At 45.3% G+C, this 72,089-nt stretch overlaps 1 pseudogene; it reads right to left on the bottom strand.

The window, feature by feature from the left end:
• Positions 1 to 8,149: 8,149 nt before the first annotated feature.
• Positions 8,150 to 57,040, bottom strand: LOC125092716 (uncharacterized; annotated as a pseudogene).
• Positions 57,041 to 72,089: the final 15,049 nt, after the last annotated feature.

Here is a 72,089-nt window from a genome sequence, read left to right on the forward strand (position 1 = left end):
AATGTACCCTTAACCAGAATATCTAGAGTTTGTTGCTTAGGGAAAATTACTTAGTGGCACATAAGGAGAAGGTTCTGCAAGTCCCTGCCCCACACAAAACTTCTGAACGACAGATTGCCTCTGGTAGCAGAATCCTGAGTTATTGCAGGCTTACCTTACATACAGATGTTCTCCCTGCAATCGACTTTCTGCCCACCTGTGCTTTATTGGGTCATTCGTCTACAACACAGAATATCGGACATCTTTACAAATGGATGTCTGAGTGGACTTCCAGGGACGATGTCTCTCTCTCTCTCTCTTTCTCTCTCTCTCCTTTTTGTGGAGAGGGGAATGGGAGTTGCAGAGGATGAGAGAGATCCTTAAGCAGGCTCCACATGCCTTGCATAGCAAGGCACAGGGCTCAATCCATCAACCCGACATCATAACCTGAGCCAAAGCCAGAGTTGGTCCCTTAACAGAACGAACCATGCAGGCATTCCTGGACATGCTTTGTCTTCATGCAAGGGAGTGTAAGAACCCCATCTTGTTCTAAAATTTTCCAATCAGGGAGTATTTCCATGTCCGCAATGGTCTTACTCCATTTCAGTCCCAGAGATACGTAGCTGCTTTTGGTGGTGGAGAAAACCACTTGGCTCCCAAGTTCTCATAGATGGATAGGAAGCCCTCACTGCCTGATGTTGAACTGTAGAGGTTTCACTGCCCTGGTACTGACAGTTCTTCCAGAAAAGCACCTTTGTAAAAGATAAAATTAATTTGCAAGCCCCTGGGTGGCACAGTTGGGTCAACATCTGCCCTTGGGTCAGGTCAGGATCCCTGGATACTGGGGGATCAAGCCCTGCATTGGGCACCTTCTCAATGTGAAGCCTGCTTTCTCTCCCTCTTCCCTGCTGCCAGACCCCAACTCTTCTTCTTCCCTCTCTGGCTCTCTCACTCTCAAATAAGCAAAGTAAATAGAAGTATTTCTAAGCATGTAATTAATTTGTAAATCCTTTCCAATATTTGAGGACAATAGTAGTAGAATTAAGGACACATGAGAGGTAGATCACAAACCATGTGTTTTTTGAATCTTGTTGCCATTCATCCCTGTGATCTACATATATCGATAGATTAATGTTTTCGTGAACATACATCAATCACCTTGTGTTCTAAGATTCTGAGTTAACCCTCCAATTGATGTTCTCATGAATCAAAGAGAGTGTTATTTATATGTCAATCTTACTACCAAGAGAGAGTGCCTGTGTCAATTGTGAGAGCTAGTAAAGGAAAGTCCCCCGTTCTTACTTGGCAGAGTGTGCACAGTTGTCAGACCCCACCTGTTTGGTGATATTGGTCTTTATGCAAGTACTGATGGATGGGAGCAGATTTGCTTTATTTCAAGCTATTGGTTACTGGAATAGTGCATTCAACCTCCCTCAAAATGTGACCCAGTTGTATGTGTTTGCAGTGAAAAGTTCTGTGTCTGAGTTTGTATCTCAATTTCACCCTAAGAAATTCCTTGGGAGGTATTTGCCCAGTGATTTTCTTATGTGAGTATCAGGGGAAGAATTCCCCTCTCTTACGCAGGGATCAGTCTTTCCTCAGTGTGAGGGCTTCGTTCCTGGATAAGGAAGAAGGGATACCTGAGCACATTCCTTTCCTCATCACACCAGGAGGATTTTCTTGTGTGTGAATCCTCCAGGTTCTTCACGTGTTGGCTCCGTGAGGAATGGGATTCCCACATGGATTTCATTGGCATTCAGCAGAAGTGATGATGCAGGGTGTCCCAGGAAGTACCTTCATCTTCGCTCTAATGTGAGCGATGACACACACTCTGAGATTGTACCGGGAGCTCAGGCCAGAGCCCCACTTGAAATTTCACCCACCAAGATACAGCACTAGTGGTTCTCTCCATGTGAGTTCTTCAGTGTTGGGAAAGGGACCATTTCCAGCAGGAGGCTGTCTCAGTGATCAGAGACAAAGGGTTTGTACTGTGTGATTTCTGTGGTGGTGAGAAGAGTGGGCTCTTTAGGTAAAGGTGGGGCCCCAGTGATGACAGTCACAGGTTTCTCTGCTCTGAGTTGTCTGGTGTCTCCAAATATGAGAGCTGTACTTAACAGCTCTTCCACGTTGACCGCATTTGTCGGGGTTCCCACCAGTGTGGATGCTCAGATGCTGGCTAAGGGTGTGGCTGGAATAAATGCTTTCCCTTGAAGATGGCATGCAACCAACTTCTATCTATGATAACGTGCCCATGGCCTTGCAGGGATGCATGTTGCTGTGAGCTCTTGTACCGCAATCCCACCACATGGCTTCTACCCCGTGTGAGGTCATGGACAAGAATAAGAGCAGAGCTCTCTGAATGAAGGGTCTCCCACGTTCGTTACATACCTACGGTGCCTCTCTCATGGTTTTTCTGTGTGCAGAGGTGAGCACTGCCATGGAATTGTTTCCCCCATTCGTATCATGTCTACTTTCCTCAGAAGGGTGAGTTCTGTCATGTCTCCCGAGGTTAGAGTCCCGACTAAAGGATCTCCCACACTGGGGAGATGTGTGGTGTGACACAGGATGAACGAGCTCTGATATCACTTGAACCAGGGGTACATGGCTGAAGGCTCTTCCACATTGTGTGTAAATACAAGGTTTGTCTTCCCAGGACACAACACACATGGAGTGAGGTGAGGTACGTGAGAAATCTTCCTCCTGTTCCCCAGCATTGGCTGGGTTCCTGTGCAGTGTGAACCGTCCGCTAATGGCCAGAAGAGGAGGGGCTGTGGAAGGATTGCTCACTCATTTTCCTCCCTTCCTGACTCAACGTACGAATTCCATCCCCTTCCATCAAGAATAGTCTGTGTGTCAACCTCTGCATGCCACTTGTAGTCAGATGCCATGTTACTTTCTGGAATTCTGATAGATCTTTCTACATGGCAGCCTCACATCCACGTCAACTTCTGATTAAATTTTAGATGTTTAAGTTTGAAAGACTATATTGGTGAGTTGTGTGGAAGTCAGTGACTTTTACAGACACTCAGGTAATGGCTTAACTTGAGGCCCATTTCTGCCAAAAAATGAAACTATTCAGATTTGTGGTGGGACAGCCTGTATGCTCAGTGTCTTGGAAGACAGGAGATTGTGGTGAATGCTTAGCGTACCCCATGTCCAACTCTAGTGTGGAAGGCCAGGGTTCATTCCCGTGAAGGATACTTTTTCTTGCAGGGAAGCAGACATTTGAGATGCACCCATGTGTGTATCACTTCATCCATTATAATAGAGAACATATTGCTGTGAGCTCTTGGGTCTTCTACACACAGAATGAGTCTCGGAACACTATATGAAAAAGTACTGAAGTACTGTTTGGGGAATAACATAACAGAACAAAAGAAAGAAAGACAGGGAGGGAGGAAGGAATACAAAGAACAAAAAGATAATGAAGGGAAGGAAGGAAGCAAGCAAGGGAGGTAGGGTTTGAAAAAAAGAGAGAAGAGAAACTGGTAGAGAGGCATTAGGGGAAAGAAAATTTTGAAAGTTTGAGACAAACATCTGAGAGTTAAGATTTTAGCTTGATGAAAAAGGAAAGAAATGGAGACATCTACTAAGGAGCAGAAAACTGTTATAGGGTATTGGTAATTAGAACCTATTTACCAGGTAAACATGTGAGAGAAAAAAAAAGTGAGGATAGGATGCTGAGGAGTTTAAGATGGGCAAACTCCACAAAGTCAAGGACTGAAAGAAGTGCCATGTGAGGGTTTCACTGCAAGAATCACAGAAGTGGTCCTGTCCTCAGAGGACACAGAATGTGCAGTGGGTTAGGTGGATGGAGATGGAAGAGTTGACAGAAATGGGACAATGTTGCATGGTTGTTTCCACAGCAGCCTTACAAGAGATAAGACTCTTGTAGGAAACATGTTAGAGTTCAAGGCCTATGGTCAAGAAAGAAGACTTGAGACGGCTTTGCTGGTGGGAGGTGACTCTTATTAAAGCACTGGAACACGACCCATGGGTAGAAAGGGTTGCTACGCTGGGGTCGTGATGGGAGGCTGACTCTCTAGGATGGCGTTGGGGGAGGTCAGTGAAAGGGAGGTTTTGCAGGAACATTGCAGTAGGACAGAGGACACACAGGATACAGGAGGCTTTGCTCTTGTCAATTAAAGGTGGTTTTTCCTTATAGGAAGGCATTAATAGAAAGATAGTTGGGAGCTTCTTTGAGGAATGTTACATTCCTCCTCTCACAAGTCCTTCTCAAGGGACTGCAGGGTTGAATAGAAATTCCGTTTTATTAACATTTCCTTCTGCCTCAGCCTCTCTTAGTGTTATGGAGGGGAGGGAGATGTTAGGGCTTCAGGAAAAGGAGTTACAGGTCTCTGGAAGGTAGCTAGCCTCTTGTTAAGCAAGCCTCTTCTGGAGAATCACGAGGACTTTTATAAACTGAGAGAGACCCTTGTCTTGCAGGCTTTTGATCTCTATTTGTAGAGAATCTGTTTTTTTCCTTTCCCTAGCTTTAGGGCAATCAGAGCGCCTGAGGAATGTCACCCATATCATATGTTAGGTGGGGGTGTGTGTGGCATGCCATCTCCTACTTTGTGCTCAGCTAGCCTTCTCCTCCCTCCTCATGTGCCCCAGAACTGTTTAGACCCTTCTGTTCTTAAGGTTGTTGAAGGAGGATGGTCCCATCTTCTGTAACTTCTTCCTGCTGAATGGAGGCAAAGAGCTGTCCCTACTTGTGGGTCATTCCTGGTCAGTTAGGGGGCCTCTCTGTGTCAGAGTTGTGAAATGAAGAGACTGCTGAGTGCAGGGGAGAAGTTGTGACTGGATCTTGTTGAGTTGAAAAGACCATCCGCCTTCTGGAAGTTACGGCAGTGAAGTGTCCCTGGCACCACCTGCAGAGATGGGGGTGGGCAACACAACAGGGTTAGAAGAAGAAAGAGAAGGAGAAACCTATGAAGAGTCTTTTGATAGTGGGTGAGAATCCTCCCCCAGGCCAAGAGTTGAGCCAATCCTTAAAGAGAGGGATCCATGGAAGTGTGGATTTGAGCAGTGGTGTCTGTTAGGAACCCAGAAATCTCTTTGTGATAGTGGAGAATGTACCGCAGCATTGTCTTTAGATTAGCACAGGCTCCACCTTGCACAGCAGTGACAACATCTAATGCCTTTGTGTTTTTTTAGAACTGCTTTATGCATTGGGATCATTCCTGTATTTCATTGAGAAATCCTGTTCAGACTGACCAGTAGGACCTTGACTGTGTTCTCTGTAAGGACTTCCCCATGCCACACGGCATCCTTCAGGCCACCCAAAGAGGGACTAAGATGGATGCTAGGTGGCCACATCAATGAAACAGAGCACACATGCACCGTTGCTTGAAAGGGGGAAGGTCGCCTGGGTCAGTGATGGTTTTAATAATGTGCCCATGCATCTAGGCCCAACCCAAGGGGCCCCTAGAGCTTGGAGAAGCCACGGGCACAGGTTAGAGCTTCATGGCTATTGGGTCCCAGCTAGGGGTCCTTATCTAATTCTGAGTCTCCTTGAACTGCAGTCTGGCTTTCAAGAGCTACTCAGGTTTGGAGGGCCATTCTTGGAACGTGTAATCATTTCAGGCCCTTGTTGGGTTGGGGGGTTATGGCTTGGGAAGAAGAGCCTTTTCTGTAAATTGCTTCATGGGAATAGAGGACGAGGAAGGCCTGTTGGAGTCTGGATAAATACTGTAAGATTTTTGCCAATTGCAACAAACAGGTGGGCACTAGGATCTCTGATTTGTGGGCAGACATGTTTGCTGACATGCTTTGGCCCCAGCGGTCTGAGTTCGACTGATGACAGCATACCTGATTTTACTTAGCCCCATTCCATGAAACTATTCCCATTGCTAAAGAACCTGTCCTCTGCATTTTCGTAGGGGCATCTTCAGTCTGGTCAACTTAAGAACCTTTCAAGAGCTGTGAGCCATGGGCTTAGAGTGGTCAGGTCCAGGCCTAAGGATCGCTGGGTTTAAATTTGGGCTGGTTTCTGGTGTTAGTTCAGGCGTATCTCGAAGCGTAAGCTGGTACTTGATGAATTGGCCTCCTATCATGGTTTGATGGCCTTTGTTCTCTGTGACGCTCTGGAGCTGATGCCAAGTCCTTAGAGTCAGGGGCCATCCCTGTATGAATTGGAAGGTTCCTTTTCCCAGGAGGGCCATTGAATGCTTAGCTAAAGCCTTTGTTTGTCATTGTACCTGAATGGGGTGGCATATTGGATCAGTAGGGCTGTGAGGGAAGAAATCATTCCAAGAAGCTCTTTTTATTTTGAGGTCTCACCTGAATATTCTTCTTAGTTAGGAGTCGCCAGTAAGTGGGAGAAAACTTGCCTGGGAGATAAGGGCCTTCCCAACTGCCCCCTGCACTCCAGTTACAGAGAGAGTGGGGTACGTCATTGCCTACATAAGTCCCCAGAGAAACCTGTGGAGTGGTGTATGTTCTCTGGCTTTGAGGGAATGAGTTCCTCATCCCAGCCCCATCAAATTGGTCAAGTTGCTAGTTGAGGTCTACAGTCATGGGGGAATCAATCACATGCTCCAGTTGTTAAATTAACCTTGAGCCCATGGGGTCCTGGTATTATCCCCACAGAATAAGAAGCAAGGGGATTGCCTGTCCATGAGCTAATGTGGAAATATTTCTGAAGATGACCTCAAGTTGTCTAGCTTAGGTAAGCAACATATATGGAAAAGCCACCAGTTTTAGACTTGAACGTCCACAAAGGTGGGTTCTTGAAGCCTACTTTTCCTCTTCAAAAGAACATTCCTTTCCAGAGACAGCCAACTCAGGGCTCTTGTCCTTGGAAAGCAAGTCCTGCTTTAACCCATGTGGCCAATTATCGACTTAAACTCATCAAGCCTAGTGATTGACCATGGTGGTTGCTTAGAATCTGCATCACTGGGACTTTTCTGAGGAATCTCTAACCGTTGTTTCTCTAGGCTAGAAGCCAAGGGAAGGGCTTGCCATCAGAAGTGCCTGTGATCCCTGTGGATTTGGGCAGATTCCTCTTCTTAAGGTGCCCGGTATATCCTGAGGTTCCTACACCTGTCAGAGAGTGACATTCTTTATACTCCTGGTGAGGCAGTGGGGAAGTCTGGAAGCAAGGGGTGAAGCCAACATTCCCAAGTGGCTTGATAGCTGCAGGTTTTCTGAAAGTCAGCCTTAGCTCCTTAAAGCCCTTTGGTCCCATCTGAGTCTCTGCCTAGTTCTCTCCATAGGACAGTCTTATCCAATTCTTGGTCCAATCCCCCATGTTTCCAATGATGTCCCGTTACAACGAGAAGAGATTGTTCTTGAACATAGGGAGATATATTAGGGTTTCCATGGGAGAAGAAATGCTTCCTGAGAGCTTTGCACTTGGAGGGCTCAGGTAGAGCAAAACATGCAATGCTTTAACGTGCTTCCAAAGGAATGTTGGCCATTGCTGCTCTGAACATTGTGGTACAGACATCCCTTTTCACTACCTCTGTATCTTTGGGGTAAATACCCAATAGTGCAATTGTAGGGTCATAGGGAAGCTCTATTTTTTTTTTATTTTTTTTAAAGATTTTATTTATTTATTTGACAGAGATTACAAGTAGGCAGAGAGGCAGGCAGAGAGAGAGAGAGAGAGAGAGAGAGAGAGAGGAAGCAGGCTCCCTGCTGAGCAGAGAGCCCGATGTGGGGCTCGATCCCAGGACCCTGGGATCATGACCTGAGCCGAAGGCAGAGGCTTTAACCCGCTGAGCCACCCAGGCGCCCCGGAAGCTCTATTTTTAATTTCTTAAGGAATCTCCACACTGTACTCCAAATTGGCTGCACTAACTTGCATTCCCACCAAAACAATGTTGGATCCCATTTCTGTATGCCCTAGGTGTCTAGCATGCTGTCCTTGAGGCCCAAGTTTTCCCCGAGGTGCAGCATGGTGCTTGGGGCCCCAGTTCCACTGCTGTGGTGTCTGGGTGCTCCAGAGGTCGAGCTCAGATTGGAGACAGCCTCTCCTCCCTATACCTGTTGCTGCTGCAAAACACACAGGCTGAGGGGGACCCGTTTTGTTGGGACCACTGCCTATGTTGAGCCCAGCATTGGTCACGGTAAGGTGTGTGAAAGTGACAAGGGTGGTTAGGAGTGGCACCCTGGGGGAATACAGCTGGAGTGGCTGCTGCACCTTGAATCGATTCCAGGGTGGTCAAGGGGCCCTGGCAGTCCCGCTTCTTCATGCATCTGTCATGCTCTGCATGGTTGCTGTGGACTGGAGGGACAGCGGGAGGAGGAGCAGCCCCTCCAGCAGACAGAGGAAAAGACCAGAAGACTGCTGTGCCCCCCAGTCCCAGGTGGGCCCAGTCTCTCAAGACAATGGATTGTTGTAGGCCCAGATCGTTGACTCCTGCTCCAAGTGGTCAGTCATCAGCAGGGCCAGGGCAGCCAAGTCTGGGTGTGGTGGCCAACTCAGAGAGTCCTCTTGTCTCATCCTTGGCATTCCAGTGCCATCTTCTGGTTGGCTGCACAGAAGTCTTCTCTTTTATTGGCCTGCGGAGGTCAGGTGCAAGAGAGATATTCCTGCAGGCGTGTTTCCATGTGTTTTCATGCCGAGTCTTCCTCCAGGCCCAAATCGAAGCCACATATGAGGCCCCAGGGCCCTCCTGGCTCCCTTTGTCTCTGGAGACTTTGGTGCCTTGGGGTCATGGGCAGACTGTCCTGTGGTGTAGCTGTGGAGACAACAGGTGGTCTGGTGTGAGATAGCGAGTGGTATGTGGCCTGGGGCAGGTCTTAGCAGAGGTCTATGGGGTTTTGTGGGGCGTGTTTTCTGAGGTGTTGAGGTAGAGGTTTCCCTGCAGGACCCATGTGTGACATGAAGAAAGGGAAGTTTCCCATGGGCCCCCTGGGGCTGAATGAAGGCTGCACACCCAGGGTCACTCGGGCCCCTTCCCTGACCATCCTTCTTTATGACGACCAGGTCCTCCTGCTGGGCTGTCCCTTCCCTCACCTCTCTGAGAGCCCTCGACATGCCCTTCTCTGTGGGGCAGCCTTTGCCCCCACACGGCTGTTGCAGGTGGTGTGGCAGAGACGGCGTGCTCCTGACTCCCATGGGAAGTGAGTTTCCACAGTCCTCATGCTGTGGGCAGATGGTGGGCAAGTGGGAAACAGGCAAGATGGCTTTTCCCTGATGGGTCTTCCCTGCGGATCGAGGGATTGAGGAGAGTCTCTAGAATACAACTCACATTGCAAAATGGAGCCATGAGGGGACCTGCTACCTCCCATGAGGCGTCTTGGAGGCTCAGGGGACTGGAGGTGTTGGTCAGGTCCTACAGGAGTGACAACCATACATGACTCAGCTGGAGACCAGGGCCTGCTCCCTGTGACAGGGAAGCAAAACTGGGAGCGGTGAGCTGCCCTGCTCCTGTGAGCCCGGGGGCCTGTCTTGTTTGCTCATTTCTCAGGTGCCTGAAGTGGGAAATGAGGTCACCATACCACTGTCTCTTTCCGACTAGTGTTGTTCAGAAGCAATCTGTCTGCTGACTTTTGCAGGGTAGGAGGGTAAGGCTTGGGTCATTCAGAGTGAGGGGCTCAATAGGACATGGGGCCCTTTTCCAGAAGAGCACAGTGCATGGGCTGTGTGGGGTCCAGTTCCTCCAGGCAGCCAGTGCCCTCCCTCCAAGTTCCTGGAAAACATCGCCCAACCACCACAGGGAGTTGCACGGATAAGGTGGAGGTTCCCCATGGGATGTTCTCAGGGCTTCTGAGTGCCTGCAGGTACTGTGACTTTCCACAGGGTCACAGAAGGATCGGTGGTGTCTGAGTGTCGCAGAGCTTACTGGTATTAGAACAGGGAAGCCGGCTACAGAGACAGAGCCGAGGAGTAAGTTCTAAACTCGGGGTTACCTTGAACCGGTCGCAGGCTCGGTCAGCTCAGAGCGTGGCCGGAGGCCAGGGTGATGGGAGAAATTGGGGGCTGTTCTCTGAGGGCGCACTGGGGATTGGTGCCCCGGGCTCTCGGCTCCTCCGGGCTGGACACCGGGAGGCCAACATCTTCATTCCCATCATCCAGAACTCTACGGAAAATGCTCAGGGAAAAAAGCTCCCGAAGGCAAACCCAGAAAACCCAAGTGGATTACTCAGCCCGGCCCCGGGTAAGGGCGGTGCAATTCCGCCTGGGGCAAAGACGCTTGAGAATCACTACAACAGGCCCCTCCTCCAGAAGATCAATGAGAAACACAGCTAGGACCAATTTCACATACCAAGGAGTGCAGTTTCAATACCAAGGAGAGCAGCGGAATTCCAGAGGAGAAGAAAGCAAAGCACGGAACTCATGGCTTACTCACCATGATTCTTTAGCCTTGCAGTTAATTTATATTTTTTTTCTTTTTCAACTTTATTTCTCATCTTCTGTAAATTTTTTTTAACTTTTACCGTTTTCTTTTTTAACGTTTTTTAAAGAGTTTATCTAATATATACATATTTTTTTTCCTTTTTATATTTTTTATTGGCTTTCTTTTTTTTAATAGTTTCTTTGTTTTTTTTTTTTTTTTTTTTTTCTTTCTGAACCCTTTTTTATCACCTTTCTCCCCCCTCACGATTTGGGATCTCTTCTGATTTGGCTAAAGCATATTTTCCTGGGGTTGTTGCCAAACTTTTAGTATTTTACTTGCTCCTTCGTATACTCTTATCTGAACAAAATGACAAGGCAGAAAAATTCACAACAAAAAAAAGAACAAGAAGCAGTACCAAAGGCTAGGGATCTAATCAATACAGACATTGGCAATATGTCAGATATATGGTTCAGAATGACGATTCTCAAGGTTCTAGTCGGGCTTGAAAAAGGCATGGAAGATATTAAAGCAACCCTCTCGGGAGATATAGAAGCCCTTTCTGGGGAAATAAAAGAACTAAAATCTAACCAAGTTGAAATAAAAAAAGCTATTAATGAGGTGCAATCAAAAATGGAGGCTCTCACTGCTAGGATAAATGAGGCAGAAGAAAGAATTAGCGATATAGAAGACCAAATGACAGAGAATAAAGAAGCTGAGCAAAAGACAGACAAACAGCTACTGGACCACGAGGGGAGAATTCGAGAGATAAGTGACACCATAAGACGAAACAACATTAGAATAATTGGGATTCCAGAAGAAGAGGAAACGGAGAGGGGAGCAGAAGGTATATTGGAGAGAATTATTGGAGAGAATTTCCCCAATATGGCAAAGGGAACAAGCATCAAAATCCAGGAGTTTCAGTGACCCCCCTCAAAATCAATAAGAATAGGTCCACACCCCATCACCTAATAGTAAAATTTACAAGTCTTAGTGACAAAGAAAAGATCCTGAAAGCAGCCTGGGAAAAGTCTGTAACGTACAATGGTAAAAATATTAGATTGGAAGCAGACATATCCACAGAGACCTGGCAGGCCAGAAAGAGCTGGCATGATATATTCAGAGTACTAAATGAGAAAGAACATGCAGCCAAGAATACTATATCCAGCTAGGTTATCATTGAAAATAGAAGGAGAGATTAAAAGCTCCCAGGACAAACAAAAACTGAAAGAATTTGCAAACACCAAACCAGCTCTACAGGAAATATTGAATGGGGTCCTCTAAGCAAAGAGAGACCCTAAAAGTAGTAGATCAGAAAGAAACAGAGACAATATACAATAACAGTCACCTTACAGGCAATACAATGGCACTAAATTCATATCTCTCAATACTTACCCTGAATGTTAATGGGCTAAATGCCCCAATCAAAAGACACAGGGTATCAGAATGGATAAAAAAACAAAAACCATCTATATGTTGCCTACAAGAAACTCATCTTAAACCCGAAGACACCTCCAGGTTTAAAGTGAGGGGTGGAAAAGAATTTACCATGCTAATGGACATCAGAAGAAAGCAGGAGTGGCAATCCTTATATCAGATCAATTAGATTTTAAGCCAAAGACTATAATAAGTGATGAGGAAGGACACTATATAATACACAAAGGAACTGTCCAACAAGAAGATCTAACAATTTTAAATATCTATGCCCCTAACGTGGGAGCAGCCAACTATATAAACCAATTAATAACAAAATCAAAGAAACACATCGACAAGAATACAATAATAGTAGGGGATTTTAACACTCCCCTCACTGAAATGGACAGATCATCCAAGCAAAAGATCAACAAGGAAATCAAGGCCTTAAATGACACACTGGACCAGATGGACATCACAGATATATTCAGAACATTTCATCCCAAAGCAACAGAATACACATTCTTCTCTAGTGCACATGGAACATTCTCCAGAATAGATCACATTCTTGGTCCTAAATCAAGTCTCAACCGGTATCAAAAGATTGGGATCATTCCCTGCATATTTTCAGACCACAATGCTCTAAAGCTAGAACTCAATCACAAGAGGAAATTTGGAAAGAACCCAAATAAATGGAGACTAAACAGCATCCTTCTAAAGAATGAATGAGTCAACCAGGAAATTAAAGAAGAATTGAAAAAATTTATGGAAACAAATGATAATGAAAACACAACGGTTCAGAATCTGTGGGACACAACAAAGGCAGTCCTCATAGGAAAATATATAGTGGTATAAGCCTTTCTCAAGAAACAAGAAAGGTCTCAGGTACACAACCTAACCCTACACCTAAAGGAGCTGGAGAAAGAACAAGAAAGAAACCCTAAACCCAGCAGGAGAAGAGAAATCATAAAGATCAGAGCAGAAATCAATGAAACAGAAACAAAAAAAAAAAAAAAAAAAAAAAAAAAAAAAAAAAAACAATAGAACAAATCAATGAAACTAGGAGCTGGTTCTTTGAAAGAATTAATAAGATGGATAAACCCCTGGCCAGACTTCTCAAAAAGAAAAGAGAAAGGACCCAAATAAATAAAATCATGAATGAAAGAAGAGAGATCACAACGAACACCAAAGAAATACAGACAATTATAAGAACATACTATGAGCAACTCTACGCCAACAAATTGGACAATCTGGAAGAAATGGATGCATTCCTAGAGACATATAACTACCACAACTGCACCAAGAAGAAATGGAAAGCCTGAGCAGACCCATAAGCAGTAAGGAGATTGAAAGAGTCATCAAAAATCTCCAAACAAGGGGCGCCTGGGTGGCTCAGTGGGTTAAAGCTGCTGCCTTCGGCTCAGGTCATAATCCCAGGTCCTGGGTTCGAGCCCCACATCGGGCTTTCTGCTCAGCAGGGAGCCTGCTTCCTCCTCTCTCTCTGCCTGCCTCTCTGCTTACTTGTGATTTCTCTCTGTCAAATAAAAAAAATAAAATCTTTAAAAAAAAATCTCGAAACAAACAAAAGCCCAGGGCCAGATGTCTTCCCTGGGGAATTCTACCAAACATTTAAAAAAGAACTAATTCCTATTCTCCTGAAATGATTCCAAAAAATAGAAATAGAAGGAAAACTTCCAAACTCATTTTATGAGGCCAGCATCACCTTGAACCCAAAACCAGACAAGGATCCCAACAAAAAAGAGAACTACAGACCAATATCCTTGATGAACACAGATGCAAAAATTCTCGCCAAAATACTAGCCAATAGGATTCAACAGTACGTTAAAAGGATTATTCACCACGACCAAGTGGGATTTATTCCAGGGCTGCAAGGCTGGTTCAACATCCGCAAATCAATCAAGGTGATACAACACATTAATAAAAGAAAGAACAAGAACCATATGATACTCTCCATAGATGCTGAAAAAGCATTTGACAAAGTACAGCATCCCTTCCTGATCAAAACTCTTCAAAGTGTAGGGATAGACGGCACATACCTCAATATTATCAAAGCCATCTATGAAAAACCCACCGCAAATATCATTCTCAATGGAGAAAAACTGAAAGCTTTTCCGCTAAGGTCAGGAACACGGCAGGGATGTCCGTTATCACCACTGCTATTCAACATAGTACTAGAAGTCCTAGCCTCAGCAATCAGACAACAAAAGGAAATTAAAGGCATCCAAATCAGCAAAGAAGAAGTCAAACTATCACTCTTTGCAGATGATATGATACTATATGTGGAAAACCCAAAAGACTCCACTCCAAAACTGCCAGAACTTGTACAGGAATTCAGTAAAGTGTCAGGATATAAAATCAATGCACAGAAATCAGTTGCATTCCTCTACACCAACAACAAGAGAGAAGAAAGAGAAATTAAGGAGTCCATCCCATTTACAATTGCACCCAAAACTATAAGATACCTAGGAATAAACCTAACCAAAGAGACTAAGAATCTATACTCAGAAAACTATAAAGTACTCATGAAAGAAATTGAGGAAGACACAAAGAAATGGAAAAATGTTCCATGCTCCTGGATTGGAAGAATAAATATTGTGAAAATGTCTATGCTACTTAAGCAATCTACACATTTAATGCAATTCCTATCAAAGTACCATCCATTTTTTTTCAAAGAAATGGAACAAATAATCCTAAAATTTATATGGAACCAGAAAAGTCCTCGAATAGCCATAGCAATATTGAAAAAGAAAGCCAAAGTTGGTGGCATCACAATTCCGGACTTCAAGCTCTATTACAAAGCTGTCATCATCAAGACAGCATGGTACTGGCACAAAAACAGACACATAGATCAATGGAACAGAATAGAGAGCCCAGAAAAGACCCTCAAATCTATGGTCAACTCATCTTCGACAAAGCAGGAAAGAATGTCCAATGGAAAAAAGACAGCCTCTTCAATAAATGGTGTTTGGAAAATTGGACAGCCACATGCAGAAAAATGAAATTGGATCATCTCCTTACACCACACACGAAAATAGACTCAAAATAGATGAAGAATCTCAATGTGAGAAAGGAATCCATCAAAATCCTCGAGGAGAACACAGGCAGCAACCTCTTCGACGTCAGCCACAGTATCATCTTCCTAGGAACATCACCAAATGCAAGGGAAGCAAGGGCAAAAATGAACTATTGGGATTTTATCAAGATCAAAAGCCTTTGCACAGCAAAGGAAACAGTGAACAAAACCAAAAAACAACTGACCGAATGGGAGAAGATATTTGCAAATGACATATCAGATAAAGGGCTAGTGTCCAAAATCTATAAAGAACTTAGCAAACTCAACACCCAAAGAACAAATAATCCAATCAAGAAATGGGCAGACACATGAACAGACATTTCTGCAAAGAAGACATCCAGATGGCCAACAGACACATGAAAAAGTGCTCCACATCACTCGGCATCAGGGAAATACAAATCAAAACCACCATGAGATATCACCTCACACCAGTCAGAATGGCTCAAATTAACAAGTCAGGAAATGACAGATGCTGGCGAGGATGCGGAGAAAGGGGAACCCTCCTACACTGTTGGTGGGAATGCAAGCTGGTGTAACCACTCTGGAAAACAGCATGGAGGTTCCTCAAAATGTTGAAAATAGAACTACCCTATGACCCTGCAATTGCACTGCTGGGTATTTACCCTAAAGATACAAACGTAGTGATCCGAAGGGGCACGTGCACCCGAATGTTTATAGCAGCAATGTGTACAATAGCCAAACTATGGAAAGAACCTAGATGTCCATCAACAGACGAAGGGATAAAGAGTGGTATATATACACAATGGAATACTATGCAGCCATCAAAAGAAATGAAATCTTGCCATTTGCGACGACGTGGATGGAACTAGAGGGTATCATGCTTAGCGAAATAAGTCAATCGGAGAAAGACAACTATCATATGATCTCCCTGATATGAGGGAGAGGAGATGCAACATGGGGGGTTGAGGGGGTAGGAGAAGAGTAAATGAAACAAGATCGGATTGGGAGGGAGACAAACCATAAGTGACTCTTAATCTCACAAAACAAACTGAGGGTTGATGGGGGGAGGGGGATTGGGAGAGGGGGTTGGGGTTATGGATATTGGGGAGGGTATGTGCTATGGTGAGTGCTGTGAAGTGTGTAAACCTGGCGATTCACAGACCTGTACCCCTGGGGACAAAAATATATGTCTATAAAAAATAAAATTAAAAAAAAATACAAATACGTGTTTCTGATGAAAGAAAGTCTTGTTTGCTACCAAAGAACCCTGAAATCCTGATTTGGCTCTATTTCCATTCCCAGACACTGAAGTCCCTTGACTTGTCTATTGGCCAAATCTTCCTAATAAAACAAGCCCCTCTTGCACGGACAGACGTCTAGGGAAATGTGGGGTGATTGTCCTGTCACACCTGTTGAGGTTTGAGGATCTCTTTCACCACCTGGCAATGCACAGAGCACCCTTCGTTCCTGCATGAACGGGGCCCCAGGTCCTCCCAGTAATGAGCAGTCCCTGTAGACGACCTCATTTCCCCCTTGAAAGTATACCTTTTGGGTCCACCTCAGAAAGCCCAAGGTAAGACCAGTGGTGGTTGTGTGATTTCCCCTGGGAGAAGGCCAGTTTAATACTTAGACACAGTATCTGCAGGGAAATGGTAGATCTCCACGGAGAAACACGAAGTGAATCGGTCCCATCTATTCATTGCCATTGCTCCTTTGTCAGGGTCCTCCCAGAATGGGCTGTTGCACAAGGCTGCCCCAGAAGCCGCCTGCAGAAGGGAGAAGTGTGTCCCAGCACTCAGTGCTTCAAATGAGGTTGGGAAGAGGCATCATGCAGCCTCTGATGCGGAGATGTGTGTGTGTGAGTGAAGTGGCAGGAGGGAGGTACTGTGACCATTCATGCCTGAGACCTACCTTGACGGGAGAGACCCATGTACACTGACTCAGTAACAGGGATTGGAAAAGACACACTTGTGTCTTTGGGCCACAGTTTTCCCCTTCCTAGTTAGTGACGGGATTTGTTTTCTAGGGGAATTGATTTGCAAGGAAAGAACATCTATTTCAATTGTAGGTGTTGTAGAGTTTTCACATGAATGGACATTCAGGATGTGACAGTGATGGGAAACTTCCCTGAGTACGTGGGCACCATTAATCATCATGTTGAGGGGACCAGACATGTCCGAGAACATAACATTCACCCACCTGATACACACACCAACCCTGAGAATCACAGCGCATGGATTCTCATGTAAACACACCTGGCCACCACCCAGTCCTATAGCACCTAGGAGTAGCATGGAAGCTTCCAGGGGTAGGGTCATGAGACCTCGTGTCTTGGTCTGAAACATGACCCTTAGTCTTGTTGCAACTGGATCTGGATTCTGGATGGCTCTCAAGATCGAACCTGCAAGGAAGCCCCACCCTGCCGATTGTCCAGGTTGCTCCAAACCAATGAGTGACTCTTGAGTACAGCATGCTTACCACTCTCCCTTTCCAGCAGGGCCACCTGCGATTTCAGATCCGATTTCAGGTATAAGAGAAACAAGGGATGCTCTACCTCACATGAAGAAAAGCTAACTTACCACCTTGGTTAAAAATGGGGACTCTCCCTCTGTGCTGTCCACGTCAAGCCATTCGCACAGGCTAGTCAGGGGATCTAGGTGGATACACACAGAGAGTGTCGGGACCCCAACGGGGCTCTTCAGGAATCGCTCAGGGAGCTTTGCTTGGCATGCACATGCAGACAAGTGTGTGGAGGCGGGGAGCTAATCAGTATGGACTGAACTACAGTTGGCCCATCCTGGATGGAGGTTGAAAGGTCCTGGAGAGGAGCAGGGACGTGAATAAACTCTCCCTCTTATTGGAACTACAGGGCATGGAGTAGCTATGAAAAAGTCCATCTCCAAAGCATACCTACTCCCTGAACCCAAACCTGTACAACCTAAGGGCAGCAGAGTAGTTTCTGGGGACAGGGCCATGAGGCCACGGGTCTTTCCCCAGAAAATACCTTTCTGTTACGACGACCCTAATTCTCAATCCCGCAGGACCTGGAATCAGGGAGGTTCTCATCATGGAGCCTGAGAAGAAACCCCACCTTTCCCCTGTTCCAGGTTGTTGCAAACAAGTGGGTGACTCTAGAGTACAGAATACTTACCACCCTCCCCTTCCAGCAGGGGCACCTGTGATTTCAGAAAAGAAAACAGTATGATCATCAAATCATGCTTTGTCCTGTGTGCATGGCTCTTTTGTTCCCTGGAGGATGGGAGAAGACCAGATGCGGAAGTGTGCTAGATGTCCGTGAGCCCCAAAGTTTGAAGAGAGCAAAATGAGTCATGCACAAATGCACCTAGTCTTCCTACAGGTTCCACGTTCTGGGTCCCACTGGACAAAATAGGTGGCAAGGAGGAATAGATGCTACCCGTACCAAAGCTCCCTGCCCTCCAGATGGTTGGTGATCCTGCTGTGGTTGTCCCCACGGCCCTGCAATGTCTTTGGGATTAGGTAGCATTTGGTAACAGATTCTCACTACACCTTCTCCCTACTCTGTCAATTGTGCATGCTGAGATTTTTGTATGTGACTTGGATTAAAAAAGCCTAAAGAATTTTGTATCTCCCACAAAGAAAGCCCAACATACCACCCTGGTGAAAAATGGGGTGTCGTCCTTTGTCCTTCCTGTGGAACATTCACCTGCCTGTCCCTCCAATGAAGCTAGGAAGAGATACACAGAAATGTTCATTTCACTGGTGGGGCTTGGCAGGAAGAGCTCAGGGAGTTTAGCCTGGGGTAGGCGTGCACGGGAGTTTATGGAGACGTTGGGTTACATGGGTATGGACTGAAGAAGCTGCTGCTGCTGCATCAAGAAAGGTCAGGGGAAGGAGCAGGAATGGAGAGAGAAATCTCGACTCTGAACTTTAGCTACAGGGCATTGAATCAGGATGACCTCTTCGATCCGAAAGAGGGTAAACACTAATATGCATGCTACGTTTTACTGATAGGCAAGTTCCTCAAATGAGCGACTGTGTCATGGTCATTGTCAAGACCGTTTCTTTGCCAGGATGAACCTGTGCGTCTCCTCCCTATCTCTCACCTCTTCTAGGAGATTGTATTTCTTCAGAAGAGCACTGGGTGGCAGGTTTGCATTCAATGCTAGCACAACTAACATAGAGTTTAATATTTGTTGCTGATTCATGCATGGTAAGGAAAACCAAAGACAAAGGATTTCTATGTACTGACATCTGTGCATTCCAAAAGAGTCCCCAACCACAAAGTGCTGATTCTTCCCAGTCTTCCTTTCCTGTGGCATATGGGTGTGTCCTTCGAGTCAGTGGGACCCAGTTTCTCAGGACCCATTCCCCCCCACCCCCAATCAGGAACCGGCAAATTCATGAGAGAGTGGAGACCAGGTGAGAGAAGGGCACTCTCTAACCTGGACATGTAGCAGATTGTCAGGAATTTTGATGGGATGTCAAGCTAATAATGAAGCTTTCCTAGCAGTTGCCATTTGCCAGTGAGCCTTCACTCTGTGCATTCAAGATGTGAGCATTTTTGTAAGTCTGGTAATGATGTTTGGTTGGCTAAACTAGCTTCTGATTCTTTTGTGTTTTGACCTTGTCTGAGAAATGTCCCCAGCTAGGACAGATGTGGGCCCCTTCCTTTCTCCCCATCCCTGCCTGAGGAAATGGAATCCTAAGCAACCCTCCAGGTATAGCTGTGGTCAGCGAGGAATCTGGTGTCCTGAGGGGGGTGTGCACAGCGGGGATAAAGGAGGTTTGGCTTTGAAATTTTGACCCGTGCTCTCAAATCCATTGAGTGGGAGATGTCTTCTGATGAAAGGCACGAACTCAACACACCCACATGCCCACTCCTGTAGCATCGACCCATAGAAACCAAGCCCCGACCCTCAGAAGCACCGCCTGAATGACCTACTGGTTTGCAGGGAATGTAGCACAGGGTTGTGGTTTTCTACAGGACACTCCACTTGTTCAGTCCACCCCAGCCTCCTTTCCCAGCAAGAACTCAGAATGGGGGAAGATCTCCAGACCAAAGGAGGAGAGAAAACCCTACCTTGTTCTTCAGCTAGATCTGTCCCCATAAAGTGAGTGATAAGAGAATACGTATATGGTCCATTTCCGGTTGCCGCCTCCTGCAGATGGAGAATGGGAAACCCAGTGACGATCCCAGCACCCTGTGCAAACCATGTGCACACATCTCTGTGCCCTTGTTGTTGTAAGCACACCTTGGTGTTGTAAGCATCCCACTAGATGGGATGCGGTCATTGAGTTTATGATCCAGATATGGACAAAGTGACCTCCAGAAAAGGCTCCAGCTTGAAATGTCAAATCTCCCAAGTCTATTTTCTTCAGCAACTCATTACAAAGCCATTTTCCCTAGACAGAATGACCTCCTGGAAAATTCTCATGACTTTCCATTGCGAAGGAAGGTGGTGATGTTTTCTCAGTGCCCATCTAAATATGGTGTCTGTTAGTGGTATAAACTCACTGTAGGCTCTAGGCATGAAGGAAATTGTCTCTACCCTCTGGCATATACATGCTCAGATGTTCATGAAAAGAGAATTCAAACACTGGTTGTCCCTCAGAAGCACAAAATGACTTTAACGAGGTGACCTGCCGGCTCAGACTTAGAAGCTTCTGCCTTCAGCCCAGGACCTGATCCTAGGGTCCTGGGATGGAGTCCCACAATGGGCACGTTGCTCAAAAGGGAAGCCTGCTTCTTCCTCTCCCTCTGATACTCTCCCTGCTTGCACTCTCATGTGCTCTGTGTCCCTCTCCTTCTCTGTCTTTCTGTCTTTCAAATAAATAAAATCTTGAAGAAAAATGAGTTTACCTGAGGGAGAGTGGAGTTTCTTCCTCTGCCCTCAAAATGGGTAGCTCTTCCATCAGGTCCTTGGGGGGAGCTAGGAGGATACAGAGCCACTGTGAGGACACTGGTGTGGCTGCTAAGAAAGTAGGCAGGGAGTTTGGATGGATGAGGACAGGAGGCAAGTGTGTGTGTGTGGGTCATAGGTGGTATGGGTCGCACTGCTGCCTGGCCTTCTCCTTGGTGCAGAGAGGAAGGGATGGGAGAGAAGCAGGAAGGAAATGAGAAGAGGGTTTTTGTCTTTCTAGCTAAAGCAAGCCCGATCTAAGCCAAATAGTTAGTCAGTCCAATACATGTGAACCCTAACCTGGCTTCTGTGTGAGGGCAGAGTCCCATAAACTCTCCTGACTGACGTGCCACTAAGGTGTCATACGCTTCTTCTTTGGAAATCAGTTCTGGTCCCAAGATCCCCATATGCTTTGACTATATGCATCACGTCTCTGTAAGATTTTGCACGACAAAAGAAGCAGCCTCGATTGCCAGGATGAATTCAACCCTCAGAAAAGAAGCCTAGTAGTTTGCTTCACTCATCATTTGCCTTCAGAAAATCCCATGTACAATGCTTGAAAACACTGACATCGTAGCTTACGTAATCAGCCAGCACTGTCGATGAGTTTGATATATTCCTTCCACTATTCTTGAGCTGTCCCATGTGTGTGTGTGTTTCCCATGAAAAGAGTGGCTGTCCAAACACTCCCAGGTGTTCTGACTTGTGGTAAGTTACTTACACAGAGGAGTCTTAGAGTGTGTGCTGACACTCTGTAGGACAGCGTTGTAGGAGATTTGTCCAGGATTCTGGGTCCAAAGTTCCAACCAAGCTTGACCTTGATTTCCTATTTGCCAGTGGTGTGTGAGTGTGTGCTTAGAGAATGTGAACCTTCCTGGGGTTTACGGAAATCTTATCAAGTACACTAAATTCTCTCTGGGATGCTTTTCTGCCACTGGTCATGTGTACACATTGAGACTGGCTATGACTGATGTTGCCCTGTTCTGTCCTCCCCAGGTCCACACCCTTTCCTGCATTGTGGGCTTGACCACGAGGATGTGGATTTTCTCTGTGCACTTGACTCCAGGGACCAGGCTATAGTCTTTAACATGGGCTTCTATCCTTGCCCCGGCTTCTGTGACCTTGGAGGCCACAGTGTCATAATGGGTCCTGTCAGGGACCTTCGTAGAATCTAGGTTTTTGGCTGTGTGCACAGATGCTGGTGGCCCTTTGCTAGCTAGAACCTATGGTACATCATGACCCCTGGCTGAGGGACTAACACAGGTACGTAGGCCAGAGCAACTTTCAGATTGAAACCTGAGCTCAAATCTTGGCTTTCCAAGTAGGAGGTCAATGGTTTGGATCATTCATCTCCACACCATGCCTGTCTCAGGAAAGCAAAGGGAAACATCCTCCATGTACAGCTGTGGTGAGGAGGGGAAGGAGTATGTAAAGTGTGCCAGGGTGATGAGAGTGTTTTGGGAGGGTGACAATTTGATTGTGATGGAAGTGTGAGAAAAACTCCTGAGAAAGTCACACATTCATGTTCACAAGCATAACACATAGACACACAAAGACAGACAGACACATCGCCACACACCCATCCACACAAGGCCTTCATCCCACATGCACACAAATCACCCCTTCCATATGTACTAGTTCTTCCAGGACCTTTACAATGTGGTGACCATGCCTCACTGGAAAGTTTCAGTCAGTAACCCCCAAACCCCATTCCTAGTCGGAAACCAGAATCAGGGGGAAGACTTCTTGGTATCTAGATTTCCTCCCAGAGCCTGATGCTCTTAAATACGTACAGCTGTCATTCCTCCCAATGTCTACCTGCTATTGGGGAAAAGGAAACACAGGAGGATCCCAGCATCCTGTCCACTGTTGAGCCAGCCCTTTGGTTTGGGGAGGACTTCAGGCAGTTAATTGGATGAAGTCCCATGGTTGAGTCCATGTCCCCCCACCCGAGTTAAAGAGGACCGTTTGAATGATGCTGGAGCTTTTTGTGGCAGATCTCCAAAGTCCATTCTGATCAACAGATAGAACGTTCTTTTTCAAGGAGAAACCTTCTCTGCTGAAGAAGGTGTTTGATCCCATGGAGTTTGTAACAGGCTGTCCTGTGTCATCACCCTTTTTGGGTCCACTGTGCGTAAGAAGTTGGACGCAGCATTCCTCCATGAGGGGAGACTGCTACCCCTTCCCCTGGGAGGTAAAGTGCCATATTTTCATTCTCCATTGATGGAAGAAATCAAGGAAGGAAGATTTCTGTCTCTGAGAAAGAGAGGCGAGCTTACCTCAGGGAGAGCTGAGGCACCTTCCTCTGTCCAGCCCCTAGGAAGCTCATTGGACTAGACCCTCCACAGGGTCTAGGAGAACAGAGCGGAGCTGTCAGGACATTGGCTGTGCTACTCAGGAATGACTCGGGAAGTTAACTGCTTGATGTGGATATGGGGCCAGAGTGAATGGATGTGAAGAGTGACCAAGCAAGGCCTGACTTGGTGCTGGGCCAACGTCCTTAATGTACATACAAACACAGAGGAGGGGGGCAAGATTGAAAAGGGAAACGGGGCCTTGGCTTTCTAACGGAGGAGATGTCATCAGTGGGAACTCATCAGCGTCCATCTGGGAAACACTCAAGGCACACTGGGTTACAGGGTGCAGTTCCCTGAGTCCTCCTGCCCACTGTGAATTCAACCCAGCTTGCCACTTCTGCACCTCATCATGGGGCCTTTGAGCTGTCCTCCCTGCATCTCTGCTGTGACCCTATCGTCCTCTATTGCCTTGGAATAGTAGGTTTTTTAGTGATGGAATCTAAGTAATGTGGATGGTTGTATTCATTAGTACATGTATGTTCAGTGACACTGTTCACATCCTTGATGCTTTGTAGACAGCACTGCCATCTATGGGGGAAATCATTGCCATCCTATCTCATGGAATCTCTGTACTTGTGACGATATGACCGGTCCTCCCCCTTTCCTCCCTGAACCGTCCTTTCCACTTTCTGGGTCTACGAATATCCCTACTCTAGTGTCCTCAAAGCCTGTGATTGTGTAATGTACCTCTTTCCTTGTGTGCTTCCTCTCAAAATGTGTGTTAGGTTTCCAAGGTCCATTTATTTCTTAAAATATTGGAAACCTTTTTTTCTTCTTATGCCTGAATAGTACTCCATGATGTGTATGGATGCCATTTAATGTGTCCTTTCCTCCCATGATGGATTTGGGGGCTGTGCCTGTCTACGGCTATTGGGAACCTAGCTGTCTTAGACATTAATGCACAGATTTCTGTCTGTTTCCACAATGAGAAGACGTCACTGAATGCATTGGCCCAATTTGTAGAATGGAAAATATGTGGATTATACTGGGTACTTTAGTTCCCCAAATGTTGTGAGGCCATTTTGTTCCTTTGAAGGTACGTAGCATACCCATGTAAGATGTGGTTAATGGGTGGAAGTGGAGGGGGTAGATCGTGAAACCTCCTGTCGTATTCTGTTCCATTTTTCTGTCCAGCGTTACTGACAGAAAACTTAGTCTCTTCCTTCCTACACATTTAAGAACCATGTTTCCTGGAGAGACTTATAAGGACCTGTGTTCCAAAAAGACCTAAGATCCATCCCATCAACTAGTAGACACTTCTTTCCTGTGCCCCTTGGATCCAGTTTGAATGAGAATTTCATCTTGACTTGTGGACTTAATGGTGACAGATGGCATAAAGGGAAACGGCTACCAGTGAAATCATAGGAAAATGTGTCCCAGCAGTTTTGAAAGCTTCAGTTATGTCTGTGCTACTGAACGAAATAATGCATCTCCAAACAACGTAATGAGTCAGTATCCAAAATAACCTTCTTCAGTGTCCATGATGGGGTAGACCCGATCCTGGAGGGAGAGCCGGACTTTCTTCTTCAGTTGTCGTGGAGGGGCCAGCGTGGTTGTGGGCGCCTCCACATCCTCAGGGGTAAGCTCCACACAGATTGCTAGGAGACGCAAAGAAATAGAGAGCAGTGTCGGCATCTTGTTGTCAGAAGACCATGGGGGATTCGACATTCTTTACTTCTAGTCCAACCGTCTCCTGTCCCTACTCACCAGCTGCCCAGCAGGCATTCCTCCCTCCAGGTGGGACTTAGGAAGAGGTCCCTGTGTACTTTGGTCTGAATTCCGCCCCCTCCCACACCCACAGGTTCTGTGGGCAATGGCTTGTATTTAGCAGAGACATTACAGAAACGCAGCAAAGTGCCATGAGCACACCTGATGGCCTGGGTTCACATCCCATTGAGCAGCCACACCTACCCAAGAGTGTTCCCGAGAACCCTCTGTGCCCCGTTTCCCTGCCCTCCGGACTACACGTTAGTGTGCCATCACAGTGTCCCAAGTGATTGAGTACAAGTAGTGCCTGGGACCTAGGAAAGGATGGGCTGCTTTCCAGTTGCTTAGTAAGTGTTGAGGAATGAACTGCCTACAGAATCAGCTAGACCGCTGTCTGTGGGTGAATACAGACATGGGACTTGGCATGGCTCCACTGCATGGGAGGATGGAAGTCCCTTCTTTATCCTTCACATGAGAACAACACTTTACAGCTAGCAGAAAATCTGTGTCCCTTTCTCCTGTCCTCCCCACAGCAGCACCAATGGGAGTGGCAACAGGCTGGAAGCCCCATTTGACAGTGGGGGGCACTGAAATGTAGGGTGGTGAAGGGACTGTTCAGAGTTGCCACCCTGATGAGTGATGGATCTTGGAAATGAATGTCATTGTTCCCCTGTGGATGGGGATCCCTGAGCCCCTGACATCCACCCAGGGCCCCTGAGAAAACATCCTGAACCCCTGAGTCAAGAGCTGCCCTCACAAATTCAACTACCCCTGTGCCAGTGTTTCTGTAGGGGAGAGCAAGTGCCACGAGTCCAGACTCAGTCCTCAATCACCTCTGTGTATAGGCCCTGACATAAAATATGACGCTATTTCTTCCAAATGGAGACCTAATGAAGGACCAGGAACATGTAGCATTGGCCATGTTCCCTCACCTCTCTGCAAGTCAGTGCAGTCACCCACGGCCTTCCTGGAGGCCAGTTGAAGGCTACTGGGGTTCTGCTTGACTCCCAAGCTGATTTAAACTCCCAACGGTCACATATGAACCCACTGAGTATTCGCTTGCCTTCCACACCCAACGGTCACACTTTGACCCTGCCTAGAACTCGCTTGCCTTGAGCTGGCCAATCCTGAGGAGCAGTACATGTATGAATGAACATGGAGGTGGCCATGTGGGCTGGGGATGGTTGGTTTCAGGAAGAAGATGGATGATACTGAATGCCCTGCTCTTGATGTGAGGACTGTTCTGAGGAGCTTGTATGAAGTGAGATTACCTTGGATGGAGTGAGTTCCTCCCTACTCTCTCATTCTTCCTCAATATCCCCTGTCTACTCTCAGGTTTCTTGATCCCCTCTGGAGACTGTAGGTTTAGGTGACAGTCTCCTCTCTCCCTAGATAGGCTGGGCCTTGAGAACCGAGCCCATAAGTATCTTTGAGACCAACAGACAGGCCACTGTGCAGCTGCCGTGTATTCTTTCCACACGCATGATGACACAGCCCATCCGCATCCACGCCCAGGCATCAAGCAGACCGCCCGTGAAACCCTCCACATCAACCCATGAAAACACCCCTATATCTTCCAGTGTCTCTTCTTCTAAAAACAGCTGCATTTCGACTGCTGACCGTTCCTCTCTGATTTTGTCACCTCCATTGAGAAGAGGTGAACGGCAATTCATTCCCTTCAAATGTGTTGCCTGGGTCGCACCAAGATTCTCCTGATCCAGGGACAATCGTGTGGTGTGTGACCTGGGTCTGTTCCCTCTATGACTGTGTCCGAAATTGGCATTAAGAAGTAGTATGATTTTCTGAACTTAGAAGCGATTTAAGGAAGGCAGCTTCCCCATGAAATCCCAATGAAATAACCCAGAAAAACTAACAAATACAGGCATTGAACCAGGAGTAGAAATCAGAGGATGGAAAGGAAAAGCCAAAGAGAAGAATCCAGTCTCTGTAAAAGTGACACAGCCAACCTGAGAGAAGAGAATTGAGAAAATCGATAGACACATGAGATTTCCCATCGTAGGGACATTTACACCTGTTCAACAAACTGCAAGGGGCTCAGCTCACAGAGTGACAGTTGAAATGGAAGGTTGGGTGCGTGTCATCAGGTCACGATGACGATGGTTCATGACAGAACTCTCAAGTGAAGGCATCCCTGCACACTGTGGGGTCATGGAGGGAAGTGGGTTGGGGAGGGGTAGATGGATGATGGGCATTGACGAAGACACTTGTGAACAGGTCTGAGTGTTGGAGATGTGATGAATCCCTTTATTCTACTGCAGAAGGCAATACTGCACTGTAAGTTAACTAACTACATTTTTTTTTTACATTAAAAAAATAAGATATTCCTGAGGCCACATAGGATACTTAAATGTTCATTTGTCATCTGCTACTCTGGAAAACTCCTGTTTATACGAGATTGTTTCACAAAGTCTCTCTAGGGGTTCTTGGGTGGCTCAGTGGGTTAAGCAATGGCTATTGGCTCAGGTCCTGCTCTTGGAGTGTGGGATCAAACCTAGCATCAGGCTCCCTGCTCAGGGGGAGTGCTTCTCCCTCTGCCCCTCACCCAAGTCACGCCTCCTCTGTCAAATAAGTAAAATATGTAAAAAAAAAAAAAAAGTGCTTCCTGCGGGTCTCCCTTCCCCAGGAAGACCCTGTGTTCCTTCCAGGAGCCCCTTGGAGCCAAGGGTGACAGTTACTAATATTGTCTGTGGGGCAGATTGCCTGAGCCATGAGCTAAGGATACAAACTTACTTCTGTCATTTTTCAGTGAGTTGCATTAATTTGGATCCCAAGGTGCCCTTTCTGTAGGGGACAGAGCGATACTCTTTGAAAACAATGGATTCCCCCTGTGTGTCCAATTTCAAAGACCCTTAGTGCACTGACCTCCCTCTTCCCTGCCACCCATCCTCCATTTCCGGTCTGCGGGGAGGGTCTCCCTTTGTGGACAGCAGGTCGTCTCCACCACTGGATGGCACCTCCAGGGCCTGCATACATGGCACGCACATGTGGTATCCCTGCATGGACATAGAAGATGAGTCAGATGACAGCTGGGTAGGACCCTCTTGGCCGCTGAGGTCAGTCTGTGCACTCTGGAGTGTTTGGACCCAAAACCTCTCTACTGGTTTCACCCCTTATCTTTGTACTCCCTGGAGCTTGGCATGCAGGGGGCCACATCCATTGTAAGTCCCTGTGGTCCTGGCCACTGCTGTGTGGTCCCTTGGAAAGTGACAATTCAGAACTCCTTGGCATCATCCCATGGCATATAGGCATTTACAGGCAGCAAATATAACGTGATTTCTTTAAAATAATTTCTACCTGGGGCACCTGGGTTTCTCCATGTGCTTGCCCTGAAGGAACCATGGAAGTTTGGGAAGATATTCGAGAGACTTTAGATCCACAACATTCTATAGAATTAACCTCTATAGCTTCTCATGATTCTCTGTAATTTGGCCATAGATGAATTGGAGAATGAGTATGAACATCTTGGTGCTGGTATTTCTTCTGAGTTAGTTGCTGGCCTCACTGATTCTCATTCCGATCCTTTTGATACTCCTGGAGATGGAGTGCCTCTAAATGATGATAAATACATATTTCTTGCCTCTGCCCCTGTAGACCCCAGCCATTCTGTTTGTCATCCAGAGTATCCCCACTATGGAAAAAAAATTTTGAGTCTATTGGGGTTCAAACAACCTTTATGACACATAGACAAACTCAGATTGAATCCCCTAAGATTTATACCCCTAAGGACTCAAGTGTAGGATTTCCAGTAATGCAGCATCCTCAATCTGGTGTGCCCTACAGAGATGGGGATCCTATGCCTAAAAGTATGTTTCCCATGAGTCCACACTCAATTGTTTATCCAAAACAACTTCCTGATGGAGCTGAACTGCTAAAATCTACGCCACTACAGAGGTCACATTATCAAGCCCAACAAGCGGGAGAGGATACTTCACCTTTTCCACTTACCCAGTGACACAAATGCCTGATGGCCGAAGGGCTTATAATACTGTAAATTTTTAAATGCTAAAAGAAATTAAAGAGACCACTTCACAATATGGGCCTACTGCTCCATACACTTTGTCTCTACTGGATAGCGTAGGTTTAGAAGCCTTGTGCTCTGGAGATTGGAAAGTCATAGCACAGGCATGTCTGTCAGGGGAAGATTATCTTTTATGGAAAGCAGAGTTCTTTGAAAGGGCTAATGAAATGGCTATATATAACAGGAGAACTAATATTCCCATATCCTTTGAAATGTTAACAGGAGATGGGGCCTATGCTGAGGTACAAACACAAATTGATTATCCTGAAATTGTCTATCAACAAATTTTGCAATGTGCCTTAAAGGCTTGGAAGCATCTTCCTTCATCAGGAGTGCGAACTGAGGAATTGTCAAAAATTCGGCAGATGAACCTTGTAGCCTGGCTCTTAAAGGCTGTTGGTAGAATTGTGGTAGATGGAGAAGCTGGAACTATTATTGTCCAACAGTTGGCCTTTGAGAATGCTAATTCTGCCTGTCAAGGTGCTATCCGCCCACGGAAGAAAACAGGTACTTTAGAGGATTATATTCGCTTATGTGCAGAGATCGGATCATCCTATATCCAAGGGGTAACTTTAGCGGCTACATTGAAGGTATTTCTCCAACAGAAATGCAAAGCCATATGATTACAAAGGAGCAATTACAAAAACGTCTTTGTTTTCAATGTGGACAACCTGGGCATTTTAAGGCTCAATGCCCACAATTGAGAGTAATTTCTTCAGGAACTTCTTCCTCCTTTAATATTGGGAGAAAGTCTGCTCCCAGTTCCTTATGTCCTCGTTGTCACCAAGGATTTCATTGAGCAAAAGACTGTCATTCCCAAAGGGACAAATTTGGGAACCCTATTCAGGGAATCTGGAGTCAGGGCTCGCTGTAGCCCCAACAAACAATAGCAGCAATGATTCCTCAGTCATCCCTGTCAGGGCCAATACCGCTGACCTCACAGGCATTGACAAATTATATCGAGGTACCCCCTCCAGTGCAGGATTAGACTTGGGCCCAGATACACCTGCTTACATGGAACCTGGGGAACATCCAAAGGTTATTACAACCGGAATCTGGGGACCATTACCTAAGGGGATTTGGGGTTTATTATTAGGGAGATCTAGTTGGACCATGAAAGGACTATCTGTCAATCCTGGGGTGATAGATGAGTATTATACAGGAGAAATTAAAAATTTGGCCACATTAAGAGAAGGAGTGCTCTCACTGCAACCTCGGATTCCTATTGCACAATTAATTATTATGCCACGGCTTGAAACCAATAATCCAGTGGTAAAGGGCAAGCAAGGAACTGGAGGCTTTGGCTCTACTGATGTTTGTTGGGCTCATTTAATTTCTGCAGACAAACCTTATTTGTCCTTATTCCTTCAGGGTCGAGCCTTTTCAGCCTTTTCAGTGGACACTGGAGCAGATGTTTCAGTAATCGCCTCCCAGCACTGGCCTAAAAACTGGCCTCTTGTAAATTCAGATATTTCTATTAGAGGTGTAGGACAAGCCTATGCTCCTAAGTTAAGTGATAAATTTTTAAGTTGGTCCACTGCTGAGGGTCATCAAGGGGTATTCCAAGCATTTGTGCTACAGATTAATCTTAATTTATGGGGACGTGATGTCTTAACAGATATGGGTGATTCTTTGACAACAGCTCCTATCCCCAGATCTAAGCAGCTTTCAGTTGCAATGGCCCTTATGGAAAAAATGGGATATATTTCAGGTAAGGGTTTAAGAGAAGATTTACAAGGAAAACCCCATTTGCTTCATTTACAATCACAACCTTCAGAAGTGGGGTCAGGTTTTCTTCAGGGCCACTGAACTCCTCCCATGCGCTGCCTATCAGGTGGAAATCTAATGACCCTGTATGGGTGGATCAGTGGCCCTTGAATTCAGAAAAGCAGGCAGCAGCGGCTACCCTGACAGAAGAACAGCTGCTTTTGGGTCATTTAAAGGAGTCCTGTAGCCCTTGGAATACTCCTATATTTGTGATAAAGAAAAAAATCAGGAAACTGGAGGTTATTACAGGATCTGAGAGCTGTAAATGCTACCATGAAACCTATGGGGGCCTTTCAGCCTGGTTTACATACACCATCAGCTATTCCTCTTCAATATAAATTGATAATATTAGATTTAAAAGATTGCTTTATTACTATTCCTCTAGCCCCTCAGGATTGTGAACGGTTCACTTTTATTATTCCTAGTACTAATCATAAGGAGCCGGCTAAGTGATATCAGTGGCAAGTTTTGCCCCAAGGTATGGTTAATAGCCCCACCTTGTGTCAAGAGTTTGTGTCTCGTGCAACTGCCCCGTTTCGAGTACAATTCGAACCAATGGTTTATTGCATACATTATATGGAAGATGTTTTATTGGCAGCTGAAACAGAAGACAATTTACAAAGTGCTTTTGTCTTTTTAATTAATCAACTACAACAATATATTTTTTTTAATTTTTTAATTTTTTTTCAGCATAACAGAATTCATTATTTTTGCACCACACCCAGTGCTCCATGCAATCCGAGCCCTCTACAATACCCACCACCTGGTGCCCCCAACCTCCCACCCCCCCCCCTTCAAAATTCTCAGATCGTTTTTCAGAGTCCATAGTCTCTCATGGTTCACCTCCCCTTCCAAATTCCCTCAACTCCCTATTCCTCTCCATCTCCCCTTGTCCTCCATGCTATTTGTTATGCTCCACAAATAAGTGAAACCATATGATAATTGACTCTCTTTGCTTGACTTATTTCACTCAGCATAATCTCTTCCAGTCCCGTCCATGTTGCTACAAAACTTGGGGATTCATCCTTTCTTTCTTTTTTTTTTTTTTACAGCTTTATAAACATATATTTTTATCCCCAGGGGTACAGGTCTGCGAATCGCCAGGTTTACACACTTCACAACACTCACCATAGCACATACCCTCCCCGATATCCATAACCCCACCCCCTCTTCCAACCCCCTCCCACCATCAACCCTCAGTTTGTTTTGTGAGATTAAGAGTCACTTATGGTTTCCCTCCCAATCCCATCTTGTTTCATTTACTCTTCTCCTACCCCCTCGACCCCCCATGTTGCATCTCCTCTCCCTCATATCAGGGAGATCATATGATAGTTGTCTTTCTCCGATTGACTTATTTCGCTAAGCATGATACCCTCTAGTTCCATCCACGTCGTCGCAAATGGCAAGATTTCATTTCTTTTGATGGCTGCATAGTATTCCATTGTGTATATATACCACATCTTCTTTATCCATTCGTCTGTAGATGGACATCTAGGTTCTTTCCATAGTTTGGCTATTGTAGACATTGCTGCTATAAACATTCGGGTGCATGTGCCCCTTCGGATCACTACGTTTGTATCTTTAGGGTAAATACCCAGAAGTGCAATTGCAGGGTCATAGGGTAGTTCTATTTTCAACATTTTGAGGAACATCCATGCTGTTTTCCAGAGTGGTTACACCAGCTTGCATTCCCACCAACAGTGGAGGAGGGTTCCCCTTTCTCCGCATCCTCGCCAGCATCTGTCATTTCCTGACTAGTTAATTTTAGCCATTCTGACTGGTGTGAGGTGATATCTCATTGTGGTTTTGATTTGTATTTCCCTGATGCCGAGTGATATGGAGCACTTTTTCATGTGTCTGTGGGCCATCTGGATGTCTTCTTTGCAGAAATGTCTGTTCATGTCCTCTGCCCATTTCTTGATTGGATTATTTGTTCTTTGGGTGTTGAGTTTGCTAAGTTCTTTATAGCTTTTGGACACTAGCCCTTTATCTGATATGTCATTTGCAAATATCTTCTCCCATTCTGTCAGTTGTCTTTTGGTTTTTTTAACTGTTTCCTTTGCTGTGCAAAAGCTTTTGATCTTGATAAAATCCCAATAGTTCATTTTTGCCCTTGCTTCCTTTGCCTTTGGTGATGTTCCTAGGAAGATGTTGCTGCGGCTGACGTCGAAGAGGTTGCTGCCTGTGTTCTCCTCGAGGATTTTGATGGATTCCTTTCTCACATTGAGATCCTTCATCCATTTTGAGTCTATTTTCGTGTGTGGTGTAAGGAAATGATCCAATTTCATTTTTCTGCATGTGGCTGTCCAATTTTCCCAACACCATTTATTGAAGAGGCTGTCTTTTCTCCATTGGACTTTCTTTCCTCCTTTGTCGAAGATGAGTTGACCATCGAGTTGAGGGTCCATTTCTGGGCTCTCTATTCTGTTCCATTGATCTATGTGTCTGTTTTTGTGCCAGTACCATGCTGTCTTGATGATGACAGCTTTGTAATAGAGCTTGAAGTCCGGAATTGTGATGCCACCAACTTTGGCTTTCTTTTTCAATATTCCTTTGGCTATTCGAGGTCTTTTCTGGTTCCATATAAATTTTAGGATTATTTGTTCCATTTCTTTGAAAAAAATGGATGGTACTTTGATAGGAATTGCATTAAATGTGTAGATTGCTTTAGGTAGCATAGACATTTTCACAATATTTATTCTTCCAATCCAGGAGCATGGAACATTTTTCCATTTCTTTGTGTCTTCCTCAATTTCTTTCATGAGTACTTTATAGTTTTCTGAGTATAGATTCTTAGTCTCTTTGGTTAGGTTTATTCCTAGGTATCTTATAGTTTTGGGTGCAATTGTAAATGGGATTGACTCCTTAATTTCTCTTTCTTCTCTCTTGTTGTTGGTGTAGAGAAATGCAACTGATTTCTGTGCATTGATTTTATATCCTGACACTTTACTGAATTCCTGTACAAGTTCTAGCAGTTTTGGAGTGGAGTCTTTTGGGTTTTCCACATAGAGAATCATATCATCTGCGAAGAGTGATAGTTTGACTACTTCTTTGCCGATTTGGATGCCTTTAATTTCCTTTTGTTGTCTGATTGCTGAGGCTAGGACTTCTAGTACTATGTTGAATAGCAGTGGTGATAACGGACATTCCTGCCGTGTTCCTGACCTTAGCGGAAAAGCTTTCAGTTTTTCTCCATTGAGAATGATATTTGCGGTGGGTTTTTCATAGATGGCTTTGATAATATTGAGGTATGTGCTGTCTATCCCTACACTTTGAAGAGTTTTGATCAGGAAGGGATGCTGTACTTTGTCAAATGCTTTTTCAGCATCTATGGAGAGTATCATATGGTTCTTGTTCTTTCTTTTATTAATGTGTTGTATCACCTTGATTGATTTGCGGATGTTGAACCAGCCTTGCAGCCCTGGAATAAATCCCACTTGGTCGTGGTGAATAATCCTTTTAACGTACTGTTGAATCCTATTGGCTAGTATTTTGGCGAGAATTTTTGCATCTGTGTTCATCAAGGATATTGGTCTGTAGTTCTCTTTTTTGTTGGGATCCTTGTCTGGTTTTGGGTTCAAGGTGATGCTGGCCTCATAAAATGAGTTTGGAAGTTTTCCTTCTATTGCTATTTTTTGGAACAGTTTCAGGAGAATAGGAATTAGTTCTTCTTTAAATGTTTGGTAGAATTCCCCCGGGAAGCCGTCTGGCCCTGGGCTTTTGTTTGTTTGGAGATTTTTGATGACTGTTTCAATCTCCTTACTGGTTATGGGTCTGTTCAGGCTTTCTATTTCTTCCTGGTTCCGTTGTGGTAGTTTATATGTCTCTAGGAATGCATCCATTTCTTCCAGATTGTCAAATTTGTTGGCGTAGAGTTGCTCATAGTATGTTCTTATAATTGTCTGTATTTCTTTGGTGTTCGTTGTGATCTCTCCTCTTTCATTCATGATTTTATTTATTTGGGTCCTTTCTCTTTTCCTTTTGATAAGTCTGGCGAGGGGTTTATCAATCATATTAATTCTTTCAAAGAACCAGCTCCTAGTTTCGTTGATTTGTTCTATTGTTTTTTTGGTTTCTATTTCATTGATTTCTGCTCTGATCTTTATGATTTCTCTTCTCCTGCTGGGTTTAGGGTTTCTTTCTTGTTCTTTCTCCAGCTCCTTTAGGTGTAGGGTTAGGTTGTGTACCTGAGACCCTTCTTGTTTCTTGAGAAAGGCTTGTACCGCTATATATTTTCCTCTCAGGACTGCCTTTGTTGTGTCCCACAAATTCTGAACCGTTGTGTTTTCATTATCATTTGTTTCCATAAATTTTTTCAGTTCTTCTTTAATTTCCTGGTTGACCCATTCATTCTTTAGAAGGATGCTGTTTAGTCTCCATGTATTTGGGTTCTTTCCAAATTTCCTCTTGTGATTGAGTTCTAGCTTTAGAGCATTGTGGTCTGAAAATATGCAGGGAATGATCCCAATCTTTTGATACCGGTTGAGACTTGATTTAGGACCAAGAATGTGATCTATTCTGGAGAATGTTCCATGTGCACTAGAGAAGAATGTGTATTCTGTTGCTTTGGGATGAAATGTTCTGAATATATCTGTGATGTCCATCTGGTCCAGTGTGTCACTTAAGGCCTTGATTTCCTTGTTGATCTTTTCCTTGGATGATCTGTCCATTTCAGTGAGGGGAGTGTTAAAATCCTCTACTATTACTGTATTCTTGTCGATGTGTTTCTTTGATTTTGTTATTAATTGGTTTATATAGTTGGCTGCTCCCATGTTAGGGGCATAGATATTTAAAATTGTTAGATCTTCTTGTTGGACAGTTCCTTTGAGTATGATATAGTGTCCTTCCTCATCTCTTATTATAGTCTTTGGCTTAAAATCTAATTGATCTGATATAAGGATTGCACTCCTCCTTTCTTCTGATGTCCATTAGCATTGTAAATTCTTTTCTACCCCCTCACTTTAAACCTGGAGGTGTCTTCGGGTTTAAGATGAGTTTCTTGTAGGCAACATATAGATGGTTTTTGTTTTTTTATCCATTCTGATACTCTGTGTCTTTTGATTGGGGCATTTAGCCCATTAACATTCAGGGTAAGTATTGAGAGATATGAATTTAGTGCCATTGTATTGCCTGTAAGGTGACTGTTATTGTATATTGTCTCTGTTTCTTTCTGATCTACTACTTTTAGGGTCTCTCTTTGCTAGAGGACCCCTTTCAATATTTCCTGTAGAGCTGGTTTGGTGTTTGCAAATTCTTTCAGTTTTTGTTTGTCCTGGATGCTTTTAATCTCTCCTTCTATTTTCAATGATAGCCTAGCTGGATATAGTATTCTTGGCTGCATGTTTTTCTCATTGAGTACTCTGAATATATCTTGCCAGCTCTTTCTGGCCTGCCAGGTCTCTGTGGATAAGTCTGCTGCCAATCTAATATTTTTACCATTGTACGTTACAGACTTCTTTTCCCGGGCTGCTTTCAGGACTTCTCTTTGTCACTAAGACTTGTCAATTTTACTATCAGGTGACGGGGTGTGGACCTATTCTTATTGATTTTGAGGGGGGTTCTCTGAACCTCCTGGATTTTGATGCTTGTTCCCTTTGCCATATTGGGGAAATTCTCTCCAATAATTCTCTCCAATATACCTTCTGCTCCCCTCTCTGTTTCCTCTTCTTCTGGAATCCCAATTATTCTAATGTTGTTTCGTCTTATGGTGTCACTTATCTCTCGAATTCTCCCCTCGTGGTCCAGTAGCTGTTTGTCCCTCTTTTGCTCAGCTTCTTTATTCTCTGTCATTTGGTCTTCTATATCGCTAATTCTTTCTTCTGCCTCATTTATCCTAGCAGTGAGAGCCTCCATTTTTTATTGCACCTCATTAATAGCTTTTTTTATTTCAACTTGGTTAGATTTTAGTTCTTTTATTTCTCCAGAAAGGGCTTTTATATCTCCTGAGAGGGTTGCTTTAATATCTTCCATGTCTTTTTCAAGCCCGGCTAGAACCTTGAGAATCATCATTCTGAACTCTATATCTGACATATTACCAATGTCTGTATTGATTAGGTCCCTAGCCTTTCGTACTGCCTCTTGTTCTTTTTTTTTTTGTTGTGAATTTTTCCGCCTTGTCATTTTGTCCAGATAAGAGTTTATGAAGGAGCAAGTAAAATACTAAAAGGGTGGCAACAACCCCAGGAAAATATGCTTTAGCCAAATCAGAAGAGATCCCGAATTGTGAGGGGGGAGAAAGGGGATAAAAAAGGGTTCAGAAAGAAAGGAAAAAAAAAACTATTAAAAAAAAGGAAGCCGATAAAGAAAAAATATAAAAAGAGGAAAAAATATATATATTAGATAAACTATTTAAAAAACGTTTAAAAAAGTAAACGGTAAAAGTTAAAAAAAATTCAGCAGAAGAAGAGAAAAAGAAAAAAAATTGAAAAAGAAAAAAAAATTAAATTAACTGCAAGGCTCAAAAATCATGGGGAGAAAGCCATGAGTTCAGTGCTTTGCTTTCTTCTCCTCTGGAATTCCGCCGCTCTCCTTGGTAGGTGAACTTGGTCCTGGCTGGGTTTCCCATTGATCTTCTGGGGGAGGGGCCTGTTGTAGTGATTCTCAAGCGTCTTTGCCCCAGGAGGAGTTGCACCGCCCTTACCCGGGGCCGCGCTGAGTCATCCACTCGGGTTCGCTTTCGGGAGCTTTTGTTCCCTGAGTGCTTTCCGTAGAGTTCTGGAGGACGGGAATGAAGATGGCGGCCTCCCCGTCTCCGGCCCGGAGGAGCCGAGAGCCCGGGGCCCCACTCCTCAGTGCACCCCCAGAGAACAGCGCCCAATGACTCCCGCCACCCTGGCCTCCGGCCACGCTCCGAGCTGACCGAGCCTGCGACCGGTTCAAGGCAACCCCGAGCTGAGAGTCACTCCTCGGCTCTGACTCTGCAGCCGGCTTCCCCGTTCGAATACCGGTAAGCTCTGCGACACTCAGACACCCCCGATCCTTCTGCAACCCTGCGGGACCTGAGGCCGCGCTGACCCCGCCTGGGCTTCCAGTTAAGCCTCTGGAGCGATGTCCCTCAGCGGAACAGACTTTTAAAAGTCCTGATTTTGCTCCGTGCTCCGCTGCTCGCCGGGAGCCGGCCCCTCCCCCCGCGGTCTATCTTCCCGTCGCTTTGGATTCACTTCTCCGCCAGTCCTAGCTTGCAGAAAGTAGTTGATTTTCTGTTTCTGGAATTGCTGTTCTTCTTCTCTTCAATCTCCCGTTGGATTTGTAGGTGTTTGCAATCTTTAGATCAGCTATTTAGCTGATCTCCCGCTACCCGAAGTAGTCTCAGCCTGCTACTTCTCCGCCATCTTGACTCCTTCCAGCCTATCCCTTATTTCTGATGCCCGTGATCTGGTCTCAGGCTCTAGAGATCGAGGCTGCCATGCCCTAGGCCCTAACACTAACCCTAGCTTGTGTTTTCTGTCTTCCGTCCCCAGAGTCCTGGTGAACAAGCCCTCCAGATTGGGAATTCTGGAGCCTCAACGCAGTGCCCTGCCTGCATTTCAGAAGGCATAAGTGGCCATTGAAACTGCACAAAAACCCCAAAGGAGGATCAACCAGCATGGCCTACAAGGGCACCGCAATTTCATAAACTGCACTGAGCACTAATATTCTGTTTACCAAAGCCTGGGCCCTGACTCCTGTGATCCACACAGGTAGATAGCACCCTATCAAGGAGAAAAGACCTATGATGCCCCTAGGTGATCATCTCTACCTAACCTGGGTTTATAGACAACTGTCTCCAGAGACCTGGTCTCAAATCCCTGCATATGGAGGAACATGATCCACAAAATGGAAGCTCTCACATGCAGCAGAAAAACCTTGCTATTGGGATGTGTGTAAAACCCTCAGAGTAGGAGAAACCTGCATGGCCCATGAGGCCCCACCCACTGTTGAAGGCCACCTTGGGCACAATCCCGCATTGTGACCCTCAGCCTGAGCCACGTTTTCAACTAAGCCCCATCAGTATCATGACCTTGAGGCAGCATATGAGGCTTGTGGTGACCCTAGGCCCAAATCCTAATCCAAGGTTGGGTTTCTAGGCACATATACACAGAGCCCTGCTCTCAAATCCCTCCTCATGGGGACCCCTGAATCAGAAAACACAATTTCTCCTTTCCCCCACAATGACAGAATGCTATTTGGAGCTGTGAAACACCCCCATGAGGGAGAATCTTCCATGGCCCCATGAGGTACCCTCTACATTTATTGCCCTTCTCAGACACAAAAACCAGAGGCAAAGCCTGATTTTCTGCCTCACACGCCCAAATGTCAGATCCTGAGGAGTTTTACTCAGGGTCTGCAGATCGGGCCTGCCATACCCTCAGCCATTATCCTAACCCTAGCTGGTGTTTTCAGATTTCTGTCCCCAGAGTCCTGCACCACAAACCCTACAGCCGGGGTATTCCATAGCCACACCACAGTAATCGGCCTGCCCTCCAGAAGGAAGTTGGGCCCTATAGAGCTTCAAGATACCTCAGGTTAGGAGAAACCTAGAAGGCCCTGAGGCTACCCCAATTTGTAGGATGCTCTGGGCAAAAATGCACGGTCTCACACAACCTGAGCAACTACCTCCCATCAGACACACAGGTAGATGGCCCAGAGACAGAAGATTGAATCTGACATGCCCCTAAGCCCAAATCTGTACCATAGCTTAGGTTTTCAGGCATCTGTACCCAGAGGCCTTGTCTTAAACTCAAACATTTGGAGATCCTTGAGCTACAGAACACAACACCTCCTGTCTTCAAATGTAAAGCTTGTTGTTTGGAGCTGCATGTAAACCCCAGGTAGGGAAACTTTCATGGAAGGAGACCATGGAAGATTCTCCCTCTTTGGGGGTTTTGCACAGCTCCAAATAGCATGCTATCTTTGTGGGGGATAGGGAGAATCTTGTTTTCAAATTCAGGGGTCCCCATAAAGAGGGATTTGAGAGGGACATCTGGGTGGCTCAGTGGTTTAAGCCTCTGCCTTCAGCTCAGGTCAAGGTCTCAGGGTCATGGGATCAAGCCCTGCATCAGGCTCTCGGCTCAGCACGGAGCCTGCTTCCTCCTCTCTCTCTGCCTGCCTCTCAGATTACTTGTGATTTCTCTATCAAATAAATAAATAAAATATAAAAAACGAGAGGGATTCGACAGCAAGTCTCTGTGTATGGGTGCCTAGAAACCCAACCTTGGGTTAGGATTTGGGCCTAGGGTCACCACAAGCCTCATATGCTGCCTCAAAGTCATGATACTGATGGGGCTTAGTTGAAAACGTGGCTCAGGCTGAGGGTCACAATGTGGGATTGTGCCCAGGGCGGCCTTCAACAGTGGGTGGGGCCTCATGGGCCATGCAGGTTTCTCCTACTCTGAGGGTTTTACACACATCCCAATAGCAAGGTTTCCTGCTGCAGGGCAGGTGGACTTCTAATTTGTGGATCATGTTTCCCGATATGCAGGAATTTGAGCCCAGGCCTTTGGGGACACAGGCTTATAAAACCAGGTTGGGTAGAGATGATGGCCTAGGGGCATGGCAGGTACGATCTGTTGGATAAGTGGCCAGCTACATGCGTGGCTGTCAGAAGGTCAGGGCTTAGCTATGCCAGACAGATCATTAGTGCACCACTGGCTTATTAAATTTCTTGGCCCTTGCGGGCCATGCAGATTGATCCTCTTTTGGGTTTTTGTGCAGTCCTAGAGGCCACTTTTCCCTTCTGAAATATAGGCAGTGTGCTGCGTTGTGACACCAGAATTCCCAATCTGGAGGGTTTGTATACCAGGACTCTCAGGAGGGAAGACTGAAAACACAAGCAAGGGTTAGGGTTGGGGCCTAGGGTATGGGAGGCACAATTTGCAGAGGCTGAATCAAGTTCTCCAGCATCTGAGGTAAGGGATAGTGTCAGACATTTGCTTATGGTGGAGTTTGTGTCCATGATGGCATCCTAAGGGAGGGGTGGCCTCATGAGTCCATGGAGGTATTCCCACTCTGGGTGTCATGAGCTGCTCCAAACAGCAAGGTTTCCTTCTGCAAGACAGGGGGAGTCCTGTTTGATGGCTGCAGTGTCCCTCATATGGAATGATTCGATAGCACAGCTCTATGCGTGGATGCTGGGAAATCACACCCCATGTTACCATTGCAGACTAGGAACACAGCAGGTTCGATCCGCTGGCTCTGAGGCAAACTACCCAGGGGATTGAGTTGAAATGGAGTCTCATGCTGATTGGTTACAATGCAGGTTTGTGTCCAGGGACACCTTGGATTTTGGCCGTGGCTCAGGGTCCATGAAGGATTCTCCTCCCCTGAGTCTTTGACACAGCTCCATATAGCAAACTTCCCTTCTGGGACAGGGGGTGTTCTCTTTTGTGCCTCCGGAACCTCATTATGTTGGTATTCAGACCAGGTCTCTGGGGACAGATGACTGAAAACCAATGCTAGAGTTTAGATTAGGTACTAGGGACATGTTAATTTCAATATCCTGTCTCTAGGCCATCCACTTGGGTGTCTGACTGGATGTAGGTGCTCAGGATGTGTCAGAGTGCGCATTATTTCCAGGTCACCTTACGATATTGGGCGGCCTTGAGGGCCTTGCAGGTTTCTCCTAATATGTAGGGTTTTGGCAACTGTAAAGGGCACAGTTTCCTTTGGGAGGGGAGACTCAGTACTGTGGTGTGGCTCTGGAGGCACCAGCCTGAAGGGTGTGTGGGCCAGGGTTCTGGGGACAGAAGTCTGAAAACACAAACTCAGTTCAGGGTTAGGGCTGAGGGTATGGAATGCCTGATCTGCAGACCCTGAGGGGAGCTCCTCGGAATCTGAAATTAGGGCGAGTGTGAGTGGTAGCTCAGGCTTTTGATCTGGATTTTGTGTCTGGGATGGCAGCAGAATGTAGGTGTGGCCTCATGGGGCCATGGAAAATTATCCTTCTGTGGGGATTTCCCGGGCTCCGAATAGTTTGGTGTCATGCTTTGGGAAGGGAGGAGTCCTGTTTATTGTCTCAGGGGTCCACCAAAAATAGAAATCCAGAACAGGGCTCTGGATATAGGCTCCTGGAAAACCTTCCCTTTGATTAGGATTTGGCCCTAGGGGCATGACAATCCTGAATTGCGGACTCCTAGTCCAGCTACTGTTGGGCCTTATATGAAAACATGGCTCAGCCTGAGGATCTCAATGTAACTTTGAGCCCAAGGCCACCCTCATGAGTGGGCGTAGCCATGGGCCATGCAGGTTTGTCTGACTCTAAGAGTTCTACGCTCAACCCAACGCAAGGTTTCCTCTCATGGAGGAGGAGTACTGTTTTGTGCATCAGGTTCCCCCATATTCAGGGATTTGAGATAAGATTTGGGGACAGATGCCTGCAAAAGCAGTTTGGGTAGAGATGATGGCCTAGGGCCATGGCATGTCCGATCTGCTGGATATGTTGCTAGCTATTGTAGAGGCTGACAGGAGGTCTGGGCCATGGCCCTAGAAAACTCTGTGGCCCCATGAGACCATCCACACATTCGGTGGATTGAATGGACAAAAACTCCAGCCTGAGCGACCTCCTGACTGTCACCTTAACCTCAGATCCCTGGGATTTTGCCTCAGCATCTGTAGATTGGGCCTGCCATGACCTAGGCCCTAACTCTACCCTTGGCATAAGTCTTCAGTCTTCTGTCTCAATGGTCCTGGCCCACAAGCTCTCCAGATAGAGAACTGAGGAACCACACCATGGGACTCTGCCTAACCTAAGAAGGAAACCATTCTAAATGGAGATTCACAAAACCCCAAGATTAGGAGAAACATTGATGGAACCTGACCCTGGACACTAATGTACATTCTATCTCTCAGCCTGAGCAGCGACCTCCAGTCATCCACCATGTAGCTGGCCCCAGAGTCGGCAGATTGGACCTGCCATGCCCCTAGTCCCTAATGCTAACCCCAGGATGGGTTTCCCAGCATCCATACACAGAGTCCTGCTCTCAAATCCCTCCATATCAGGACATCTGTGCCATACAAAAGGACTCCATATCTCCCCCAAATGAAATCATACTATTTGGAGCTCTGCAAATCCCACAGAGCAGGAGAAACCTCCATGGCCCCAGGAGGCCACACACACATTCAGCAGCCCTAGTGGACACAAATTATAGTCTGGTTTGAACTAATGCCTGACACTCACCCTAACATCACATTCTGGGAAGCTCACCTCAGTATCTGCACCATGGGGATCCATGCCCTACACCCTAACTGTACACTGAACTTAGGTTTTCAGAATTCCATTCCTTGAGACCTGGAATGCATTCCTTCCAGAATGGGATCTCTGGAGCCACTCCACAGGACTTGCCCTGCCCTGCAGAAGAAATCGTGCCCTATGGAGCCCAACAACACCTGTAGATCAGTGCAAACTTGTATGCCCCAGGATGCCACCCATGTTTGTTCCCCACCCTGGACCCTAATACTCAGTCTGAAACAACATGAGTCCTGTCCTCCAATCAGCCACTGGGAGAGCTGGCCCCAAAGCCAAAACATCGGACCTGCCATGCCACTAGACTTGAATTCCAACCCTGTTTGGGGTTTCAGACATCCATAACTAGAGCTCTCTCCTTGAATACTTCCACAGAGGGGCTCCTCAACTACAAAACATAAATATTCCTGGTTGCCAGAAGGAAACCATGCTTTTGCATCTATGTAAACCCTCAAGATTGAAAGAAATCTGTATTGACCTGAGGCCATGGCCACTCTTGCCTGTCGCTCTGAACACAATCACCCATTATGACCCTTAGCCTGAGACACATTTTCAACAGAGCTGTATGGGTAGCACATCCCAGATCCAGGATATAAGGCTTGCCATGCCTCTTGTTCCTAACCCTAAATGTAGGTTGGTTTTTCGGGCATTTATTCCCAGAGCACTGCTCTCAAGTACCTCCATATGGGGAACCACTGACCCATAAAACAGGACAGCACCTATCAACCAGAATACACCAAACTATTTGGAACTGTGCAAATACCCCAGAGCAGTAGCAACTCCATGGCCCCATGAGGGCATCCACACTCTTGGCGGATCACATGGACAAACAGTCCAACCAGAGCAACCCCTGACACTCACCTTAAAGTGAGATCCCTGGGAGCTCCCCCAGCATCTGAAGATTAGGCTGCCTTGACCTAAACCCTAACCCTAACCCTAGCTTCGGTTTTCAGTCTTCTGTTCCAAGAGCTGTGTCCCACAAGCACTCCAGAAAGAAAACTCCAGAACCACACCATGGGACTTTCCCTACACTCCAGAAGGAAACCATGCTCAATGGAGCTGCACAAAACCCCCAGATTTGGAGAAACTGGCACATCTACTGAGGTCACACGTATTTAAGAACATGACACTGGAGCCTAATGCACATTCTTTCCCACAGCATGAGCCCTGTCCTCCAATCAGTCACCTACTTGCTCAGCCACCTAGCTTGTCCCAGAGTCAGCAGATCATTCTGCCATACCCCTTGTCCCTATTATTAACCCTAGGTTGGGTTTTTAGGCATCCATACCCAGAGCCCTGCTCTTGATCCCTCTGTATGGGGACCCATGAGCCATACAATAGGACTCTACCTCTCACAGAGAATGAAATCATACTATTTGGAGCACACATTCTGCACCCTTAATGGACACAAATTCTAGTCAGGTCTAAGGGAATGCCTGACACTCACCCTAACTTCAGAATCTGGAAAGCTCACCTCAACATCTGCAGATCGGAGATCGATGCCCTATACACTAAACATAAACTGAGCTTGGGCTTTCAGAATGCCATCCCTTGAATCCATGAATGCAAGGAATCCACACTGAGGACTCCAGAGCCAGCCCACAGGACTCTCCCTGCCCTCCATAGGGAAACCATTCCCTATGGAGCTGTACAAAACCCCTCGATTAGGGCAAACTTGCCTGACACTCACCCTAACTTCAGAATCTGGAGAGCTTGCCTCAGCTTCTGCAGATCAAGGATCTATGCCCTACACCCTTACCATAAAGGAAACTTGGGTTTTCAGAATTCCATCCGTTGAGATCTGGATTGCAAGCTCTCCAGATTAGGGAATCTGGAACCACATTGCAGGACTCTCCCTGCCTTCCAGAAGGAAACCTTGCCCTATGGAGCTGCACAAAACCCCTAGATCAGGGGAAAACTGCATGGCCCCCGATGCCACCCCACTTTCGTACTCCACCCTGGACACTAATATGCAGTCTGACACAACCTAAGTCCCGTCTTCCAATCAGGTACTGGGGCAGCTGGCATAGAGCCAGCAGATCGTATCTGCCATGCCCCTAGGCCTTAATCCAAGCCCTTGGTTTGGGCTTCAGGCATCCATACCCAGAACCCTCCACTCGAGTCACTCCACAAGGGGGATGTGTGAGCCACAAAACAGAATGGCTCCTGCCCCCAGAAGGAAACTTTGCCTTTTTGAGCTCTGTAAAACCCCCAGAGTTCAAAGAAAACTGAGTAGACCCTGAGATCACGCCCACTTTTGCAGGCCGACCTGGACAAAAACACCCATTGTGATCCTTAGCCTGAGCGACATTTTCAACACAGCACTATGAGTAGCTCACCCCAGAGCCTGGATATAAGGACTGCCATGCCACTAGGACCTAACCCTTATAGTAGTTTGGGTTTTCAAGCATCCATACCTGGAACCCTACTCTCAAATCCCTGCATATAGGGGACCCCTGAGCCATAAAACTGGACACCACCTATCCTGCAGAATAGACCAAAGTATTTGGAACTGCACAAAAAGCCCAGAGTGGGGCAAAACTCCATAGCCCCATGAGGCCACCCACACATTATGTGGATAGCATGGACACAAACTCCAGCCTGAGCGACCTCCTGACCCTTGCCTTCACCTCACATCCCCAGGAGCTCAACTCGGCCTCTGTAGATTGGGCCTGCCATGCCCTACGACCTAACCCTAACCCTAACTTTGGTTGTCAGACTTCAGTCCCAAGAGGCCTGGCCAACAGGCACTCCAGATAGAATACTCTGGAGCCACACCTTGGGTCCCTACCTACCCTCCAGAAGGAAAACATGCTCCCTGGAGCTGCACACAAACCCTAGATTAGGAGAAACCTGCATGGAAAATGACGCCTCTACAATTTCAGAACTCGACTCAGGACACTAATACACATTCTGTCCCTCAGACCGACCTCCAGTCAGCCACCCACGTAGCTGGCCACAGTGTCGGCAGATCAGACCTCCCAAGCCCCTAGTCACTAATACTAAACCTAGGCTGGGTTTTCAGGAATCCATTCCCAAAACCCTGCTCTTAAATACCTCCATATGTGGACCCCTGATTCATACAGCAGGTCTCCCTCTCTCCCCAGAATGAAAGCATACTATTTGGAGCTGTACAAAACTCCCAGTTTAGGAGAAACCTGCATGGACAACAAGGCCTCCCTGATTTACAGAACCCGACCCAGGACACTAATACACATTTTGTTCCTCAGCCTGAGCCCCGACGTCCAATCAGCCACTCCCAGAGTCAGGAGATCAGATCTTCCATGCCCCTAGTCCATAATGCTAACCCTACGCTGGGTTCTCAGGCATCCATACCCAGAGCCCTGCTCTCAAATACTTCCATATGGGGACCCCTGAGCCATGCAACAGAACTCCGTGTATCCCCCAAGGTGAAACCATACTTTTGGTAGCTGCACAACAACCTCAGCAGGAGAAAATTCCAAACACAAGAGGACATCCACATATTTGTCAGCCCAGGTGGATGCAAAATCTTGTAAGGTTTGAGCGAATGCCTGGGACTCACCCTAACTTCAGAATCTGGGAGGTCGCCTTAGAATCTGCAGATCGGTATTCATACCCTACACCCTAACCAAACACTGAGCTTTGATTTTCAGAATTCCATTCCTTGAGTCCTGGAATGCAATCCCTCCAGATTGGGGACTCTGGATCCACCCCACAGGACTCTCCATGCCCTCCAGAAGGAAACCATGTGTTATGGAGCTGTGCAAAACCCTTAGATCAGGGGAAACATGCATGGCCCATGATACCACACCACTTTCATATACCACCCTGGACAATATTATGCAGTCTGACACAACCTGAGTCCCATCCTCCAATAAGCCACTGGAATAGCTGGCCCCAGAGCCAGCAGTTCAGACTTGCCATACCCATAGGCCCAAATCCTAACCATAGGTTGGTGTTTCGGGCATCCATATGCAGAGCCCTCCTCTCAAATCCTTCCATACAGGGTACCCCTGAGCCACAAAACAGAAATCTTAATGCCCCAAAAAAGTAAACCTTACTTTTTTTTTTTTTTTTTCAGCATAACAGTATTCCTTGTTTTGGCACCACACCCAGTGCCCCATGCAATCTGTGCCCTTTCTAATACATACCACCTGGTTCCCCCAACCTCCCACCCCCCGCCATTTCAAAATCCTCAGATTGCTTTTCAGAGTCCATAGTCTCTCGTGGTTCACCTCCCCTTCCAATTTCCACCAACTCCCTTCTCTCTAACTCCCCTTGTCTCTATGCTATTTATTATGCTCCTCAAATAAGTGAAACCATATGATAATTGACTCTCTCTGCTTGACTTATTTCACTCAGCATAATCTCTTCCAGTCCTGTCCATGTTGCTACTAAAGTTGGGTATTCATCCTTTTTGATAGAGGCATAATACTCCATAGTGTATATGGACCACGTCTTCCTTATCCATTCGTCCATTGAAGGGCATCTTGGTTCTTTCCACAGTTTGGTGACCGTAGCCTTTGCTGCTATAAACATTGGGGTACAGATGGCCCTCCTTTTCACTACATCTGTATCTTTGGGGTAAATACCCAATAGGGGTATTTACCAGCAATTGCAGGGTCATAGGGAAGCTCTATTTTTAATTTCTTCAGGAATCTCCACACTGTTTTCCAAAGTGGCAGCACCAATTTGCATTCCCACCAACAGTGTAAGAGAGTTTCCCTTTCTCCACATCCACTCCAACACATGTTGTTTCCTGTCTTGTTAATTTTGGCCATTCTAAATGGTGTAAGGTGATATCTCAATGTGGTTTTAATTTGAATCTCCCTGATGGCTAGTGATGATGAACATTTTTTCATGTGTCTGATAGCCATTTGTATGTCTTCATTGGAGAAGTGTCTGTTCATATCTTCTGCCCATTTTTTGATATGATTACCTATTTTGTGTGTGTTGAGTTTGAGGAGATCTTTATAGATCCTGGATATAATCCTTTTTTCTGTAATGTCATTTGCAAATATCTCCCATTCCGTGGGTTGCCTCTTTGTTTTCTTGACTGTTTCCTTTCCTTTGCAGAAGCTTTTGATTTTGGTGAAGTCCCAAAGTTTATTTTCGCTTTTGTTTCCTTTGCCTTTGGAGACATATATTGAAAGAAGTTGCTGTGGCTGATATTGAAGAAATTACTGCCTATGTACTCCTCAAGGATTCTGATGGATTCCTGTCTCACGTTGAGGTCCTTTATCCATGTTGAGTTTATCTTTGTGTATGGTGTAACAGAATGGTTGAATTTCATTCTTCTACATATAGCTGTCCAGTTTTCCCAGCACCGTTTATTGAAGAGACTCTTTTTTCCAGTGTATATTTTTTCCTGTTTTGTCGAAGATTATTTGACCATAGGGTTGAGGGTCCATATCTGGGCTCTCTACTCTGTTCCACTGGTCTATGTGTCTGTTTTTATGCCAGTACCATGCTGTCTTGGTGATCACAGCTTTGTAGTAAAGGTAGAAATCAGGTAACGTCATGCCCGCAGTTTTATTTTTGTTTTTCAACATTTCCTTAGCGATTCAGGGTCTCTTATGGTTCCATACAAATTTCTGGATTATTTGGTCCAGCTCTTTGAAAAATACCGGTGGAATTTTAATCGGAATGACATTAAAAGTATAGATTGATCTAGGCAGTATAGACATCTTAACAATGTTTATTCTTCCTATCCAAGATCATGGAATGGCCTTCCATCTTTTTGTGTCTTCTTCAATTTCTTTCATGAGTGTTCTATAGTTCCTCAAGTACAGATCCTTTACCTCTTTGGTTAGGTTTATTCCCAGGTATCTTATGGTTCTTGGTGCTATAGTAAATGGAATCAATTCTCTAATTTCCCTTTCTGTATTTTCTTTGTTAGTGTATAAGAAAGCCACTGATTTCTGTACGTTGACTTCGTATCCTGTCACGTTACTGAATTGCTGTATGAGTTCTAGTATTTTGGGGGTGGAGTCTTTTTGGCTTTCCATATAAAGAATCATGTCATCTGTGAAGAGAGAGAGTTTGACTTCTTCTTTGCCAATTTGGATACCTTTTATTTCTCTTTGTTGTCTGATAGCTGTTGCTAGGTCTTCTAATACTATGTTGAACAAGAGCGGTGAGAGTGGGCATCCTTGTCGTGTTCCTGATCTCAACAGGAAGGCTGCAAGCTTTTTACCATTGAGGAAGATATTTTCTGTGGGTATTTCATAGATAGATTTTATGAAGTTCAGGAATGTTCCCTCTATCCCTATACTTTGAAGCGTTTTAATCAGGAACGGATGCTGGATTTTGCCAAATGCTTTTTTTCTGCATCAATTGTGAGGACTATGTGGTTCTTCTCTCTTCTCATATTAATTTGTTCTATCACATTGATTGATTTGCGAATGTTGAACCATCCTTGTAGCCCAGGAATGAATCCCATCTGGTCATGGTGGATAATCTTTTTAATGTGCTGTTGGATCCTGTTTGCTAGGATCTTGTTGAGAATCTTAGAATCCATATTCATCAGGGATATTGGTCTCAAATTCTCCTTTTTGGTAGGGTCTTTGCCTGGTTTGGGGATTCAGGGTAATGCTGGTTTCATTGAAAGAGTCTGGAAGTTTTCTGTCTATTTCGATTTTTTGAAACAGCTTCAAGACAATAGGCGTTATTTCTACTTTGAAAGTTTGGTAGAATTCCCCAGGGAATCCATCAGGTCCTGGGCTCTTGTTTTTTGGGAGGTTTTTGATCAGTGCTTCAATCTCTTTACTAGATATTGGTCTATTCAGGTTGTCAATTTCTTCTTGGTTCAATATTGAGAGTTTATATTTTTCCAGGAATGCATCCATTTCTTCTACGTTGCTTAGCTTATTGGCATATAACTGTTGATAATAACTTCTGATGATTGTTTCTACTTCCTTGTTGTTCATTGTGATCTCTCCCTTTTCATTCATAATTTTATGAATTTGGGCTTTCTCTCTTTTCTTTTGGATTACTGTGGCCAATGGTTTATTGATCTTATTGATTCTTTCAAAAAACCAGCTTCTAGTTTCACTGATATGTTCTACTGCATCTCTGGTTTCTACCTCATTGATCTCAGCTCTAATCTTGATTATTTCCCTTCCTATGTGTGGAGTTGGTTTGATTTGATGTTGATTCTGCAGTTCTTTAAGGTGTAGAGACAGCTGGTGTGTTCTGGATTTTTCAATTTTTTGAGAGAGGCTTGGATTGCTATGTATTTCTCCCTTAGGACCGCCATTGCTGTATCCCATACGTTTTGGACCGAAGTGTCGTCATTCTCATTGGTTTCAATGAATTGTTTCAGTTCTTCTTTGATCTCCTGGTTGATCCAAGCATTCTTTATTTTTTTTATTTTTTTTTAGATTTTATTTATTTATTTGACAGACAGAGATCACAAGTAGGCAGAGAGAGAGGGAGAAGCAGGCTCCCTGCCAAGCAGGGAGCTTGATGCAGGGCTTGATCCCAGGACCCTGGGATCATGACCTGAGCTGAAGGCAGAGGCTTTAACCCCCTGAGCCACCCTGGTGCCCCTGATCCATGCATTCTTAAGCAAGGTGGTATTAGCTTCCAGGTGTTTGAATTCCTTCTGAACTTTTCCTTTGACTGAGATCCAGTTTCAAAGCATTGTGATCTGAGAATATGCAGGGAATAATCTCAGTCTTTTGGTATTGGTTGAGTCCTGATTTGTGACCCTGTATGTGGTCTATACTTGAGAAGGTTCCATGTGCACTTGAGAAGCATGAGTATTCTGTTGTTTTAGGGCGGAATGTTCTGTATATTTCTACGAGTCCATCTGGTCCAATGTGTCATTCAATGCTCTTGTTTCTTTATTGATTTTCTGCTTCAATGATCTATTTCTAAGAGAGGCATGTTAAGATCTCCTACTATTAATGTATTCATATCAATATGACTCTTTATCTTGATTAACAGTTTTCTTATGTAATTGGCTGCTCCCATATTGGGGGGCATAGATATTTACAATTGTTAGATCATCTTGGTGGATAGTCCCGTTAGGAATTATGTAGTGTCCTTCTGTATCTCTGACTAGTTTAAAATCTAATTTATCTGATATAAGAATCACTACCCCAGCCTTCTTTTGAGACCCATTTGCATAAAAGGTGCTTCTCCAACCCTTCACTTTCAGTCTGGGTTTATTTTTAGGTTCAAAATGGTTTCTTGTAGACAACATATGGATGGGTCCAGTCGTTTTATCCAATCTGCAACCCTGTGCCGTTTTTTGGGTGCATCTAGGCCATTCATATTGACAGTGATTATTGATAGATACATTTTTATGGACATCATGTTAACTTTGAAGTCTTTCTTTCTGTAGATTGTCTCTATATTTCTGTTCTGTTTCTTAGGATTTTTCCTCTTTTATAGAACCCCCCCCCCCTTAATATTTCGTGCAGTGTCAACTTGGTGGTTGCATAGTCTTTTAAGCCTTGCCAGTCTTGGAAATTCCTTATCTCTCCATCCATTTTGAATGTCAGTCTTGCTGGATAAAGTATTCTTGGCTGCATGTTTTCTCATTTATTGCCCTGAATATATCTTGCCAGTCCTTTCTGGCTTGCCAGGTCCATGTGGACAGGTCTGACGTTGTTCTGAAGGGCTTTCCTCTGTAAGTAAGGAGCCTCTTTGTCCTAGCAGCTTTCAAGAGATTATATCTACAATTATGATTCCTCAATTTGACTATCAGGTGCCTTGATTTTTTTTGGAATCTATAATCTTGGGTGGAGACCGTTCGGCCTCCAGTACATGAATGCTGGTTCCATTCGTGAGATTGGGAAAATTTTCATGAAGAACCTGTTCCAGTATATCTTATAGACTTCTTTCTTTCTCCTCCCCTTCAGGGATTCCAATAATTCTGACGTTGGAAAATTTCATGGCATCATTTATTTCCCTGATTCTGTTTTCGTGGCTTCGAAGCTGTTTGTTCCAGTCTTCCTCCTGATCCTTTCTCTCTATCTGTTTGTCCTCCAGATCAGTAATTCTATCTTCTGTCTCAGTTACCCTAGCTTTGAGAGTATGTATATTAGATTGGAACTCATTGAGAGCTTTGTGAACCTCATTCCTGGTAGCTTTTAGCTCTGCCCTAACATTGTGAACAGCAACTCTGGTCGCTTTCAGTTCGGCCCAAATCAATTCCATTTGGTCATCCATCGCTTTCTCCAACCTAGCTATTACCTGGATAATTGTTAGCCTGAATTCTCTTTCCGACATATTGTCTATGTTGATAGTCATTAGCTCTCTTGAAGACGTCCCATTCTCTGTATTTTTCTTCTGTTGGGCATTCCTCATCCTAGTCGTTTTGGTGAGAGATGACTGAACAGATGGAGCTGGATTTATTGACTGTGGTGCAGTCAAGGTTCAACCTGGAACACTTCTGAGAAATCAGGATTCCCCACCCGAATGAGAAAAAAAGAAAAGAAAAAGAAAGAGAGAGAGAGACACAGGAAAGAAAGGGAAGATAAAAGAGAAGGTTCAGCCCAAATGGGCCCCAATGTAAGATTTATGAAGTATACAAACAAAAACAGACCAACCAAAAGACTGATAAAAGTATATGACAAGAGAAAAAATATATATATATAGAGAGAGAGGCAAATAAAGGAAGAGCCCCAAGTGTAAGATTTATATACTATCAGGACTAACACAAAAACACAGAAACACTGGTGGAAGGAAAAGATATGAGAGTGATTATAAATTCTCAGTGTGGGCGAGGAAGTTTGTTTTGATTCTTCCTGCATGTATCTTGATATCTTTTTTTTAAATTTATTTATTTGACGGACAGAGATCACAAGCAGGCAGAAAGGCAGGCAGAGAGAGAGAGGGGGAAGCAGGCTCCCCGCTGAGCAGAGAGCCTAATGCGGGGCTTGATCCCAGGACCCTGAGATCATGACCTGAGCCGAAGGCAGAGGCTTAACCACTGAGCCACCCAGGTGCCCCTGTATCTTGATATCTTTGTTAAAAGACTCAACATTCCTAAGATAAAGGCGGATTAAAATTGGTTTGCCTATAGGGATAGTATTGGTTGGGGAAACGGGGTTACTTTGAAGTTTAACTCTATATGAATATTAGAAAATAAAAATAAAAAAGGAATAAACTGGACTAAACTAAACTAAGTTTATTTGTTGAGGAAACTCTATATCCAGCATAGGGCTTGAACTCACAACCCTGAAATCAAGAGTTGAATGGTCTTTCAACTGAACCAGCCAGGCGCCTCACTTTGTCATTGATTTTTAATAGTTTTCTTTAAAAAGATCAAGGTCTGGTGTTGTTTCTTGTTTTTTTTTTTTTTTTTTTTTTTGTTGTTGTTGTTGTTGTTGTTGTTGTTTTGGTTTTGGCTCACCAAATACCTCTGGATTAATATTTTTTCATCAGTTCTGGAAAGTCCTTGGCCAGTATTTCTCTAAACACTGTGAGTTTTTCTTCTACTTTATTCTGTTAATTCTCTACTGTTGAGACTCCAATTACACATCCTGTAGAAAGTTTGAGCATGTTCTACATGTCTCTTATAATTTTATTTTCCTCCATGCTTATTTTCTTTCCTACATATTTTGGATATTTTCTATTGATTTGTCTTCAGGTGCAACAATCCTGTCCAATCTGCTCTTACGTTCATCCACTGATATCATAATTTAAGATACTGTATTGTTTCAGTTATAGAATGCTTATTTGATTTTCATACATTCCAATCCTCTGATAAAACCCTCCATTTTCCATCTTCTCCATCTGTCTCTTGAATACATCAATCAGTTATTTAAAAGCCCTTGTCTGCCACTGCTAATAGTTAGGTCATCTGTGATTCTGTTTCTATCATCCCTTGTCTCTCTTGGTTACCAGCTCTGTCATCTTACCTCTTTGCGTGGCTCCACTCTGAGAGTGTGCCAGGTACGTCCTTAGAGGACCCAGAGATGTTCCCCACTATTGGAGGGGTTCTTCTATGTCAGAGGATGTTTGGGGGCTAATACCCCACATTGAGTTCTGGGAAAACACAAAAATAAAGCCTGCTGCCAACCCAGAAAACATTTCCACAATTTTTTTTTAAAGCAAAAGAACTGTTTTGTTATCGAGTAAGCATTAAATTAACATTGTATAACCATTAGACAATCCACTAATGCTGCAAAGGCAGAGTAAAATCCCACCCTTTCCCACAGCCAGGGACACTCATCCATTTCATCCTTGTACATTGTCCTAACTATAAAAAAAAAAAAATAGAACTTGTGGTGTCTTTTTCACAAACAGGAATTTACCACTTGGAGCTAAGGGTCCAAACTTGAATCCCTGAAACAGAAAGATGGGTTGTCACAACCCTTGGTGTTTGTATTTTGAAGAGATACCTCCAAGATCTTCAAGAAGGACATCCCTGAGATGCCAAGAGTCTGATTTAGCTTTTTCACATCTCGTAGATGTGGACAGAGCACTTACAACTTAAAATTTCCTAAACAAAATGATACAGACACATTAGGAGGACAGAGTTCTCCTTCATTTATGCACCAGGGAACATCTTACATTTCTTTTTTTTTTTTTTCCTCAGATGTGTATTTAGCCTTACACCAGTCAGAGTTACACTCGCTCAGAACTGGGTGGCAGTTTGGATAAAATTTAGTGAGATACAGTGTACCTTCAGTTCCCCTATAGTCCTTTCATTTGAGAATCCATGGTGGATCTGGTTGGGTTGAGAAGATACACTTCCTTTTTTCAGCTTCCTTTGAGCCAAACAGACAACAGATTCAAAATCTCTCAAATGTCTTCAGTGAAGAAATCACTGTGTGCTTCAGGAACCCCCCCATCTCTAAATTTGTTACTTTAATCTCATGCAAATGTCCCTAGCAGAGGTCTCCCAGCAAATGTGACAGAAACCCTCAGGCCAGGGTCAAGTGTAGACCCTCAGTGACTACTTGCTTCTCCCTGTAGAGGTCTCATCTCAGGCACCTACTGCCACAGGTCTTTCTTTCCTGAAGACCCTGAGGCTATAGGAGATCTTACTCTGCTTTTCAGAAGTTTTGGCATCGCAGGCTCCTTCCACACAAAATTCAGCAGATGTCTTCTGAGGAAAACCACCCCGTGTCTCATGTTCAGGAAGGCTCCCGTGGTCTGATTCTGGATAAGTGCCAGAGATCTGCTGGTTTCTCTTGTCTCCAGAGGTAGTTGTTGGCCTTGGCCAACCCCTGTTCCTCATCCAGTGCCCAGAGCTAGCAGACATGCCCGGTAGGGGGAAGACAGCCAGCTCTTGATGTGCCTGGAATGTCCGTCCCCTGTTAGGAATGACATTTCATCCAGCCCTTGTGGCTCCCACGAGCCCCCAGTGCCATTCCTAATACAATCTTTGCAGTGCGTGCCTTTGTTGTAAGGGGGATGGTTCAGTGCCTACAGGGATGGGGTGGGGTAGAAGTTTCCCTCTGGACCACTCTCTGAGGCTTTGCTTCTGGGATGAAACCCTGAGCATGTGCTCTTATTAAAATAAGTAGATAATTGAGGGATCCACATTTCTCCCCAGTTTGTAGCAACCAATTCTTCAAAAGCACAAATTACCCCTAAGTCCTCCCTCTTTTTATTTTAAATGCCCACATGCCTTTCTGTTTTGTTTCACTTTCTAGACCTCTGATATTTTTTCTCAAATGATGGAACCTCCATCCCAGGCGCAGAGACATCATTTCACCAGTCTCCCCGCATTGGCTTCCTCTTAGCTTTTTGGTTCGAGATGTTCCTGGTTACAAGTTATTAAGTTACTAGTATCGTCTGATGATGTGTTAAGAAAGCAGAATTGCTTTCTTAAAAAATCGTATTTATTTATTTATTTATTTGAGATAGAGGGAGAGAGAGCAAGTTGGGGAGGGACAGATGGAGAGGGAGAGGGAGAATCTCAAGAGACCCCACAGTGAGCACAGAGCCCAACTAAGGACTCAATCTCACCACCCCGAAATCATGACCTGAGATGATACCAGAGTTGGACCCTTAACCCTCTGAGCCTCCCAGGCCCTAGAGCAGGATTGCTTTCTTTTGTAGCAAAAGAGACAAATGATTTTATGTGAGTGATAACTCCTTAATTTATCTGGCTTGTTACATTTGCATTCTTAATTTACAGGGCATGCATATTCAGTGCAGGCCATATAATGGTTTAGAAAGTTTAATATTTGATTAATGAGTTAGAATCGTACAGGTGGATTAAATGAAGAACAGATCGCAAGTCACACACACACACACACACACACACACTGAAGTAAAAAGAAAATAATACATGGTGCATAAGTTAGAAGTCAATTTTGGGTGAACCCGTCCCCTTTTGAATTCATTTATTGATCGATTTGTCCACCAATATGTCAATATTGATCACTCTTAGAGTAAGCACTCCAAGGATCATTGACCAGGGGCTGTTCAGAACCCTATTTGGTGGAAAAAGTGGTTGGTAGCCACTTGTAGATTGATTTGAAAGATGACATTCTCTTTATAAAGTGCTGGATAACTAAAAATCATATTATATGAGGGCGAGATAGCAGTTTGTTAACAGCAAAATATGAGATGCTCACCTGTCTGACCATCTCTATTAACATGAGAACAAGAATGGTATGGCCAAAAATAATTCATGTGTTTCATGTACCATAGATATCGGTTGGTAAACCACTGCTCAAGTGAACAGCAAGCATCATAACTAACAGAAATTGGGATCAATAATATCAACATCTTACTGTTTATTGGAATAGACATGTTATTTTTTCTTATGCTTTGAGGTATTAAAAAATTAGAAGTCTTTGTATTTACTGCAAGAAAGATCATAAAACCTTGAGCAAAGGGACACACGACGTGTCTCGTGCTCATCACTTGAACCTGCAGCAGGTGTGAGGCCACCTGCACCGGGGAATGGTCCCAGCTGGAACCAACAAGCCAGCCACAGGGTGCGAGGGAACCAAGTTGAGTCGCTTCCACAGCAAGCGTGCAGAAGGAGGGCTGTGTCCCCACGGACTAGCTTCCTTACCCTCTGTGCTCTCGTATGACACCAGCACCCCTGCCGTCCACTGTTCCTGGACCAGAACCGCCTGCAGGCCTGGCCCCTGCGAGGGGCGGCTGACGGGGTCGTCCCACCACTGGCAGTCTGTCCCCACTGACAAGTAATATGTACTCAGGTCAGGACACGAATATTGACTCGGGAAAACCTACCAGGTGGGATCTGGTGTCTGATGATGAGGTCCAAGTTTCAGTCCTACGGGTGGCCCACGCTGGTACCTTTGGCCATGGTGAAGTCCACTGAATGGAACTGAGAGTCAGAAGACCTGGGGTTCTCTCTCAGGCCAACCCCACATCTCTGGGTATCAGCCAGCTTACACTTGGTCATGGTGGGATGAGCCTAGGCAGCCTCGCTCCTTCCCTCCTGCCTTCTTTGCAGCACAGATGCTCACAGACTCCCACCCAGGTAACGTGGGTGGGTGCCCTTTCTGGCCAACACAAGGGGAAAGAAACACTATATGCAAGAGCATGGGAGACCCAGAGAACTGCAGAGAGGGCTTCTCTGGACTTCCAGTGTGGGGAGCAGAGGTGAGACAGGCAATGAATAGTGAGGGGACTCAGAGTGTCGGAAATGGTGAGCAGTTGGGAGAAACATAGAGGAGAGGGGAGATAGTGCCCAGGAGAAGGCTGCTGTCTCCTTCCAAGGAAGCCCCCTCGACAAGGGGATGCTCAATCCGAGGTCCTGGGTGGTGAGGGAGGCAGCCACTCACACATCTGGGAAGCTTGCTCCAGGGAAAGGGAGAACAGGTGCAAATGCCCAAAGGCAGGGCATGTCATCTATGTTTGAGGAGCAGCAGCTGGCAGTCGCTGAAGAGTGAGACTGGGGACGATGGTGGGAGATGAGATCTGAGCGGGGCTAGGTCATGATGCACCTTGCAGGCCACTGGGAAACTCTGGTCTTTACTCCGAGTGGATGGGGCACCATGAGAGGGTTTGAAGCAAGGAACCGTGAGAACACAGGGAACATGTGTTAGGCATTTGTCCCCGTGTCCTGGCACAGAGCTCAGAAGACCCTTGGAATTGTCAGAGTAATGAGAGTAGTTTCTGCTTTCCAGTGACATGGCTGGTGGCTCCAGGAAGGGGGATGATGGCCAGGAGCCACCCATATGGCTAGAGGGCTGGAATTTTCTGCCCCCCCTTCCTGACTTCCTGGGAGAGGAGAGGGGCTAGAAGTTGAGTCAATCACTCATGACCAATGAATTAATCAACCGTGCCTATATAATGAAACCTTCCTGAAAATTCCAAAAATGCTTTCTGGGTTGGTGAAGGCATGGAGGTGATGGAGGTTGGTGCCCCCCAAGAAAGCGTGGCAGTGCCCCTTCCCTCTCCACGTGGCTTGTCCCGTGCCTCTCATCCACCTGACGGTCCTGGAGTTGGAGCCTTTACAATAAACCACCAGTAGTGAGCAGAGCCCTTTCCTGAGTTCTGCGAGCCATTCTAGCAAATTATCAAACATGAGGAGTAGGTCCTGGAATGCCCAGGTTAGAGCTGGTCCAGCAGAAGTGCGAGTGGCCCAGGACTTGTGACTGGTTTCTAAAGTGGGGGATGGTCTTGTGGGACCGGGGGGTCTTCCCCAGCTTGGGGTTAGTTCACATCAGAATGAATCTGAATTGTTCCACACCCAGCTGGTGTCAGAACCTGGAACCCAGGTGTACAAAACGCCCATGATTTTGGTGTCCAAGGCGTTGTTAGTGAAAACAGCTCGGGGAAGATGCCCTGACAGCTAGGAAGGGATTGCCTGGGGTGGTTGCATTCCAGATGGAGTGTGGCAGCCTGGCAGTCTGTCCACAGTGGCCTGGTCATCTGATTGGGATGGGGGAGGGGAGGAGAGGAAAGCAGCCCGCCAGCTGCTAGGACACCTGGTCTCTGAACACCGCTCAGTCTGTGCTTTATTTCAGACACTTTGATCATCTTGTGCTCCTCCAGGTCCGACAAGCCTTCATGTCCAGGTGGCGATGAGGCATACATGCTGAGAGTGCTAAGGGGTCCTCGTGGAGAATGAGGACAGGCAGGAAGAGGAGATCCAGCCACCAGGGGGATGGGCCAGGACAAGCAGCCGAGCCTGGAATGCAGAACGTGCTCTTGCTTGAGATTATCAGGAAGCGATCTGGTATTGCAGAACAATTTCAGTGAACCTGTCACCATGTTGTCTCTATGGCCAAGGGCCAAGAGACGTTCGGCTTCATCGTCTAGGTAATAGTGAGTCAGGGGAGGCTTTCAGATTGAAAGGAGACATGGCAGAACCATGGCTCACACATCTCCTGGCACAGTGTAGTAATGACCGAGGTGCCGTGGGATGTGCATAAGAGACAAAAGGCAGGACCACCGGAGGATAGAGGGCAAAGCCGGCCTGGGGGTTAAACCCAGGGCACCAGGAGGCTGGGCCAGCAGCCTCATCCAGGAGCACTGGAGGAGGAAGAGTTGTCATTTGGGTTACAGATGCCAGGGAGTGGATGCCATTCCCAGGACGTGGAACCAGACCAAGTGTCTAGTTTAGGCAAGAAACAGTCTTTTTTATTTTTCAAAATCAAACATCCTGTCTTAGGATTTACTCATTTAATGTAGAATATCCTGTGGAGAAATGTGCTAGCATTTCCACCATTTATTTAATTTGCAGTATCTCGGCTCAATAGAACTTTCCAAAGACTTCTCATGCCTTCATTAAATTACACCAGAATAAATGAGTTGAGAACTTGGATGTTTTCCCAGTTCAATGTCCTATATGCAATCATCCCCTATTGTTTTACATTGTTGCTTTTTTACCTATGTCACTTCTTCAGCATTGCATATCTCATTACCCTGTATCTACGCTTGACTCAAGAAAATCTAACCAGAGTTAACTTGTGGGAGAGCTTGTGACAACCTGAGGAGTAGAGGAACATTTTTTTTTAATGGCAGGTGTTCCAGAAGGGAGAAGTACGGCAGAGCCCAACTGATTTGATGACCTCGAAGTCTGAATTTTCTGTGTCTCTATGCTCTGAGCACTTTTCTTCCCTTGGCAAAGGAGAATTCAACCTTCATGTTTTGCTATGGTTCCCACTGCATGAGCAGGGAATGGTTTTGCCACCTCTCCTCTCTTCTCTCTCTCTCTCTCTCTCTCTCTCTCTCTCTCTCTCTCTCTCTCTCTCTCTCCCTCCCTCAGGCTTTCCAGGACTATTTGGTCTTTCCCTTGGGGGTCAGAAAGCAAGTAGGGCAAAATCACATTTCCCTATATCTTCCTTCCTTCAAAGACCACTGGTTACCAGGAAGATCAGTTGGGAAAGTGGGGTTCATGGGGATACATCAACTCCTTTACTTGTCTCATTTTGTGTGTCTGGGGTTGTAAATCCTGCTTCTGTCCTAGTCCTGAAACAGTGAATGCCATCCAGAAGTCCTTCAGCAGGGGAGAGAGTTCAGAAACTGTGCTACATCCATACAACAGTACACGACCCATTAATAGAAGGAACACCTGACCCAGGCAAAAATGTGGACGACTTGGCAATGCATTTCACTGTGAAGAAGCCCAGCCCAAAACGCTCTCCCATCTCTGAATCAATCTGTAGCATCCTGGAAAGGGGAAGAAGAAGGAATGGAGCACAGATCTGTTACTGGCAGGGCTTGCCAGTACCTGGAGGGTTCCATGACAGAAGCAAAGCATGATGGGAGTTTTACGATGAAGGAAATGGCTTTGCTAGTGGATATGTGACCGTGCACCTTGGTCAAAACCCACGGAGCACACACCATAACGGGTGCTGTTAACTAAAGCTCACTCTTCATGGATACCTGTTAACAGGGGAAATCAGCCAGGAAGTGTGTTAAACCACGAGCTTTAGCCAAGGTCCTTAGCTCTGTCCTAAATGAATAACATAATCACTCCAGCAACTTGGGAGAATGAGGTCCTTACCCTCCATTCTGGAGAATTCCATCCCTCCACAAATTCCACTTGTGCAGGAAGGAAAGCACCTCAGCACGAAGCCAGCACTAAGCTGCCTACTCATAAATTTGGGGAAGACCCCCTAGAATCACTCCATTCACCTCCTGCTTCTGGATTTGCACCCTTGACTGGTCCCTAAATGAAGTCTCTTCCAGAGAAGAATCAGAAAACTTTCTCTACAGTGGGATATGTAGTTTTCACCCTCGGGATCAGCACATGTCTGTGTAATGAGAGAAAAGAAATGGGGCAAGCCTGGGCAGGAGATTCCATCTCTGCTTTTGGGAAGCAACCCTTCACAAAGCTCAAGACAACAAGAGATGACCGAGGCATTTCTCTGATGGAATCACTCGTGAAATATCAGGGTTCTACTCAAGCCCTCATCTATCACCTCCATGCCTGCCCACCACTGAGGAAAACCACAGGGACCCCCCCAGTGTCTGTGGGAGTCAATCTGAAAATCACTGACTGGGGGGAAGGTGGAGAAGCAAGATGGGATGGAGGAAGGAGGAGGGAGAACCCATTCTGTGAGTGGTCATGGTGGTGGCCATCAATATGCATAACAGTTGTGTCACTCCCTCCTTAAATGGAGTCACATGATTCCCTGCATTTCACTGCACTTTTTGCCCCGCCCCTATTTTGATAACTCTCCTTGTCTAACACTCCCAGCATACTGGGAAGGTCTACAATATTGGGCATCATGTAGAAGAACTTCCATGTTCCAGGTCTTTGCTAGCTGTTCTGACTTTATGCATCCGCTGACACCATGTTCCTAGGACGTCCTCCTGTGTTCATCTGTTTCTCAAGCTCGCATACATGCCGCGGCTCATGGGTTTCTGCTGGGGCCCTCGCTTGCCTTCAGGCACCAACACTTGTAACTGTCTGAAGTCCTACTTAACAGAGCAGTTTTAATTGGAGTAATGATTGGACTCATCCAGGGGAGTCTTAAATTCCTTTGGACGTGGTCTCCTTAGAAAACCCTTTCGAACCATTGTTTAGGAATTAAAAAGGAGAGTGCTAGAATATTTAACAATCGCATACAAGACGGAGATAAGTGGGCCCCTTTGCTCCCCACTGTGGGTCCCTTAGGTGACCTTGCAAACCAGACTGGACCCCGGAGGCTGGCATTGAAGTGACCTTGTCCACAGCAGGGAGAGCTCCAAGGCTTGGACCAGGGCAGTAAGTTGATAAAGCCATGTTGTAGGGCAAAAGGTTGTTTGTTTACTTGTCAAGTAATGCTTTGGATTGACTGAAGAGACTCACAATAAGGACATGAGTGAATAAGTTACTGCAGGAGGTTTTGAATCAAAGACTGTGGGCAGAGGCTGCCTGAGAGCCAAAGAGATGGATTTCACTCAGATTTTTAAGGAATGAATTAGTGAGGAAACAGCACACAGGTGTTGTGACTGGATATCACCCGAAGAACGTCCTCATACATCAGAGATCTGCACCCTGCACAGCTCCCAGGGACACCCCATGCAGCGCCCAGGGACAGCATAAAGCAGAGATACACTTACAGTGACTTCGAAATAAAATTGTTTCCGGGTCACTGGAAGTCCCTCTTTACCTGTGGGTTTTCCTCATGTCCAGGGTGCTCTGCATACAAGATCCCTTTCTATGTGTGGTCTTCTAGGACCCTTACTTTGTTCTATAACTGTTAGTTTTAATTAGAGTGTTTTTTTGCCCTGCTGTTTTTTGTTTGTTTGTTTGTTTTAATATTTTATTTATTTGACAGAGAGACATCACAAGTAGGCAGAAAGGTAGGCAGAGAGAGAGAAAGTGGAGGAAGTGGGCTCCATGATGAGAGAGAGCCCGATGCGGGACTCTATCCCACGACCCTGAGATCATGACCTGAGCCGAAGGCAGAGGATTAACCCACTGAGCCACCCAGGTGCCCGCCCTGCTGTTTTTATTGAAAGATTATTATGTAGTCAAATTTGTCAGTAATAAGTATACATTCCACACCACATTGCTATGAAAAATTATTCCCTCCAGTTTATTATATCATCTGTAAAGTGTTTGTGGGTTTTTTTTTTTAATTTTTATTTTGAAATGAATTTTACTTTTTATTTAGTTTGACAGAAAATTTGCAAAGAGCAAAGAGTACCCATAGAACCTCCACCTGGTTTCCCCATAATGTTACCAAACATAATCATTGTACATTTACCAATTCTAAGAAATTAACATTGACACATTATTATCATCCAAGCCGAAGACCTGACTGTAATTTAACTGCTTTTTCTCCTGGTGTCCCATGATTCCACATGGTATGTAGTCGCTGTGTTTCCTCAGGTTTTCTCCAAAGAGACAGTAGCTCAATCTGTCCTTGCTGGTCCCGATGTTTTGAAGAGCCCAGGTCAAGTTTTCCATTATATACACTGGGGTTTGAGTGTGTCCAGAGTCCTCCCATGATCAGATGGGTTTTCTCAGAAGATCTGGGGAGGCATAGATTTTTGGAAGGATGCCAAAGGGGTGATGAGCCTGAGTCCTTCCATTAGCTCGGTCACATGACTTATTACTGGTGACATAAACCTTCAACACTTTGGCGCCCACCACTTTCTCCACTAAAGTTACTCTTTTTCCCTTTTTGTTCACTATTTATTAGAAATGAGTCATTAATTCTAGCCCACACACAGTAGAAGGGAAATCAAGCTTCACCTTCTGGAAAGAGGAATATCAAATAATTTGTGGACATATGTTTAAAACCAACATAGTAATTAATCAATATTTGACAATCGTCCATGGATATTGCCAGCAGCAATATTGCTGTGATGTGCTAACAATGATTTTCTATTCTCTTCATTTAGTATGCATTCATTAATTGGAATTTTGTGTAAGGGTGATTTTCTCCTTCTTTCATGTTTATTTATTAGTTCAGCTGTTGGATAAAGAGTTGGACTGCAAATAGATTAAAGATCAAAAGAAGAGAGAAGAGAATATAAAACTAACCTAGGGATAGGAAAAACACCAGAAACCCAGCAAAAACATTCAAGACAATTAAGTATTTCTAATCAACAATAAACACCCACAGAGTGTTAAGAGAGACTTCAACACACAGGGCACCACATACATAAAACAGGCTCTATATTTTCAAAGCATATCTAAAATATAATAAATCAAAGTCTACCATATCCCAAAATTCTTTTTTTAAGATTTTATTTATTTATCTGACAGAGAGAAAGAGAGAGCTAGAGCACAAGCAGGGGGAGGGTCAGAAGAAGAGGGAGAAGCAGGCTCCCTGCTGACCAGGAACCCAAATGTGGGACTTGATCTCAGGACTCTGGGATTGTGATGTGAGCTAAAGGCAGGCGCTTCACTGACTGAGCCCCCAGGCATCCTATATCCAAAAATTCTTACAAATGAGGTACAAGAACAACAGCAACAACAAAGCTAAGGGGTCCCAATTTTTTTAAAGATTTTTTATTTATTTATTTGACAGACAAAGATCACAAGTAGGCAGAGAGGCAGGCAGAGAGAGAGGAGGAAGCAGGCTCCCTGCTGAGCAGAGAGCCCAATGTGGAACTTGATCCCAGGACCCTAGGATCATGACCAGAAAGGAAGGCAGAGACCTTAACCCACTGAGCCAACCAGGCGTCACATAAGGGTTCCCAATTTTTAAAAAAAATCCACAAAAGACTCAAATGGGCAATTTCCAGAAAAGAGCACTAAAAATCCATTCAGTGAAAAGATGCTCCATCCATGAGTAAGCCAAGAAATGTATGTTAAAATAATGAGATACACCTCATATCCATCAAAGTGACTACTAAGGGGGTCATAATAACATGTGTCAGCTAAAGTGGGAGGAAACAGCCTTCTGTGGGAGTGTAAATCCCAGAACATTCTGGAAAGGAGTCCAGGGAGCTTTCAGTGGCACAAAGTATGTGTCCTGTGACCAGTAACATCATTCCTGGGCCTCTATCTGAGAGATACTCTTAAATTCGTCCATATGGAGACACAGAAGCGGGCTTGGTATGTTGTGGCAGGGAATTAGAAACAACATGCTTTCTTTTGTTGGTGAACTGATGAAACAGATGCAGTCAGTTATGGAACCTGTGGCAGGGGAAAAGCCCAAGGTGGGAAGAAGGACCGACAGCAACATGAGTAGCCCCAGAGCTCACAGGGAAAGGAGAAGGCAGAGAATGAGATTTCTGGTGCAGAACTGGAAAAAAAAAACCCATGCTCAGAGCCCCCACGTTGTACCCGGCTGCAGCATCTTTAAGGACACACACAAACACACTAAGAGGAGTGTTTTGTGGAGAAGGGAACAGAAACATGAGGATAAGGGTGGGGAACATTTTGAGGATGGTGTTTGCAGACAGCTGGTTCTATTAACCTCTGTACAGAGGAAGGTGACTAACTTAATCCAAGTAACGGAATTCTTTTTTTAATTAGGAAGCAATAATTTGGACATGCCCTATGGCCCAGGAGAGACTGGTGCATAAGCAGAATGAGGTAAAAACAAGAGCTCCCACAGTTACTGTGTTTAGGACAAGGATAAACAAAAATGTGGTCTGTCCACACAACGGACTACTATTTGGCCACTAAAAAAAAAAAAAAAAAAAAAAAAAAGTAAAATACGTGTTCCAGTGTGGATGGCTCTCAAACATGTCTGATCAGCACAAGAAGGCTGATGAAAAGGGTTACACATTATGTGTTTCTATTTATAGGAAATAGTTAAAACTGGTGAATCCACAGAGAAAGGAAACAGGTCTGTGCTTGCCAGGGGGAGATGGGTGCAAGGGAAAAGGAAGTAACCACCTAACATTTTGGGATCTCCTTTGGGGGGCAGCAAATTATTTTGGTTCCACTCAAAGGTAACTGTTGCACAAGATTGTGACTGAACTAAATCCCAGTAAATTGTAGACTTTAAAATAGTAAATTATATGTTATCTGAACTCTACTTCATTGAACTGATCTTCATGGTTACCCCGGAGAAGAGCAGATGACTTCTTTCTGAAGGGAAACAGCCTTGTCATAAATCCCAGTTTACTAAATAATTAGTCTCAGTCCCAAAAACTGAGGGAAGCACACCTTTCAGACCGATCGTGTGGAGCAGAAGAAGCAGAGTATATCTCAAGTCTTTATAATCTGTAGTTTGGCCAGGAAGCAAATAATGGATTTTAATAATGCCTTAGACATGCATTACTACATTAATAATTAACCATGTTTAATATTTCTTTGTGGTATAGATATATGTGTTTATTATGCATGATATATTAAATATATTTCTGCATTAAAAGTATATTATACATATAATCATAAAATTACAATTATACTATATATTTATGTAATCATATATTACCCATGTGAGTGTATGTAAGCTTACATGTTGTAGATAATTATATGCATTGTACATCCTGTATAATGTGTATTCTAGTTCTGTGTTTGTGGGCTGTGTGTGTGTGTTGAGAGAGATGTGCACACACTTATATATGGTAGGGAATGTTGCCAGAAGTGGAGTTTGGTGTGTGTGTATGTGGAGAGAGAGATGTGCACACACTTGTATATTTTAGGGAATGTTGCCAGAAGTGGAGTTTGGTATCTTACCCTGAAGACGTACTGAGGCTTCATTAAGGGTCTTTCTCCTTAGCACAGGAACAGTTTAATGGATACCCATTAAAATGTATTAAGAAGGGCGCTGGGGTATCTCATTGGTTAAGCATCTGCCTTCTGCTCAGGTCATGATCCTGGAGTCCCAGGATTGAGCCCTGAGTTGGGCTCTCTGCTCAGCAGGGAGTCTGCATCTCCTGACCGCCCCCCTTTCATGCTGTCTCTCTCTCTTTCACACACACACACACACACAAGTAAATAAATAAAATCTTTAAAAAAATGTATTAAGACAAGAATAGATAAATTTGGTAAACATTTTGGAAAAGACTATTCTCACTCCATGTGGAGAATAGATAGCATCAGTCTAATGTGGGTGTAGGAGGGTCAGGGAGGGGTCTCCTGCGGGGTTCAGGAAGAACAGGAAACTTGGATCTGGCTGACGTCCAGGAAGAAAGTCTTCCATGGCTGGATTTGAACCACCCTTAGGAGAAGACCAGAATGACTGGATCTCAGGAAACAAGGGCATCAGGGATTCTGCTGGGCTTCCGGCTGGCTTTGTGATCAGACAGGAACACCAGGAGTGAGACCCTGGCTGAATTTGAACGGGATGGGATTGAGGTGTGTCTGACAGTTCCTGGCAGGGCTGACAAGTAATCCATGCTCCGGAGCAGAGACCGCGTCTGGGAGAGGTGTTCCGCTCCTAGGGGATAAGCGAAGCCAGAGGCATGGAGCAAATGGTTTATTGGGTTTAAAGTGAAACCAGCATCCATTTCTGGTTACTGACTGAGGGGAAGATTTTTGAGCTTAGGGGAATTTAAAGTCTGACACCAATATTTGAGTTAAAGGTCCATTAGTATTAACATTTCATCCAAACTCAAAGCTGTATTTGAACATCACCCAACCTATTCAAGGCATTTGGCATAGGCTAATTAATGATGTACTAATCTCACTCAGTATTGATCTCACTAGCAAACAGCCAGACTCCTCTGAACCCGGCTGAATCCACAGATAACCTCCTATGTTATGTCCCATTAAAAAGTAACATGACAGAAAGGCAAATTTCCTCCAAAATTTGAGCCTGAAGGAGGCAATCCCAAATGCCTTGGGGCTGAGGTTGAGGATAGAAGGAACAGGAAGGTAGATCAAGACACATTTGCCAAGATGGACCCGTTGAGCAGAGAGTCTGCATCTAATGTGGTGGCTTTGGGGTGTGTCCAATCAGTTGGTTGGTGGAAATATAACCCCAAAGGTGGCTTTTTCTTAGTAAACCTAAAGCACCAGGCTGGCCGTGGCATCCTACAAAGGCAGGGATTCAAAGATCAGGGGGTGTCGTAGGCAGTTTGGGCTGATGGGCAAAGCATCATGGTCAGGGACCATTATCACAACAGGTTTATTTATTTCTCACAGTCATGGGGTCTGGAGGTCTGAGGTCAGGACACCAGCATGGTCAGCTTTTGGCAAAGGCCCAGGTTGAAGAGTGCCAGTTTTCTCCTGTGGTTTCTGGAGTGTTTTTCCGAAGGGCCCTAATCCCATTCGTGACGGTTGTCCCCTCCTGATTTAATCGTCTCCCCAAGGACCTCCTCCTAAGACCATCACAAAAGGGACTGGAATTCCATCATAGGGATTTCAGTGGACAGAAAGACTTCATCTCTTGTGGCAGTCAGGTGAAATGAGAGTGTAGTTGTCACGAAGACATTCTGACACACCCTGGGAAGGACCAGACCCCAGACCTTCCACCAGGACTGTGAGAAATCATTAGTGAGAGGAGGCCACATCCTTGAAGTGTTCTGTGATTGCTCTTCACTGTGAGCCGGACCCTCTCCAGCAAGAACTGTAATGACAACAGGGAAACCAACACGTAGTAGAATTGGTTGGATCTGGGGTGGCATGGGCCAGGGGTAGCGTCCCACAACCAAAGTCATGTGGACCTGTGGCCATTGTGGACAGCAAAGCCAACACAGTAATCGGCACTTGATCCCTGTGTTCTAGAAAGGAAAGAAACGGGACATCCAATAATCGACCTGTGTGAGCAATGCTAGTGGAGTGAACAGACCTTAACTTTAGTCCTGGAAACGGAGAGCGATGGCTTCTCAGTCCTGAGCCAGTTTGCACACCCAAAACGCCTTGAGTGTATGGAAAGCCAAGAGCGGTAACTTGCTACAACGCCAAAAGTATTTACGGTTAATCCTTCATCCAGACTTCCCCAAAAGAACCTCCAACCCTCTGCAAGGTTACTGTGCATTGCAAAAAAGAAAATAATCAGACTTTTCAGAGACTATAAACACGTGCTCTGAATTGACAGGAATTTCAGGTGACCTGAAACATCCCTGTTGTCAGCACTCAGAAGAGGATCTTATGGAAATCAGACAGTCGAAGGCTGATCTCAGAGTTGACCCAGTGGATCCCTAAGTTTATCCTGTGGTTATTTCACAGGTCTGGACTGCATAGTTGGGAAGACCTTCCTGGCAGCCAGCAACATCCCTGTGTTGATTCCATGGTCTATTAATAAGTACTGTTATGGTGAGAAAACCAAGTGGAAGCCGCTGGAACTGTCTCTAGTGGAAAACCATAAGTTATGGCACATTTCTAGAGGGACTGAAGAGATGAAGGCCACCACCCAGGACTTGAGGGGTGCAGGTAGTGAAGGCCAACCCCTCTCCCCTATGGCTTGCCTATTAAGTTTGTGCAGAAAACAGATGGATCCTGAATAATGACTATGGGTTCTCATAACTTTACCAAGATGGTGACTCTGTGCTCCTGCACCAGATGTAGCCTCATTGCTTAGACAAATTAACACGTCCCCCACAATCGATTCTACAGCTATCAGCCTGAAAAATGCTCTCTCCTCCAACCTGTTTGTAAAAACCACCAGAAGCAGTTTCCTTTCAGCTGGCCAGGCCAGCAATACCCTCTCCTATCATACAGAGGCATATCAGCTCTCCAGCCCTGTTCCATGGTTTAGTTCACAGGGATCTTGACTGCCTTTCCCTTCCACACAAGAGACCGTGCTCACATGAGCCCATGACATTGATGACTGGACCTCGTAAACAAGAAGCCACAACCATTGTAGAGTTATTTGGAAGACATTTGTACAACAGAGGATGGGAAGTACATCAGACAAATTCAGAGGCCTTTGGCCTTGGTGAGATTTCTAGGGTCCCACCCTGTGGAGCACGATGAGATGTCCCTTCTAACTTGTCACTTATTGTATCTGGCCCCTCCAACAACCACGAATGAGGTCCGATGCCCATGACCTCCTTTGATTTTTGGAGGAAAAACAGTCCTCATTTATATGTGGGACCCCAGTTCATTTATTGAGTGACCCAAAAAGCTGCTCATTTTGAGTGAGACCCAGAATGACCAAAGGCTCTGCATCAGGTCCAGGCTGCTGTGTGAGCTGCTTGGCCACCCGGTCCATGAGACCCTATAGTTCCGAGGGCAGATAGGATTGCTATTTGGAGCTTTGGCCAGTTCTCGTAGGTGATCTGCAGTGCAGGACCTTAGGGTTTGGGGACCAAGCCCCACCATTGTCTTTGGATAATTGTTCCTTTTGAGAAACAGCTAAAGGCCCATTAGAGGGCCTTAGGAGAGTTACTTAATCTTGGGCTACTGACTTAACAGGTGACCTGAACATGATGCACCATGACACTAAGCCATCAGGTGGGTGTCATCTAACCCACCATCCACAAAGTAGAACATTTCAAGCAGTGTTCCATCATGCAGAGGGACTGCTATACACATGGCTGGGACCAGGCAGTCTTGAGCATGTAAGTTACACAAATAAGCTGCCCAAGGGTGTGTGGTTCCCCACTCCCAACCCGCTGCCTTCCATCCCATTATGTGCCTACGGCCTCCTCATCGAGTTACCTGCAGTCAGGTGACAGAAGAAGGGAAAAATCATACCCGGGTCAGAGAGGCTCCTGGCATGTACTCAGGCACCACCTGGAAGTGGATGGTTGCCTCCCTGCAGCCCCTGTCTGGGACTTCCATAAAGGAAAATACTGCTAGGGCACAGAACGTCAAGCAGCGTGCCTAGAAATTCCCTTTCCTGAAAGGGAAAGTGGCAAGACAGGTAATTCTATACCAGTTCAGGAGCTGCTGTTCACGCTTTGGCTGGATGGACAAGGACTTGAGCATGATTGGAAAATTGGTGGCAAGGGAAACTGGGGAAAGGTCTACAGATGGAATTCTCTGGATGGCTAAAAATTGTGGAGACATTTATGTCTTGTGAGAATGCTCAGCACAGGAGCCATTTAATCAGTGACTACATAGGATGACTTGTTCTGTGGACCCCAGCCACCCCTGCTGTTGCACAAAGGGTTGATGAAGAAAGGGCTGTGGTGGGAGAGAGTACGTATGGGCTCAGCAACATGTCTTCCCACTTAGCATCACTGAGAGCTCGATCTGCCAGCAGCAGCGTCCGACATGGCACCGACTCTGTATTTCTAAAAGGTCATTGATGGCCATGTTTTGCTCCAGGGAAAAGAAAGAGGAGAGAGTGGGGTCTGAAATCCATGTCCTCAGGAGTAGAGGAGGCAAATAGGGTGATCAAGGGGAAGGAGGAAACCTGTGTGCCTTACAGGAAAGAAACAAATGTTGCTCAGAGACACTGGTCCAGAACAGAGAGAGCCAGGGCTCACAAAGAGTTGGGTTTACCTCTTTAATTCACTCATGCTCCAAAGAGTCCCTCTCTGTAGGTTGGGACAGCTGCTGGGGGACACTAGGTACAGACTCCTCTAATGCAGGAGAAGGTAGATTGAGATGCAGGAGGAGATACAGAGCATGGCTGGAGGCAACTTTAGCCAAAGGTCATCTGACAACCTAATTTTACAGAACAGGTACCTGAAGGCCTGGGAACAGATGAACCACACAGGTGATGGGTGACTGGGCTTCTCTGAAAGCCCAAAACCCATGACAGGGCTCTGTGTCTGTTGAGAGCCAGTGTGTCCAAGCTTCACCAACCTCATTCCAAGAGCCTTGATTTCCAGACGCAACTTAGTCTTCTCTCAAATGGGTGGCTTTTAGGAAGCTTTTTTTGCTTCCGTTCCATAGACTTCTCTGCTGACAAACGGCGTCATTCCTCGTTCCGTGTGATGGCTCAGTGCTTTTAAGTTTGCGAGCTCCAGCAAAGCCCATAATCCCAGAAGTCTCGTCCATTCACATTAACTGAAACTCCTCTATAAGCTTTACCATTTTCTGGGGTTTTCCCACAAAATACCCTGTTCCCTGGAGTTGAGGCACTTGTCTCCATTCTGAACTTCTCTTCGTTCACACTGAAAAGTAGATTTCCCTACTTGTTTTCAGCTGTGGAGGCCATCTCCAAAAGAACTCTTTTTCCAAACTGATTCTTTCCAGAAGACAGTCATCCCTCCAACAACACATGTGAGTGGTCAGAACGGGACATGAGCACAGTGGAGATTTGGGTCTTCTCATACAAGGAAGAAAATGGGCCTAAAAGCAGAACTACACTTTATCATAAAATCCTGCATCCTTCATCCTCCTTAACAATGTAAATTATGCATAGAAAAAAGTTAGAAGTAATTATCTTAGAAATGAAAAACCACAAAAAAATACATTAACTAAGATAAAGGCCTTCTTTGTCTTAAACTTGAAGGGAAGGATCTGTATAGAATGCGACAGTAGAAAATGAGAGTGTAACAGACAACGACTTGAAGAGCAAATTCCTGAAAATCACAGAAACATTATTACAAGATGTGCCTCTTACTGTCTCCTTGACATTTACGCATTTTTCTTACCTGAGGGCGATTAGTCAATTGCACTTACCTGTCCGCCCAGGAGGAGGAAACTCAAGGTACACTCTTTAAGGTACGACTGGCAGGACTGGGACCCATGTGGTTTACTTCTAGTTCTTTCTGGAAGGAGCATTCCTTAGATGCTTCATTAAGGAAGGTTCAAA

Source organism: Lutra lutra, unplaced genomic scaffold (genome assembly GCF_902655055.1).
Source record: "Lutra lutra unplaced genomic scaffold, mLutLut1.2, whole genome shotgun sequence".
In the NCBI taxonomy this organism is placed as follows: domain Eukaryota; kingdom Metazoa; phylum Chordata; class Mammalia; order Carnivora; family Mustelidae; genus Lutra; species Lutra lutra.